Raw genomic sequence first — 72,089 nt, 5'->3', positions numbered from 1 at the left:
TCTTGTTTACAAGCCCTACTACATAGAGCCAAATTAATCCATGCCATGCACTGATGAGGATCAAACAATCCGAAACAGTCTGTATGCATGTTGGATTATTATGGCTCTGTACAATTTAACAAGCTGACACATCATTGCAATCCAGCGGTTCTGGAGGTGTGTTTAGCTTCTAAGGGCACAATGGTTAATTTGCATATATTCAGCAGTGGTGCTCTGGGAGACATCTCGAGCTCACTCCAACCTGAATTATCGCAAATTCTTTCTGTTTTAGGAAAGCAAATTTTTGTTTTTCTTAACATCTTAGTAAGGGGGCTTTTAGGACCATTGTAGTCCCTTACACACTCCAATGAGTTCTGGGTCACCATGAGCTTGCTGGTTAGTCTGTACCTCTCGGTTTACAAGCCCTACTCCATAGAGCCAAATTAATCCATGCCATGCACTGATGAGGATCAAAAAATCCGAAACAGTCTGTGGCTTCTAGGACTTTTGGCGAAGATCAGGTGGAGGATATTTACTTGGAACGAGGGGTATTCTAAGGGTCCTCCTTGTGGGGGCCCTGGATAAACGGGGAGAGGATGGCAGCTGCGTCGAGTGGAGGAGGTGGAGGAGGCATGCCAAAACTGCGGAACTCAATTCGCTTTGTCGTAAAGACAGATTGGAGGAGACATGGTCCGAAGGCGTTCATCGATAAGGTACTGGTGGAGGGGTTGAAGCTGAATAAGAGCAAGATGTTTGCAATACAAGATTTCCCAGGACAAGGGGCCTATGATATCACAATGCATAATGAGGAAGATGCGCTAAAAGTGCTGGCAGATTATAGAGAGAGCAGGGAAGATTATGTTAATTGGTTGGAGTCGGTCACGCCATTATTTAATGAAAAGGCGAGACAGATTTATGTGCATATGTACAATCCTTTCGTGGAGCCAGATGTGGTCAGGCTGTTCATGCTGCGATATTTTGAGGATGTGAGCTCTGCTGAAAAAATATACAATCACATAGGAGTATACAGAAGCAAAATGAAGTTTATTGTGAAGTTCAAGAGGCAGGAGGGGTGCTGGCATGATGTAGTTCACCCACCCCCTGTCTTCTCTATTGCCGGGGAGAGAGGTTATGTCACGTATCCTGGGCAGCCTCTCTACTGCCGGAGGTGCTATATGTTTGGGCATGGAACTGGAAGTTGTGTCTTGGAGGAGCGGTGCAGACATTGCAAGGAGCCAGTGCACCCTGGCTCCAGCTGCAAGAAGGTGAAAGTGTGTGACCTCTGTGGTGTGGGCGGCCACTTGGCCAAAGATTGTGAAAAGCGTGGTAAAACAAGGATTTACACGTATGCTGCTGCCGCTGGTTCTTATGGTAGGGGCAGGAGGTGGTCACTGGCTCCCCGTGTGGAGCCCCGGGACTCTGAGGCTGTTACTGAGACCCCACATACTGATGCAGCTGGAGAAGGCACCAGTCTAGTCCATATGGGCCCAACCGCTGCTGAGACCCCCCCTGGCCCCCCTGTGGATGAAGTAACTGATTCCCAGATGCTGCAGGCAGAGGAGTTGCCAAAGCTGCAGCGAGTGAAGAAAAGAAAACTGGGTGAGGATGTGGATGAAAATGATGATGCTGTAGGGAGTGGGGGTGAAGAGGACGCCGTGCCTCTGTCTGCAGAGTTTCCCTCTGATGTGCAGAAGGCTGCCGGTCCTGCCTGTAAGAAGGCTGCCGCTGCCAAGTCTGCAGCGAGCAGGACAGGAGAGGCCGATGTATGTGCTGTGACTGAGGTTGCCCCGAGTCCCCCCGCTGTGGAGAGTCAGGCTGGGGCTGTGCAGAGTGAGATTGTGGAGGAGACCCCCCCGGAGCAGCTCCCCGAAGATGTGCCCGGCTCTCCAGCAGAGCGGGATTCCCCTGGCGCAGGTGACGTCATCAGCTCAGTTTCTACTGAGCGGGACCCGCAGCGTGAGCCTGGAGAGTGTGCTGAGGCTTCACCGACCCCTGCCACCAGTACCGAAGCCTCCCCCGTGCTTCTCGTGAGCCAGGCAGAGGTTCCTGATGTCTGCACAGACCCCCAGCGGCCTGCCATGGACGCTAGTAGCCGCAGGTCTGCTGGGAGCAGTAGTGCCACAGTTCCTGGAGCCGGCTCAGCCGGCGAGAACAAGAAGAATGCAGGCGGGGAAACAGCTGTGCAGTCAGCTGATCCCCTGCACAATCCTAAGCCTGCCCCTTCTTCTGCTCTCTCGCAGAAGACTCTGCCAGCACATTCTAGCCCTGTGAAAAGCGCAGGGAAAAAGACAAAGACTGACACTGCTGTGGGGAGATCCCGGCAGGGGACTCCCTCACTTCCCTCCAAAAATAACAGCTCCCCAAATTCAAATAAAGGAGGGAAATCAGCCAGCATGATGTCAGAGGAGGTGGGGGGAGGTTATGCAAATGAGGAGGAGGAGTGAGATGGACATAACAGACCCTGGGAAGGTGGAAGGGGAGAAAGAGGTGGTGATAGAAGAGAGTGACAGTGATTATCCACTACCTTATCAAGAAAGAAAAGAGGCTGTGACAGAATCAGAGAGTGATGACACCCATGTGGCAAAAATGCGTATTGTCAGTGACATTTCTGAGGGAGAGTTAAAAGTTGACATGACGCAGTCTCCTGTACCCACTAGCTGGAAAAACACCAAACCAGCTAGGAGGATTAACCCAGAGGTGCCTGGGCCGAGTACTGCTGGAGATTCTGGTCCAGAGGACTAGAATATGGCGGAGTCAAAGAAACAAAAAAGAAAGAAAAACAGAAAAGGAAAGCAGGAGCCCGCTACAGTGGGCTTAAGGAAGAGTCCCAGGGCATCCAAGAAGTGATGATGGCTGAGTGTAGGGTGCATAACACGTGGTGTCTTTTGGTGATGGTGCTGTCCCTGCTGTCTGTAAATGTGAGGGGGATCGGCTCCTCATACCGCCGGGCTGCAGTCCTGCAGGACCTTGCAAATTTTAGGGCGGATATTTTTTGTCTGCAGGAGTGTATATTGAAGACGGTACCAGGCTCTGGGGAATGGGCAGGGGGCAATGCCATCTGGTCCCCTGCCTGCCAGAGTAGGAATGAGGGCATTGGCGTGCTGTTTAATAACCCAGGCATAAAGGTTTTGTCACATGCTGTCATCATTCCGGGAAGGATGATGGTTGTGAATTTTGATTTTTTTGGTTCCCAGTACCGTCTTTTTAACTGTTACGCTCCTGCAGACAAAAATGAGAGGGCGGAGTTTTTGGAGGTGCTCAAGTTCAATCTGCCAGGCCGCATTAAGACCATTGTGGCCGGCGATCTGAACTGTATAAGATCGGTTGGGGATCGAGTGGGGTCAGGAGAGACCAAGCTGGACTCCACCAGTAGGATCCTCAACCAGATTGTGACAGATTTTGCAGGATGCAGCTTTGGCGGCAGGCAGTAGGGACAGGGAATATACTTACTTTTCGGATGCGGGCACGGTTAAGTCACGCATAGATTACTTTTTACTTTCTAGGTATGTGTTGGTTTCTGCTGTCTCTTATCACCAGGTCACTTTTTCTGATCACAGAGCCATTCTTTGTTCCCTGGAAACGTCGGAGAGAGTGGTGTTTGGGAAGGGAGTCTGGAAGTTGAATGTGGAGTTGTTGGAGGATGTGGACGTACTTGAAAGATTTAGGGTGGAGTATGCAGGATGGGTGTGTAGGAAGAGAGGTTTTGTGGATTTGTTAGAATGGTGGGATTGGGCAAAGAGGAGGATTTCTGGCTTTTTCAGGAATCTGGCGTATGAGAAGAGGTGTTTGCAGATAGAGGAGGAAGAGAAGTGGAAAGTGAGATTGCAGTATTTGGTGAAGATGAAGGAATGGGGGTATGAGGTGGAGGAAGAGTTGGAGGAGGCAAGACAGCGAATGAAGGGGATGTTGATGGAGCGTGGGAAGAGGATTGTGTATCAGTCGAAAGTGAGAGATTTGGAAGAGGGGGAGTCTTGCTCCCGGTTCTTCTTTAAGAAGGTGGTGTCCAGTAGGGATGTGTTAGAGTCAGTGGTGGTGGATGAGAAGGAAGTAGTTGGTTCTGAAGTGGTGGAAGAGGTGCAGAAGTTTTATGTGGATTTGTATGGAGGAGGGAATGTTGTGTCAGATGTGGAGATGGAAGAGTATTGTGATGAGGTGTTGGAGGAGTGTTTGGATCCATTGGAGGTACAGCAGCTGAAAGAGTCGGTGGCCACGGAGGAGGTATGGGCGGCAGTGGGTGCCATGCAAACAGGCAAGACTCCAGGGAAGGACGGGCTCCCAGTGGAGTTTTTTAGGTGGGCCTGGCCTATCATTGGTGGGGAAGTGGTGGAGGTGGTCCAGGAGGTTTTTTCTTCTGGACGGTTGTCCCCATCAATGCGGGAGGGAGTCATCACCCTGATTTATAAGAAATGAGACAAAAAATTGATAAAAATTGGAGGCCGATTTCGCTGTTGAATGTGGACTACAAGATAGTGGCGAAATTGGTCGCAAACAGGTTAAGGAGTGTGATAGCATCTATGATTGGAGAGGGGCAGACCTGTGCGGTCCCCGGTCGAAGAAGCGCCGATAACCTGGTTTTGTTAAGGGACATGATAAGTTTTTCACAGGAAAATAAAGTGCCGATGGTCATTGAGGGTATCGATTTGGAAAAGGCATTTGATAGAGTATCACACTCCTTCCTGTTCGGGGTGATGGCAAAATTAGGGGTCCCTGATTGTCTCCTAAAAGTTATTAGAAGTTTTTACACTGGAATTTCGAGCCAAGTCTTGGTAAATGGGGTTTTGTCCAGGTCATTCCCCGTTTTGTCCGGAGTCAGGCAGGGGTGTCCACTGTCGCCTATGGCTTTTATTTGTGTGGTGGAGCCTTTGCTGAGGTATGTCCAACGGGACAAGGTGGTGAAAGGATTTGTTGTGCCAGGTGGTGGTGGAGAGCAGGTGAAGTATTTGGCTTATATGGATGATGTGGCGTTTGTGGGTGGGTCGCAGGCTGATATTGATAGGATGAATTTGCATGTGAAGGTGTTTTGTGGAATGTCTGGAATGGCTGTGAATTGGGAGAAGTCCCAGCTGGTTTCCTTTGGGAGGCCTGTACCTTTGAATGTGGAGAAAGTGCCGGTGAGTCAGGAGATCAAGGTGTTGGGTGTGGTGTTTGATGCAGAGATGAAAGGTAGAAAGACTTTGGATGAGGTGAAAGGGAAAGTGGTAAGAAAGTTGAATTTTTGGAGGTTGCGGAAGTTGTCTTTTTCAGGGAAAGTGTTGGTGGTGAAAGCTGTGATATTGCCGTTGTTGTTGTACTTCTGTTTGGTCTTGCCTCCTGGCAAAAGATGGATGCAAGAGGTGCAGAGAATGTTGTTTGTCTTCTTCTGGGGTTCAAAGATGGAGAGGGTGGCACGGGTGACGGTTCACAAGGGTGTGTCTCTGGGTGGTTGGGATTTCCCTGATGTTGCTTCCTTTTTGTCTCTGCACTATCTGGTGTCTGTCCGTAGAGTATTGGAGTCAGAGGGGAGGGTGAAGGATTTTGTAAGATACTTGGGAGGATGGTTGTGGAACAAGTTGGGATGGGTTGCTAAGGACCTGAGCAAGCCTGTTGCATTCACAACCACGCTATGCTATCAAAAGGTCAAAGAAATTCTGTACAATTTCAATATGACAGGAGCAGCCTTGGCGGATATAAATAAACAGAACATAAAAAAATGGATCACAAGAAATGATATAATATGTTATATAAAAGGAATGACAAGTGCACAAGCAGAGACAATATGGAAAAGAATGAACATTAAAGGAACAACAAACAGACAAAAAGATGTGGTGTGGATGTCCCTGGTATCAGCACTCCCTACTAGGGTTTTTTGCAAAAGGAGGGGTATGACTCCCTCAGGAAGGTGCCCAAGAGAAGGGTGCGGAGGGGAAGAAGATGTGGATCACGTTTTTTGGGAGTGTGATTTTGCAAGGGATTTTCGGAGGAAGTTGGGTTTTTTTTTAGAGGTGGTGGTGGAGGTTAGGGGCACATCTCTTTTAATGGTGATGGGTGGAGTGTCACTGGGTGCAAAGGAAAAGGATAGAAAGGGGTGGATCGTGTTTTCTGTATTCAAGGAAGTTCTGTGGGATGCAAGGAATCTAATTGTATTCAAGAAGGAGCAGTTGTCATTGGAAGCAGTATGCAATTTTTTCTTGGCGAGATTGTATGTGGTGTATTTGGCAGATAAAAAAAGTGTTGGAGAGGAGAAGGCTCAGGAATGTTGGAAACAAAAAGAATGGAGCTCATTGATATAAAAAGTGAACAGATTTAATAAAGGCCGGTATGATGATTTAATTATGAAGGATGGGCAATATCGCTGCCAACCTGATGGAGAGATCCGCGTGATGGCTGGTTTTTAAGTGATTTTAATCTGAAAGGCCAAAAAAAAAAAAAAAAAAAAAAAAAAAAAAGAAACAGTCTGTATGCATGTTGGATTATTATGGCTCTGTACAATTTAACAAGCTGACACATCATTCCAATCCAGCGGTTCTGGAGGTGTGTTTAGCTTCTAAGGGCACAATGGTTAATTTGCATATATTCAGCAGTGGTGCTCTGGGAGACATCTCGAGCTCACTCCAACCTGAATTATCGCAAATTCTTTCTGTTTTAGGAAAGCAAATTTTTGTTTTTCTTAACATCTTAGTAAGGGGGCTTTTAGGACCATTGTAGTCCCTTACACACTCCAATGAGTTCTGGGTCACCATGAGCTTGCTGGTTAGTCTGTACCTCTCGGTTTACAAGCCCTACTCCATAGAGCCAAATTAATCCATGCCATGCACTGATGAGGATCAAACAATCCGAAACAGTCTGTATGCATGTTGGATTATTATGGCTCTGTACGATTTAACAAGCTGACACATCATTGCAATCCAGCGGTTCTGGAGGTGTGTTTAGCTTCTAAGGGCACAATGGTTAATTTGCATATATTCAGCAGTGGTGCTCTGGGAGACATCTCGAGCTCACTCCAACCTGAATTATCGCAAATTCTTTCTGTTTTAGGAAAGCAAATTTTTGTTTTTCTTAACATCTTAGTAAGGGGGCTTTTAGGACCATTGTAGTCCCTTACACACTCCAATGAGTTCTGGGTCACCATGAGCTTGCTGGTTAGTCTGTACCTCTCGGTTTACAAGCCCTACTCCATAGAGCCAAATTAATCCATGCCATGCACTGATGAGGATCAAACAATCCGAAACAGTCTGTATGCATGTTGGATTATTATGGCTCTGTACAATTTAACAAGCTGACACATCATTGCAATCCAGCGGTTCTGGAGGTGTGTTTAGCTTCTAAGGGCACAATGGTTAATTTGCATATATTCAGCAGTGGTGCTCTGGGAGACATCTCGAGCTCACTCCAACCTGAATTATCGCAAATTCTTTCTGTTTTAGGAAAGCAAATTTTTGTTTTTCTTAACATCTTAGTAAGGGGGCTTTTAGGACCATTGTAGTCCCTTACACACTCCAATGAGTTCTGGGTCACCATGAGCTTGCTGGTTAGTCTGTACCTCTCGGTTTACAAGCCCGACTCCATAGCAGTGGTGCTCAGCAGAGAGTAGCTCGAATATTCGAGCTCCTCGGCCTTTTGGCTAAGATCAAGTGTAGTATCTGTTCTTGAAATTTTTGGGGGGACCTGGAAGGTAGAGATGGGAAGTTCGGATCTTTTCAATGATCCGGATGATTCGAATCGGATCATTGAAAAGATCCGGATCTTTGATCCGAATCTCGGATCATTTTACTACCGAAGCATTCGGGGTGAGATGACTAGCAGGACAGGTCTTTCCCTGCTGTGGACAGGAGAAGGGGAGGGGGTGGACACACAGAGAGAAGGGGAGAAGATGGACAGAGGGCAGGGAGTGGACAGAGAAGGGAGGAGGGACGAGCAGAGAGCAGAAATGTTTGTGCACACAATACCCACATGCTGCAATCATATGCTTTACATGTATTTATTTCACCTATATGCTCATCTGTGTACTTTCCATGCAAACGTCACACAGTGAAGGAAAGCATTCCCAGAAGATAAGTGCAGCTGTTTAGTGCCGAGTCAGTTAGGAGGATCATTTTGCCCTGCAATCACAGTGCCTGCAAAGTTACTGAGCTGTGCTGAGCCAAAAGCTTCAAATGTGTTCACTGTGCACAACTACGGAACAGCCAGCCTATAATGAGAAGCACGTTTCAGCCAGTATGTGTGCTCTACACATATCTGGCAGTGGCACCCATGTCCCCTCTCTCTTATCTACCTGCTGTCCCTGCAAGGCTGGCTCCCATCCAACAGAGCGATCCATCTCAGCTCTGCTTCCAGGACCCCGCTGCCCGCTGAGAGGGGGCGTGTCGCTCCTGGCCCCGCCCCTTTTGCGATCCGAATCGTTCATTTTGATGATTCGGATGATCGACTCATTAAATAGATTCGGATCAAAGATCCGAATCGTTCATGATCCGGACAACACTACTGGAAGGATGGCACTGTGGCAGGGTGTCCTTCCTGGTCGTAATTCCCAGGAGTTGATTGAATGGATCTATACCATGGTCGAGGCTGAATGGCTGAGGGCTTTGCTTAGGCGTACTGCCCCTGGAAGTGGCGCTCCAGGTGCACCTGAAAAAACCTGAGATGTGGCAGATCTCAGGCGGAAGTAGGGTGCTTTGGTCTGTACTGCCCATATGCATCGCCAACTAACGCAGCTCCCCGGCCTTTTGGCTAGGGAGAGTGCGGAATTTTTATCACTCCGGCCGCAAGGTCGGGGCCAGCTTGCTGGCACAGGGACTTCGGTTCCCAGGGGACTTCGGTTCCCACCCGGCTCCCCCTCGGGGGAGCCACCCGGACCATGTGGGATGCTACATGGCCAGGCCCTTTGGGTAACCACTGGGCACAGTAGGGGTCCTCCTCGGAGGACTCCAGGATCCTTCAACCCCTCGGGTGTTGGAGGATGCCACCCCCTGAGCCGATGGCAAAGGGGGAAGGTTCCCTTCGGGGAACAACCGGAAGGGCCCTGCTGTATTGTGGGGCCCGTGGCTACTCGTGCACGTTTTGTGGGGGTGCTTTAGGGCACTCACGCTTTTTCCGTGCACGGGGCTAATAGCCTTGCTGACCGGGACTCCTGTTGCATGCAACAGGAGCCAAGACAAGCTAAAAAAAAAAAAAAAAAAAATTCGAGCTCTTTTCCAGCTATTCGAGCTCGGTATTCGAGCTCCGAATAGCTGTAGCTATTCGAATGGGCTATTCGAGTACACTCGAATAGCCCATTCACTATTCGAGCTATTCAAGCAAACGGCGCTATTCGAGCTCGGTACCGAGCTCGAATAGCGTCATAGCCCAGATTGATGTCCTTAGAGCCAATCAGAGGGCTCCCAGGCCCTCTGACGGCAGCCAATCACAGAGGGGGACCCTGGCCAGCCCCTACCCTATAAATAGCGGCCGCCATGTTCCGTTTCTCCGTGCTTGCCTGAGACTTGTACAGAGAGAGAGTTGCTCCTTTGTGCTTTGGCTTAGCAAGAGCTCTATTGTGGTCATTTACCTAGCGTTTTTGCTCACATACACCTCCTATACACACCTATATTGTTGTTAGTTAGTTAGACATTGTATTTTAGTTAGTAGCTTTTGTGTTACATAGAGACAGGCCAGCTGCTGCAGGCTTACAGCTTTAGGCCTCAGGGCCTTGCCTGTGTGGGCAGCTGTCCTCCTGTCCTCTGTTTATTTCTCTCTATTCTATACCAGTATTTCTGCTGTCCTTTACTACTGATTGTATTAGTATTGTAGTTATATACTGTAACTGTACTAGGACACTCACTGTCACTGTTCATAGGCTACTAGCTGCTCCTGCGTGTGTGCACTCACTTTCTGTGTACACACTACACACACTCTATTTCCTTCTGATAACTGATTGATTATTGTAATTGATTATTGTAATTAGTTAGTTGTACTTACTGTTACTACTTACTGTACTAGGAGTCTAGGACACTCAGTCACTGTTCATAGGCTACTAGCTCCTGCGTGTGTGCACTCACTGTCTGTGTACACACTACACACACTCTATTTCCTTCTGATAACTGATTGATTATTGTAATTAGTTAGTTGTACTTACTGTTACTACTTACTGTACTAGGAGTCTAGGACACTCAGTCACTGTTCATAGGCTACTAGCTCCTGCGTGTGTGCACTCACTGTCTGTGTACACACTACACACACTCTATTTCCTTCTGATAACTGATTGATTATTGTAATTAGTTAGTTGTTTGTACTTACTGTTACTACTTACTCTTACTGTACTAGGAGTCTAGGACACTCAGTCACTGTTCATAGGCTACTAGCTCCTGCGTGTGTGCACTCACTGTCTGTGTACACACTACACACACTCTATTTCCTTCTGATAACTGATTGATTATTGTAATTAGTTAGTTGTACTTACTGTTACTACTTACTCTTACTGTACTAGGAGTCTAGGACACTCAGTCACTGTTCATAGTCTACTAGCTCCTGCGTGTGTGCACTCACTGTCTGTGTACACACTACACACACTCTATTTCCTTCTGATAACTGATTGATTATTGTAATTAGTTAGTTGTTTGTACTTACTGTTACTACTTACTCTTACTGTACTAGGAGTCTAGGACACTCAGTCACTGTTCATAGGCTACTAGCTCCTGCGTGTGTGCACTCACTGTCTGTGTACACACACTACACACACTCTATTTCCTTCTGATAACTGATTGCTTATTGTAATTAGTTAGTTGTACTTACTGTTAATACTTACTCTTACTGTACTAGGAGTCTAGGACACTCAGTCACTGTTCATAGTCTACTAGCTCCTGCGTGTGTGCACTCACTGTCTGTGTACACACACTACACACACTCTATTTCCTTCTGATAACTGATTCATTATTGTAATTAGTTAGTTGTTTGTACTTACTGTTACTACTTACTCTTACTGTACTAGGAGTCTAGGACACTCAGTCACTGTTCATAGGCTACTAGCTCCTGCGTGTGTGCACTCACTGTCTGTGTACACACTACACACACTCTATTTCCTTCTGATAACTGATTGATTATTGTAATTAGTTAGTTGTACTTACTGTTACTACTTACTGTACTAGGAGTCTAGGACACTCAGTCACTGTTCATAGGCTACTAGCTCCTGCGTGTGTGCACTCACTGTCTGTGTACACACTACACACACTCTATTTCCTTCTGATAACTGATTGATTATTGTAATTAGTTAGTTGTTTGTACTTACTGTTACTACTTACTCTTACTGTACTAGGAGTCTAGGACACTCAGTCACTGTTCATAGGCTACTAGCTCCTGTGTGTGTGCACTCACTGTCTGTGTACACACACTACACACACTCTATTTCCTTCTGATAACTGATTGCTTATTGTAATTAGTTAGTTGTACTTACTGTTACTACTTACTCTTACTGTACTAGGAGTCTAGGACACTCAGTCACTGTTCATAGTCTACTAGCTCCTGCGTGTGTGCACTCACTGTCTGTGTACACACACTACACACACTCTATTTCCTTCTGATAACTGATTCATTATTGTAATTAGTTAGTTGTTTGTACTTACTGTTACTACTTACTCTTACTGTACTAGGAGTCTAGGACACTCAGTCACTGTTCATAGGCTACTAGCTCCTGCGTGTGTGCACTCACTTTCTGTGTACACACTACACACACTCTATTTCCTTCTGATAACTGATTGATTATTGTAATTGATTATTGTAATTAGTTAGTTGTACTTACTGTTACTACTTACTGTACTAGGAGTCTAGGACACTCAGTCACTGTTCATAGGCTACTAGCTCCTGCGTGTGTGCACTCACTGTCTGTGTACACACTACACACACTCTATTTCCTTCTGATAACTGATTGATTATTGTAATTAGTTAGTTGTACTTACTGTTACTACTTACTCTTACTGTACTAGGAGTCTAGGACACTCAGTCACTGTTCATAGGCTACTAGCTCCTGCGTGTGTGCACTCACTGTCTGTGTACACACACTACACACACTCTATTTCCTTCTGATAACTGATTGATTATTGTAATTAGTTAGTTGTACTTACTGACTGTTACTACTTACTTACTTACTGTACTAGGGACACTCACTCAGTCACTGTTCATAGGCTAGCTCCTGCGCGTGTTTGCGCGTGCGTGCACTCACTGTCTGTAGTGTACACACACTAAATTTACTTGTGATTACTACTGATTATTGTAACTGCTAGTTGTACTTCCTGACTGTTACTACTTACTTACTGTACTAGGGACACTCACTCAGTCACCTCACCCACCAACCCACTCCATTAAAGTACCCCACTTTTCACCCGCCCTTTTAAAAAACTTTTGTCTATACGCCCAAAACATCGAAGATGTCTGGAAGTGGCAGCCAGTGCGGTTTGGGCAAGGGGAAGGGCAGCAAGGGAATCAGGAGGAGAGGGAGCAGCATTGTGGCAGGCCGCGGCCGCGCCACCATGCACAGTTCCGCAGCAGCAGCGTCAGTGGCTAACATTCCTCCCATAGCCACTGGCCGTGGACGCCTTGGGCGCCGCCCAGCAGGAGCATCTGCAACTCACGCTGCAGAGACACAGCAGCAGCAGCGTGTAGCACCTGCTCCGATTTTCCTCCAGCCGGGTCGGAAACGTCCCATTGAGGAAAAGCATGCAGACACTGTGGTGCAACTCATGACGGAGGATGAGCAGCCCGCCATCAGCTCTGCATCCGAGGCCTCCACCCTCACCACCACCACCACCACCACCACCCCTGTTCGCAGCAGCCGCCCAGCAGGGTCTGGGGAGGAGGCCAGTTCACCGTCACAAGTTGGCGACCTGTCACTCAGCAGTATTTTTACCCCAGGCACCATCAGGGTATTGTCTGCTGTTGTTGGCGATTTTGAGGAGGAGATGCTGATGGGCACTTTGGGGGATGAGGGATTGGACAGCAAGACTGTGGCGACAGTCAAGCAGCCCATCCATGCATCAGGAGAGGAGTTTGGGGGGTCATCATCCCAGCAGGACATGTTTCAGGAGGGGGAGGATGATGATGACCCGGTGACAGACAGAGACTGGGTGCCACCACCTCCAGGGGATGTCGTCCTCAGCAGCTCTGAGGAGGAGGAGGAGGATGCTCTTGTGGGCCTTGCAAGGAGGCGCATCATTGCAAGCATTGGCAGCAGTAGGCAGGTCCCACAGCCTGCTGGTGTCTCAGGCTCAGCAGCAGCAGCAGCAGCATCTGCCAGTACCACCACCAGCCGCACCCAAGCCCCCCAAGCCCCCCCCCCAACCACCACAGGGAGACAGGCAGCAGCGCTTCCATGCCGTAGGGGGATGTTTCTGTCACCAATCTGGCGATATTTCACCATGCCCACTGTGTACAGCAAGTACGCCACTTGCAACCACTGTCAGCGGAAGTTGAGCAGAGGTGCAGACCCCTTAAAATTCAGCACCAGCTCGCTCATCAACCACCTTGCTGCGAAACATTTCCACCAGCATGAGGAGTTCCAGAGGCTGAAGGCATCTGGTGCTGGCAGTGGCACCACACCCATCACTGCACAGCCTTCAGCAGCAGCAGCAACAGCAGCCACCCGCCCTCCTGCTCCTCCAGCAGCACCAGCAGGAGTGCGGAAACGCACTGCTCCTCCCCCCTCTGCAACTCCTGCCGCCGACACTGAGGCCTGTTCTGGCAGCCAGTCCTCAATGGCCTCCTCCGCTGTGTCTGCTGATTCCCGTGCCAGCAAAAGGCCACGCCAGAGCCTTTTGAGCGAGTCCTTCCAGGGGGTGGTTAGGGCTCTGCCTCCCAGCAGCCGTCGCGTGCGGCAGCTGAACGGCTTGCTGGCACGGGCCATGTGCTCCCAACTCCTGCCGTACACGCTCGTGCAGGAGGGGAGCGACATTCGTGCGCTGCTTGCTTGCGCAGCCCCAGACTGGCAGCTCCCCAGCAGACACTTTTTCTCCCGCAAGGCCATTCCTGCACTGCACCGCTTTGTGATGGCCAATGTGGAGCGAGGGCTGGAGCACGCGGTTGGTGAAAGGGTCCACGTCACCATGGACTCCTGGAGCAGCCGCTTCGGGACAGGCCGCTACCTGTCCTTCACTGTCCACTGGGTCAGCTTGGTGGAAGGGGGTGAGGATGGGAGAGCAGCAGCGGGCACAGCAGCAGCAGCAACACAGTGGGTGGTGCCACCCCGCAGGGTCAGGGGAACTGCAGCAGGTTCCTCCGATCCTCTGCCATCCTCCGGCACACCTGGCCAAACCCCCCGCCTCAGCAGCAGCGTGAAGGCCCGCCACTGCCAAGCGCTGCTGCACTTGGTCAGCCTTGGGAAGACCAAGCTGACGGCAACCCATGTGTTGGCCAAACTCCAGGAGCAGGAGAGGATTTGGCTGACCCCCAGAGGCCTCAGAGTCGGAGAGGTGGTGGCCGACAATGGGGCCAATCTGGTTGCCGCAATAGACAGGGGAAACCTGACCCACATCCCCTGTCTTGCCCACGTGCTGAACCTGGTGGTGCAGAAGTTCTTGCGCACCTACCAGGGGATGGGCGAACTGCTGGAAACGGCAAGGAACGTTGTGCGTCACTTCCGGCGCTCGGCTGCAGCCTGTGCGAGCCTGGAAGACGTGCAAAAGGAGCTGGATCTGCCACGCCATCGGCTGATCCTTGACGTTCCGACTCGCTGGAACTCCACCCTGGCGATGTTGGAGCGTCTGGTTGAACAGAAGCACGCTGTCAACCAGTACCTTGCCCTGGCCACTGTTTCCGCCGCTCAGAGAAGGGACAAGACCAGCAACATCCCGTCCATCGTCCCCGATGATGACTGGAGGCACATGCAGCAGGTGTGCTTAGTGCTGGCTCCCTTTCTGCAGGCCACTAACATGGTGAGCAGGGACCATGCTATGGTCTGCGAGTGGGTGCCCCTGGTTTGTCTGCTGAACAGGGCCCTCGATGCTTTGCTGGAACAGGGAGCGGCAGCCTTGGACCAGCAGGAGCGGCAAGCAGCTGCACAGTCCACCTCTGAGGGGGAGGAGGAGGAGGACTTGGTGGAGGTCCCTGACCTTGCTGGTGATGAGGGGGAGCAGCATAGTGCAGCTGAGTTGGTGCGGGGGTGGAGAGAGGATGAGGCTGACGAGGCAGAGGAGGAGGATGAGGACAGCAGCACTGCCGTCGATGTGCCAGCAGACGTGGCCCGCCTCTTCCCAATGGCAGCGCACATGCTGACGTGCCTGCGCAGAGACCCCAGGGTGATCCAGATGAAGCAGAGGGAGGACATCTGGATCAGCATGATGTTGGACCCACGCCTCAAGGGGAAGTTGAGCCAGTTCCTGCCGCCTGCAGGAGGAGACCCAGCGCAACAAATAAGGAGCTTGCAGCAGGCCCTTGTTGAGCGCTTGGAGGAAGCCTTCCCCCAGCCTTCCACCCCCACTGTCCAGCAGCCAGCACAGAGGCAGCAGCAGGTGCCTGCATCCAGCAGCAAGCGCCCCACAGACCTGCTGTCTCTCAGCCATGAGCTCTACAGGACTGTAGAGGCTCCGGCAGCAGTGACTAGAGAGGAGGTGCATGCAGCAGCATCCTCCACCGGTCACAGCCAGCGCCTGACCCGCATGGTGGCTGACTACATGGGGTCCTACAGCGGGCTTGACAGTGATGCCCCTGTTGATCCCATGGAGTATTGGGTCAAGCGCCTGGAGATCTGGAGCGAGCTGGCGCAGTACGCCCTGGAAGTGCTGTCCTGCCCCCCTTCCAGCGTGCTGTCCGAGCGCTGCTTCAGTGCAGCTGGTGGTGTGGTCACCGAGAAACGCTCACGTCTGTCTCACAAGTCTGTGGACAGACTGACGTTTCTCAAGATGAACCAGGCGTGGGTGGAAGGCGAGTTCCTGGCCCCTGTTGTCGGCGAGAGGGGGACATGAACTGGCTAAGAACCATCGTTAATGTGCCTTACCACCCTTTACCACCTCCTGGCTCCTGCTCACTAAGCCAGCCTGGTTCACTTTGACTATTACGTCGCCTGCAGCCACACATTTTACACCTACAGTGGGCTGCTGTGTACTGCCCTTCTGCTGTCTGTCTGTGTTTCCCACTGCCAGGGTACACAGATTTACCTTCTGCTGCCACTCTGCCACCAGCTATTACGTCAAACAATAGCTATATATCTGTGTAATTTGTTTTACAAACAAAACCAAAAAACCATAAAAAAAAAAGGTTTAATTTTTCTGAGGTGCCCGGGTTGAAAACTGTGTTGTCCCAGTTGTGTATTGGACACAATGTGGGCTGCACGACCGCTGTCTGGGACCTCCTGCCTGCTGTGTTTATTTACAGCCCTGGTATCACCGCTAGGTACCAGTGCTATTATGTCACGCTGCCTGCCTCATTGACTGCCTGCTGCCACACACTCATCCTCCTCCTCCTGCTGCTGAATTTACCTCCTGCTGTCTGTGTGTTTCCACTGCCAGGGAGCACATACAATGGCGCTTCCAACATGCGTGCGCCACCAGCTATTTGTTACGCTCAAAAATAGCTGCATTTCTTTAAAAAAAAAAATTTGAAAAGAGAAATAAGTGAAGAAGAAGACGATATAGAAGAAGATGAAGAAGATGAAGAAGAAGAAGAAGAAGAAGAAGGAGAAGAAGATGAAGAAGAAGATGAAGAAGATGAAGAAGATGAAGAAGATGAAGAAGATGAAGATGAAGAAGATGAAGAAGAAGAAGATGAAGAAGAAGAAGATGAAGAAGATGAAGATGATGAAGAAGAAGAAGATGAAGAAGAAGAAGATGAAGAAGATGAAGAAGAAGAAGAAGAAGATGAAGAAGAAGAAGAAGAAGATGAAGATGAAGAAGAAGATGAAGAAGATGAAGAAGATGAAGAAGATGAAGAAGAAGATGAAGAAGATGAAGAAGATGAAGAAAAAGATGAAGAAGATGAAGAAGATGAAGAAGAAGAAGAAGATGAAGAAGATGAAGAAGATGAAGATGAAGAAGATGAAGAAGATGAAGAAGAAGAAGATGAAGAAGATGAAGAAGAAGATGAAGAAGATGAAGAAGAAGATGATGAAGAAGATGAAGAAGATGAAGAAAAAGAAGATGAAGAAGAAGAAGATGATGATGAAGAAGATGAAGAAGATGAAGAAGAAGAAGAAGACAATATAAAAGAAGAAGAAGATATAGAAGAAGATATAGAAGAAGAAGATATAGAAGAAGAAGATATAGAAGAAGAAGAAGAAGATATAGAAGATAAAGAAGAAGAAGAAGAAGTATATACAGTACTGAACAAATTTCTGGACACAACTTCTCTTTTCAACTTTTTTTTTTTAAAGGAACATCCCCACATAATCACTTGCTGTTGTTACTTGGAAAAAAAGAGGTTTCTTGCATCATTCACCCTCAAAACAAGTGTTGGAAGCTATTTAAGGCCATTTCGAATAGTCAGCTCGAATAATGAGCTCGAATACCGACTCGAATAGTGAGCTCGAATTCCGAGGTCGAATCGAATAGTAAAAATTATTCGACTCGAATATTCGACTGACCTCGAATAATTTACTATTCGAATTCGACCTAACTCGAATTTTGAAAAGGGGTATTTGAGCACCACTGCTCCATAGAGCCAAATTAATCCATGCCATGTACTGATGAGGATCAAACAATCCGAAACAGTCTGTATGCATGTTGGATTATTATGGCTCTGTACAATTTAACAAGCTGACACATCATTGCAATCCAGCGGTTCTGGAGGTGTGTTTAGCTTCTAAGGGCACAATGGTTAATTTGCATATATTCAGCAGTGGTGCTCTGGGAGACATCTCGAGCTCACTCCAACCTGAATTATCGCAAATTCTTTCTGTTTTAGGAAAGCAAATTTTTGTTTTTCTTAACATCTTAGTAAGGGGGCTTTTAGGACCATTGTAGTCCCTTACACACTCCAATGAGTTCTGGGTCACCATGAGCTTGCTGGTTAGTCTGTACCTCTCGGTTTACAAGCCCTACTCCATAGAGCCAAATTAATCCATGCCATGCACTGATGAGGATCAAACAATCCGAAACAGTCTGTATGCATGTTGGATTATTATGGCTCTGTACAATTTAACAAGCTGACACATCATTGCAATCCAGCGGTTCTGGAGGTGTGTTTAGCTTCTAAGGGCACAATGGTTAATTTGCATATATTCAGCAGTGGTGCTCTGGGAGACATCTCGAGCTCACTCCAACCTGAATTATCGCAAATTCTTTCTGTTTTAGGAAAGCAAATTTTTGTTTTTCTTAACATCTTAGTAAGGGGGCTTTTAGGACCATTGTAGTCCCTTACACACTCCAATGAGTTCTGGGTCACCATGAGCTTGCTGGTTAGTCTGTACCTCTCGGTTTACAAGCCCTACTCCATAGAGCCAAATTAATCCATGCCATGCACTGATGAGGATCAAACAATCCGAAACAGTCTGTATGCATGTTGGATTATTATGGCTCTGTACAATTTAACAAGCTGACACATCATTGCAATCCAGCGGTTCTGGAGGTGTGTTTAGCTTCTAAGGGCACAATGGTTAATTTGCATATATTCAGCAGTGGTGCTCTGGGAGACATCTCGAGCTCACTCCAACCTGAATTATCGCAAATTCTTTCTGTTTTAGGAAAGCAAATTTTTGTTTTTCTTAACATCTTAGTAAGGGGGCTTTTAGGACCATTGTAGTCCCTTACACACTCCAATGAGTTCTGGGTCACCATGAGCTTGCTGGTTAGTCTGTACCTCTCGGTTTACAAGCCCTACTCCATAGAGCCAAATTAATCCATGCCATGCACTGATGAGGATCAAACAATCCGAAACAGTCTGTATGCATGTTGGATTATTATGGCTCTGTACAATTTAACAAGCTGACACATCATTGCAATCCAGCGGTTCTGGAGGTGTGTTTAGCTTCTAAGGGCACAATGGTTAATTTGCATATATTCAGCAGTGGTGCTCTGGGAGACATCGCGAGCTCACTCCAACCTGAATTATCGCAAATTCTTTCTGTTTTAGGAAAGCAAATTTTTGTTTTTCTTAACATCTTAGTAAGGGGGCTTTTAGGACCATTGTAGTCCCTTACACACTCCAATGAGTTCTGGGTCACCATGAGCTTGCTGGTTAGTCTGTACCTCTTGTATGTGTGTAGCCCTTTCACTGCTGGTGCCCTGTTAGCCAATTTAGCTTGTTGCACCAATGGAAGTTTGTTTAAAAGTAAACTTGAAATAAGTAAAAAAAAAAAAAAAGTTTCACTCACCTGGGGCTTCTGCCAGCCCCCTGCAGCCAAGCTGAACGATCCTCCGGTCTAGCACCACAGCTCAGTTTCATAATCGCAACTCAACGGCCACTGCATCTGCGTGGCCCTGCCCGTACGTAACCTTGTTCACCTTCGCCAAACCGGGAGCATCCTGAATGAGAATGTGTGCGACCAGGGCTGCGCAGGTGCAGTGGCTATTGATTTGCAAGTCGGCGAGAAGGAAATGTAGCCACTGCAGGGGACTGGGGGATCGTTCCAGGACAGCGTGGGCACAGGGCGGCAGCAGGGGCCTGGAAGAAGCCCCAGGTAAGTGAAACTCTTGTTTTTTTGTTTTTGTTTTAAGTTATTTTAGTCTTCCTTAAAGTGTACCAGAGACATTTTTAAATAAAAGTTTTATACATACCTGGTGCTTCCTCCATCCTTCTGCAGCTCTGCTACCGTAACTTCCTCCAGTAGTGGCCAGTCTGCGCAAAAGAAGTGCGCCGTCTACGTCTCTCTCCGGCAGCCGCAGACTGGCTGCTACTAGAGGAAGTTACGGGACCTGGTGCCGGCGATAGAGAAGGCTGAGGACGGCGGTGTGGGAGCGATCCGAGCGGATGCGGCTGGAGGAAGCCCCATGTATGTATAAAACTTTAATTTTAAAACGTCTCTGGTTTCCTTTAAGTAAGCTTAACCTTCTACTAGCCCGCTGTAGTACTTCTGGTCCCTCTCTGAAATCCATTCAGCAACTGTTCCCTCCGAAAGCTGCATGTGCCTCCTCAATTGCGCTCCCAAAGCTGGGAGCATTCTGCATTTGCACAGTTTGTAAAAATTGCTACTGCGCATGTGCCAAATATTTCCAACTATGGGAGCGCGATCGGGGAGGCATGTGGCCACGCATGTGTAATAGCCAGTAGCTGACTTAGTCTGGCAGCTTTCAGAGAGGCACAACTGATGAATGGATCAAACTGGAAGCATACATTTGAAATCGGCACTGGTAGACTTGGGCGCAGGATACAGACGGTATATGGCTGATCCTGCTTCTACACAAGTCCCGGCCGCGTTAAAGGGAACCTAAACTGAGAAGGATATGGATTTTTCCTTTTAAAGTAATACCAGTTGCCTGACTCTCCTGCTGATCCTGTGTCTCTAATACTTTTAGCCACTGCCCCTCAACAAGCATGCAGATCAGGTACTCTGACTGAAGTCAGACTGGATTAGCTGCATGCTTGTTTCAGGTGTGTGATTCAGCCACAACGGTAGCCATAGAGATCATCAGGACTGCCGGGCAACTGGCATTGTTTAACAGGAAACATCCATATCCCTCTCAGTTTAGGTTCCCTTTAATTACTGTTCCCCCTCCAGGCCGCCATGGATGGTGGGGAATGATATAATTCGGCTGCCAGAGATTGCTGGAGGCTGAATTATTGTGTTTTAAAGCAACTTGGGCTCCGTCTTCTGACAGCGCCGACGTTACTCACTGAGCGCCACTATAGGACTGATTCCTATAATAGTCTATGGTGGCGCTGGCTGCTCCCAAATCTAGCAGCACTAAAAAAGCACTGCTCTGGACTGGAATGTCAGCAAGGGGCCTGAAGGACTGCAGGGGGCTAGAAGAAGCCCCAGGTAAGTTACACTGGGCACCTTAGATTCACTTACGGTATCCTTTAAAGGGAACCTTAACCGAAGAAAAAAAAAGAGTTTAACTTACCTGGGGCTTCTACCAGCCCCTTGCAGCCACCCTGTGCCTGCCCTGTCACTGAACGATCATCTGGTCCCTAGCAGTGCCCCTCTTCCGGCCACTGCACATGCGCAGCCCTGGCCGCGCTCCCTTCCTTGGAAGTGTTCTGTGGATACATGGTAGAGATAGTAGCTGGATAGTGTACTGGTTAAGGGTCCTGCCTTTGACATGGGAGACCAGGGTTTGAATCTTGGCTAGTAAGGAGTTGAAGGGAAGACTCCCTAACACTGCAGGGTGGCCTCCTAAGCGCGTCCCATTGGCTGCAGCTCTTGAGCACATTGAGTCCGACAGGAGAAAAGCGCTATACAAATGTTTCGATTACTATTATTATTATACATTTCCCATCCACGCACGATCAGGAGGTGCACGGACTGGGGCCGCACATCCAGAAGAAAAAGAAAACGCTGCGGGGGCCCGGAGGATCGGTATGTCCCGGTGCGGGGGCCCAGAGGATCGGTATGTCCCGGTGCGGGGGCCCAGAGGATCGGTATGTCCCGGTGCGGGGGCCCGGAGAATCGGTATGCCCCGGTGCCAGGGTCCGGAGGATCCGTATGTCCCAGTGCAGGGGCCCGGAGGATCGGTATGTCCCGGGGCGGGGGCCCGGAGGATCGGTATGTCCCAGTGTGGGCACAGGGTGGCTGCAGTGGGCTAGTAGAAGCACTAGATAAGTCAAACTTTTTTTTTTTTTGTCTAGGATTTAGATTTACTTTAAAATAAATCTAAAACCAATGCAACACAAGAATTGATACTTCCCTGTGGCTTCCTTTAGCCCCCTGTAGTCCATGGGCTCCTTCGATGTCTATAGTGGTGGGGGTGATGCAGCACCCTATAGGAAAAGACACAGGAGACAAAACGGGAGCCCAGTAGTGCAATATGTATGGTACCACAATGTGAAGAGAAGAGTAAAAAGGCACTACTCACAAAGGAGGGTTGCTGGGAGCAACCAACCACAGGAAGCAGGTGGAGACAATAAACCCGACTCCACTCGGGGTGGTCCTAGCCAGGACCGGACGGTAGGTCGCTCTCTTAGTGAAAAAAGGTTGAGACAACCACTGTGGGACCCCACTAGTGGTGTAACACCACCCCTCGAGCCCCTTTAAGAAGGGGACCCCAAGATGCCCACCCCCCTCCCAGGAGAAATGAGTATAGGGCTACTTTGTACCCCTTCCCCATTTCAACAAAGGGTTAAAAGAAATAAAAACACAACCACGAGAAAAGTATTTTAATAATCTTAATTAACCACAAATACTTACCTGTACCTTTAAAAAAATGTTCCCACGCCAATATATCCTCGGAAATGATCCAACGAATAACAATATCCTCTTATCTTGCGATCTTCAATTAACTTGATTGCAGATCTCCCACGCCAATTAAAATACTATACCTTACAATGCGTCCTGCGTAGGGACGCATAGCACGGCTCCCGCTGTCCTCCCCGCCTCCTCACCTGTCACCCTCACCTAGCCTGGCACCTGGTGCACCCATGGGTGCCACCCTAGGTGAGGGTGACAGGTGCAGGCAGACGGGGAGAGACAGCGGAGCTGGCAGCTATACGTCCGCACAGGACGCATCCTAAGGTATAGTAACCGGCTCATAAATGAGCCGGTTCTTTTTGTATTGAATCAAATGAATTGATTCATTTGATTCAATACAAAAAGAACCTGAAAATGAGCCGGTTCTTTTTGTATTGAATCAAATGAATCGATTCATTTGATTCAATACAAAAAGAACCGGCTCATTTATGAGCCGGTTACTATACCTTAGGATGCGTCCTGTGCGGACGTATAGCTGCCAGCTCCGCTGTCTCTCCCCGTCTGCCTGCACCTGTCACCCTCACCTAGGGTGGCACCCATGAGTGCACCAGGTGCCAGGCTAGGTGAGGGTGACAGGTGAGGAGGCGGGGAGGACAGCGGGAGCCGTGCTATGCGTCCCTACGCAGGACGCATTGTAAGGTATAGTATTTTAATTGGCGTGGGAGATCTGCAATCAAGCTATTTGAAGATCGCAAGATAAGAGGATACTGTTATTCGTTGGATCATTTCCGAGGATATATTGGCGTGGGAACATTTTTTTAAAGGTACAGGTAAGTATTTGTGGTTAATTAAGATTATTAAAATACTTTTCTCGTGGTTGTGTTTTTATTTCATTTAACCCTTTGTTGAAATGGGGAAGGGGTACAAAGTAGCCCTATACTCATTTCTCCTGGGAGGGGGGTGGGCATCTTGGGGTCCCCTTCTTAAAGGGGACTCCCAGATGCCACCATGAACCCCCCCCCCCCAGGGAGTCGTCGCCCCCACCTCCTCCTGGGGCACCGGAGGTGGGGAAGAGCCCCTTGTCCATGGATTGGACAAGGGCTCCGGGGGGAGGGGGAGGCTTGGCCGCCCCTCCCCCCCAGAGCCCCCCCATACCATGGACCATGCGGGCTGGTATAGCTCAGGGTGCGAAGCCCCAGTCGGCCGGGGCTCCGCATTCTGGCTATCCCAGCCTGCATGGGAGACAAGGGGTTACAGAGGCTCGGGAGGGGGGGACCCCACGTCGTTTTTTTTTTAAATTTATTTCCCACACTCAGAAGATTAAAAAAAAAATTTGATAGCAAATTTAAAAAAAAAAAAATGACGTGGGGTCCCCCCTCCCGAGCCTCTGTAACCCCTTGTCTCCCATGCAGGCTGGGATAGCCAGAATGCGGAGCCCCGGCCGACTGGGGCTTCGCACCCTGAGCTATACCAGCCCGCATGGTCCATGGTATGGGGGGGCTCCGGGGGGGAGGGGCGGCCAAGCCTCCCCCTACCCCCCGGAGCCCCTTGTCCAATCCATGGACAAGGGGCTCTTCCCCGCCTCCCTTGCCCCAGGTGGAGGCGGGGACGACGACTCCCTGGGGGGGGGGTTCATGGTGGCATCTGGGAGTCCCCTTTAAGAAGGGGACCCCCAGATGCCCACCCCCTCCCAGGAGAAATGAGTATAGGGGTGCAGGAGTACCCCTTACCCATTTCCACAAAGGGTTAAATGAAATAAAAACGCAACAACGAAAAAAGTCCTTTAATGTTCTAAATTAACCACAAATACTTACCTGTACCTTTAAGAAAAAATCCCACGCCAATCAGGTCCCACGACAGTATCCTCTATCTTGCGATCTTCTGATACATGTTGATTGAAGATCTCCGCCGCCCCGACGCCACACACGCCGCCTCCGCCGCACTGCTCTCAGCTATACTAAGTATAGCTGAGAGTTGCGTCTATGCGTCTATATAGACGCATTAGCGCTAGCTGCCGCTGCCCTCCCTGCCTCCCCCCACCTGTCACCCTCACCCATGCTGGCACCCAATGCACCCATGGGTGCCAGCATGGGTGAGGGTGACAGGTGGGGAGAGGCAGGGAGGGCAGCGGCAGCTAGCGCTAATGCGTCTGTATAGATGCATAGACGCAACTCTCAGCTATACTAAGTATAGCTGAGAACAAAAAGCATCTTTAAATTTTGGCTCCAAGGCTCCCCATTGGTTCCTTATCGACCAATGGGGATCCTCCTGATCCCCATTGGTCTGTTAAGGAACCAATGGGGACCATTGGAGCTAAAATTTAAAGATGCTTTTTGCTCTTAGCTATACTAAGTATAGCTAAGAGCAGTGAGTGCGGCGGGGGCGGCGTGTGTGGCGTCGGGGCGGCGGAGATCTTCAATCAACATGTAACTGAAGGTCGCAAGATAGAGGATACTGTCGTGGGACCTAATTGACGTGGGATTTTTTTCTTAAAGGTACAGGTAAGTATTTCTGGTTAATTTAGAACATTAAAGGACTTTTCTCGTTGTTGTGTTTTTATTTCATTTAACCCTTTATGGAAATGGGTAAGGGGTACTCCTGCACCCCTATACTCATTTCTCCTGGGAGGGGGGCAGGCATCTGGGTTCCCCTTCTTAAAGGGGACTCCCAGATGCCACCATGAACCCCCCCCCAGGGAGTCGTCGCCCCCACCTCCTCCTCGGGCACCGGAGGTGGGGAAGAGCCCCTTGTCCATGGATTGGACAAGGGCTCCGGGGGGGAGGGGAAGGCTTGGCCGCCCCTCCCCCCCGAAGCCCTCCCATACCATGGACCATGCGGGCTGGTGTAGCTCAGGGTGCGAAGCCCCAGTCGGCCGGGGCTCCGCATTCTGGCTATCCCAGCCTGCATGGGAGACAAGGGGTTACAGAGGCTCGGGAGGGGGGACCCCACGTCATTTTTTTCAAAACTTTTCCCACACTCTGAACATAACCCAAAAATTGTAATTTAAAAAAAAAAATAAATAAAATTTTTCAATTTTTTTTTTAAATATTGTTTCCCAGTATCTTTTTAACATATCCTGCAAATTTGGTGTTGCTAGGATTTAAGGGGACTTTGCTATTAACTGCTAAAGTCGGCGGAAAAAGTTTCCACGGGAATGTCAGTACGCGATTTAAATAGTTACATTTCCTTTGAAGATTTAAGATCGATTTTCTCAAAAACTATAAGGTCTTTTTGAACAATTTTTTTTTCTTCGTGTTCCCACTATTTTTCTTAACATTCCCTACACATTTGGTGTTTCTGGCATTTAAAGGGGCTTTGCTATTAACCGCTAAAGTCGGCGGGCGTTTAATTTTCCCACGGTCAGAAGAAGAATATTCAAAATCGATTTTCTCAAAAACTATAAGGTCTTTTTGAAAGATTTTTTTTCCTCTTGTTCACAATATTCTTCTTAACATTCCCTGCAAATTTGGTGTTTTTAGCTTTTAAGGGGGCTTTGCTATTAAACATTAAAGCCGGCGGGCAGATATTTTCCAAACGGCAGCAAAGCAGGGGTTAAAACGATAAATATCGTTTGGGAGCAATACAAATATAAATATAAACGATAAATATCGTTTTTAAAGCCGGCGCCATTTTTTAGCTGTCAAAAACGAAAAATAACTAGTGATAATGGTTCTCTATGGGGCGCCGTTTTTTAACTACGATAAATGGCGCCATTTTTAACGGACCCCGGTAGCTACAGGACTGCCTAACACTGATTGGTGTGAAGTCCTGTAGCTGCAGATTAGCAGGGATCGCGCGCGGATGCGCGTGCATCCCCTGCTTGAGTGACGGAGCTCCGCTCCGTAAACAACCTGCCAGCAGCGATCATTGCTAGCGCAGCGCTATACTGGAGGCAGCCCAGTACTTGGCTGTCCCCTGGAGCAGCTCACTACGCGATCCCCTCTCATAGGCTGATGCCTATGGGAGGTGATCGCCCTGATTGGACCTTGGGGGGAGGGAAAAATTAGAAAGAAATAGACATTTATTTAAAAAAAAGAAAGACAATTAAATTATTAATAATAATAATGAAAAAAAAAGCCTGCAGCTGCGATAAGATGCCACCAACAGAAAGTTCTGTTGGTGGGTAGAAAAGGAGAGAAGATTAATTTTTGTGCTAAGTTGTATGGCCGTGAAGCAAGCTGTTAAAGCTGCAGTGTGCTTAATTGTAAAAAATGGCCTGGTCAATAGGGGGGTGTAAGCCTGTGGTCCTTAAGTGGTTAAAGTATATGGCAGTGATCTCACTGTAGCAATCACCGGCGATTCTCTGTAAATGAAAACGCGGTGTATGCAGAGCTTTTTGGCAATTTTAAAGCGATAGCAATTAAAAACAAAACTGCAAATTGCGATCACAAAATTGTACAGTCAAAAAAACAAAAAATGAAAAAAAATCCCCAACACAAAATTCTAGCGATTTTGCTAGTGTTTTGCGATCCCCAGCATGACTGGCCCCTAAATCTAAGAAAACATTTGTGACTGGAGCCCGGGGCTTTTATTTCAAAAACAAAAACATGTATATCTTCTCCCCTCCTGCAAACAAGGACAGCTGCGCAGAAAAGAAGAAAACTAGAAAACACTTGAGTCAGATTTATGTATTTATTACATTTATTTCAAAGTATTTGAGAGAAAATGACTGTTGGATCAGTAATCCTTTCTCTGAAGACATATGGTTGTTTATGCTGCTTGAGCAAAACCCACTCTGTTGTTGCTCATGTCATAGACGGAATAGTACTGCCTCAGAAACACGTCTCCCAGAATCCACAGAGGCTGACCGTTCTGGGATGGAAGGTAGGTTTCCTCAACGCTGACCATGCAATAACCATTATTCTGAAAATGAAAGATAGAAATGATAAATATATAAAAGTGAAAAAAAGTATGAGGCTTGAGTACTTTTGAATGAGAGTGTTTAAAATCTTGTGAGAGTGTTTAAAATCTGGAACATCTTACCTCAGAAAGTAGTTATGGCAAACTTTATATCTGCATTTAAAGAGGGCTTGGATGCTTTCCTTGCATTGAGGGGCATCCACGGCTGTAATCTTTAGGTATTTCCAAGAAAAGTTGATCAAGGGATTTATCTGACTGCCATCTAGAGTCGGGAAGGAATTTTTTCCTTTGAGGCTGCTTTCACAGTGGGACGTTACAGGCGCACGTTAGAGCAGCCTGTAACGCACCCCAACGCACAGCAATGAAAAATCAATAGGCTGTTCACAGTGCCCACGTTGCGTTACATTGTAACGCAGCACGTCTACATAACGTACTGCATGCAGTACTTTACACGCGGCTAAGCGGCGTTAGACTGTTTGCACATGCTCAGTAGGGTTTTTTTTTTCATTTTATGGGCGGAGAGGAGGCGGGGAGAGGCCGCTACGTAGCCAGGCACATGGCTACTTATTATTCACTGCACTTGCAGTGTTTACATCCTGGAGCGGCCGCGGATTGGCTGGCGGGACCACGTGATGCGGAGAGCTCCGCTCACGTGGTCTCCGCAGTGCCTCTGACAGAGCAGGCGCACCAAGAGCTGCTTGTAACGCGGCTCTTGGTAGCGTCCTGCTCCAACACCACCAGGCGTTGCGTTAGGGGCACGTTATGTGCCCTATAACGTCCCCTAAACGCAACGTCCTGGTGTGTAAGTAGCCTTAAGGCTAATTGGCCCAGGCCTTGTAAGGTTTTTTGCCTTCCCCTGGATCAACTGGGATGTGTGCAGGTTTAGTATGGTGTTTTATTTTTTATTTATTTATTTATTTTTCTTTCTAACTAGGTAACTATGAATAGAAATATTTTAAAGCTTATGGCTTTTTTTGAATAAAATCTAAATAATATATAATGCTGCCTCAGTGCATATAATAAATAGCATAGCTGCTGATCTGCAAGCAGTGCTCTGGTTTTCGCGAATTATAACACGCAAGTGCAAATTATCGTGGATTTTTGCGCAAAACCGTGATTGCGCGCAATAATTCGCGATATCGCGTGCAAATGTGAAAATGCATGCGAAAACGGCCATGATATGAGATACCATGGTTTAGTGAATCAAGCTCATAGAATGAGTAAACATTAGCCTTCACTACTCCTTTATATGCACTGCTATGCCCTCTCCCTCTGATCAGTAACCAAAGTCTACAGACAGTGGCGTAGCTAAGTACCGTATATACTCGCATATAGGCCGAATTTTACAGCACAAAAAATGTCCTGAAAAGTCACCCCTTCGGCCTATATGTGAGTCACCTGCCTGTGTCGGTGGTGGGGGTGTGCGGACTGACCTTCTGCCAAGTGCAGAGGACCGGAGAATGCAGCGATTATGCAGTGCAGGCTTGGGGTGCCTGCAGCGACATGCTTCCCAGCTGATCGGGGCAGAGGGGAGCGCATAGAGAACAGCTGATGAGAAGGAGCGATTGCATGCCCAGCGGAGATCAGAGCAGCAGCCTCCGGATACCAGGGGAGATCAAAGCAACATCGGTCAAATGTCCGTGGGGAAAGCAGAGAAGGAGTGATTGATGTCCACTCTGATTCACAGCAGGAGCGCTCCTCTGCGTACATAATCTCGCGCTTCCTGCTGTCTCCGCATCATGTGAGCCTATTGGCTGGGTAAATAGCCTCAGGAGCTGCTGCATTTCCTACCCTCGGCTTATATGCGAGTCAAACATTTTCCTGGTTTCGGAGGTAAATGTTGGGGGGGTCGGCTTATATGCGAGTCGGCTTATATGTGAGTATATACGGTAGCTTTGGACTGCAGTGCAAGTTTTACATTGGGCCCCCAAGCATTCTATACATGACAATTCACATAGCCCAACAAAACCTGCCAATGACATCAATAGTATGAGTGGTGTAAGCAGAGGAGGGGAATAACTGGTTAATGATAAAAACTATTCACAGCATATATGGCAGTGATCATTACCAGCATAGCACCATTGAAGAGCTAATACTGTGGTTAAAGGAGGGCCCCTAGTGGGCCCCTCGGGTCCAAGGGCCCAAGTGCGGTTGCAACCTTTGCACCCTCTATTGTTATGCCACTGTCTAAAGGCAGTAACCTAGCTTAGGAGAACTAGACCCTGGTGCAAGTTTTATATTAGGCACCCTCAAGCACTTTATACATAATAATTCATATGGAGCACCAAAACCTGCCAAGGACAGCCCCAGTGTCAGAGAGGTGTAGGCTGGGGAGGAGAACAGTCTATTAATGGTTAAAACTAATTAAAGCACATATAGCAGTGATCCTTACCAGCTTAGAACCATTAAAGAGCTAATAAAGCAGTTGAAGGAAGGCCCCTACAGGGCCTCTCTGGTCCAAGGTCCCTGGTGCGATCGCTATCTCTGCATCCCCTATTTATACGCCACTGTCTAAAAGCGCCCATACACTTATCGATTTTTCCCAGCAGATTCAATTATCGTGATTGAGAACTGAGTTCATACATCGTTTTTTATAAACAGAGTTTAGTAAAATGTAGGGGTTTCAACATATGCTTGGTTAGCAAAGAAATTAAGAATGTGGGCTTTAAATTGGATTAATGCAGTATCTTCTCTAATAAATTGAACATTTCCCTGCCTAGGCTTACGCAGTAGTGTAACTACAATTCATAGGGCCCCTCAGCAAAACTTTAATGCCTTCCTTAACAGACTTCCTCTGTTAAGGTAAAAACACAATTTCCTAAGTGCATAAATATATGAATTTAATAAAAAGTAACACGCAATGGCAATGCACCTCTTTGTTTTCCAGTTTTTGTGAACCTTAGTAAATTCATATTTTTGCTAAATGTTAGTGTAAATATAGAAAATGACAATCACAAGGCTGGTGATCTCCAATTTAGTAATAATAAAAAAGACAAAAAAGCATTTTAACCTATTGTTGCCTGAAATACAAATGTTCCAACATAATCTACAAAGATGTACTTACGATCATATTAATGTGTAAAATAGACAGTTATTACCTGGATTATGTAACCAGAGGGTGGGATAGGGAACTGGACTCCATTTATGGTGAAACTGATGGTTGGCAAGTTTTGTAGGTTGTTACAGTTTACTAGGAACTAAAAAATAAAGAAAACATGGCATCACCATCTGATATTATTTTTGACCATTCAAATCCATAATCTGAATCTTACTTGTGATAAATGATGTACTGTTGATTCTTTGGACGGCTATGCTGTTAACAAGTCAACAAGTCTGCTGCAAACTTGGAAAGGGTAGGATGGATGATCCTAAATAGTCTACTTTGGAAAATGTAAATTACTGACCTTAAGGCAATATACTGTACAGTGTATATAATAAATACATAACTGGTAATGAATTACGTTCCCAGCATATTGTCCTTATGAACAGGGCAGACGGTGTTCCTATACTCAGCATTATATATGTAGTACAATATTCAGAACTAAGGGTAGCAGGTTAATGGGCCAAAAAAAGGTCAAACATTAAAAGGAAAAAAATAGAAAGTAGTAGACTTGCATCCTAACAAGAGCAAACCACAAGTAGGCCCATTAAAATATATTTACTCAGTGATAATACTTTTTTTTGGGGGGGGTTAGTTTCCCTAATTTAATATGATACAAAAGTTCCCTATTATAAGATTAGTGTAAGATAAAATCTTACCTGCCCATTCTGGCCTTGCTGGGCTCCCATGTATTGCAGGAGAGTGCCCATGTATTGTTGAGGGATAGTCAGAGGAGAGGTTCCAGTATCTACAATAGCTTGGCAACCTTGGCTGCACCATCCTGTAGCTTGTCCATTGACTGAGAACCTGTGTGGCACGTGACAGACATAAAATTATGGCTCAGAGCCGTAATAAAAAAACCTGAAGGAGGAGTAATATGGAATGTGCCATTGCTGACTTTCTACTATCGATCCTCTGTAATATTTTTTTTTAGTATTCAAAGGGGTTTTATTAACAAGTATAAAAGAGCAGTAACAAGTATACAAAAGTATAGTATACAAGTTGTTAACAACAGGGTTATTAACAAATATTATCAGTATAGAAAGCCTTAAGACAAGTGCCATATTAAATACAGTATAACAGTTGATCTCAGAGACCATCAAATCATTGTACATATAAAGCTATAACATATCTATAAAACCCCCAAACTGTTTCCAGGCCAACCCACCCATCCCCCAACCAACCCTTCCAAAATATAGTGCGTCATGGCCGACATGTTGAGACGACATGCTGGCTAAGAGGGCCTGTAGAAAGTAGTCTCCTACCGACTGTTGTGCCAGAGATTCTTGCTGTTTTTTCTTATCAGGCATGCACAACACCATCATCCCGGGGAGAGATTGATTTAGGGTTGATTCTTGAAGGTATGGCCCTGGAGGACACGGATTAGGCTCTCAGCTCTGACGGAGCTACAGAGAGACTCGACTCTCCTCTTCCGCGCCACGCATGCACCCCCTGTTATATTTTTTTTACTGACTTATCCAAAATAAGTATGCAGATTGCAGATACCAGTGTGTCTTAAGCCTCATACACACGCTCAACAAAAGACTTTTAAATGCACAACTATCAAACAACCTTTGTTGTTGAAACAAGTTGAAACAACCCAAAAAAGTTGTTTGCTATTGTTCAAACAACTGATAAGACACAGCTCAAGTCAATCCAACTGTTGGATTGACTTGAGCTGTGTCTTATCAGTTGTTTGAACAATAGCAAACAACTTTTTTTTGGGTTGTTTCAACAACAAAAGTTGTTTGATAATTGTGCATTTACTTTTGTTGAGTGTGGGTATGAGCCTTTACTCCACGCACTGCAAACTTATCACAGATGTGTGATATTAGAAATACCAACAAAATCAAAGATAGCGGTTTCTTTTTTTTTCTCAGTAAAGCCAATGTTCCATTTAAAGCCCTATTTCAGGCTCAGTTTTTACAATTTTTAAAGTTTGTTACTATTTAAAGCCAATGGGTACCAATTTAAAAATAAAAAAGTCAGATACTCACCTAAGGAGAGGGAAGGCTCGGTCCTAATGAGACTTCCCTCTCCTCTCCCGGTGCCCGGTCTCGCTCAGGATCCCCCGTAGCAGTATTCGACCAGTTTGGTCAAATACTGCTACTTCTGCTGCCGAAGGGAGGTTTCGGAAGTCTTCGGGAGCCCGAGTGCCATACTGCGCATGCGCGAGTGCCCTCTATGATGCACTGGCGCGGGTCTATGACGCACTCGCGCGTGCGCAGTATGGAGCGGCCCGTCTTTGGGAGCACGAGTGCTCCCGAAGACTTCCGAAGTCCCCCACGGCGGGGGATTTGAACGGAGGATCCTGAAGGCACCGGGAGAGGAGAGGGAAGGCTCATTAGGACCAAGCCTTCCCTCTCCTTAGGTGAGTATCTGACTTTTTTATTTTTAAATGCAAGTAATTTTTAAATTAAAAAATATTTCCCTTTTGCAATTTAAAGGTAAAAATTACCTCTTAAATTAAATCACAGAAGCCTATTTCCCCCTTCAAGCGTCATACTAAAGGCTGCTTACTCGCTCCCTCTTCCCAGTATTTGAAATGCTCACTTTACCATTATGAAGGTCACTGGAAAAAGAGGTAGGTGGCTGAGCTACTTACGCATCAATTCCAACCTGCCAGTAAACTTCTTGAGTGACTGGAGCCCACTGAATTTGTCCAGAGTATAAGCTGTTATCAACGCCACCAAAGATGACCTCTCCAGACTGACTAGAAAAGACAAATACACTCTCATTAATGTTCCAGAAGGGATAATAAGAAATAGGAGAGCATATATGTCGATAAACATCTCCAGCCACATGTCCATCGGCTACCTTCGTTTGTACGCGATACACAGCACCTCTTGGGGATCCTTGAGGGTGTACAATTGCCTATGAATACACTCCTGGTGACCCTGGATGTGGAGGCCCTGTACTCAAGCATCCCACAGAAACGGGGAGTTGAATCCGTGAGCCATTTTCTGTCAGAAATGGAGATTGATGAGACCCCACATAACCAATTCCTTTTAGATTTATTAATTTTCATTTTGCAAAATAATGTGTTTACATTTGATGGCGTGTACTACCTCCAGGTGCAGGGGGCGGCGATGGGGACCATGTGTGCCCCGTCGCTGGCCAACCTGTACCTGGGGGATTGGGAGCGGCATCTTTTCGGGGAGGACTCCCTGGTCGAGTACCTGTGCCACATTGTGTCGTGGCACAGGTACATTGACGACGTGGTCCTGTTTTGGACAGGGGGTAGATCCCTACTTGATGAATTCATGTTGATTCTCAATCAAAATGATTGGAACCTAAAGTTCACCATGGACTGCGACTGGCAGTCTATTTCTTTTTTGGATGTAAGAATTGATGCCAGTGTCGATGGATATGTGTCCACTCGATTATTTCGGAAACCCACAGCATCTAATGCATATTTACATGCAGATAGTGCTCATCCAGAACACACAATACGCAGGGCCGGATTTGTACTTTCCAGCGCCCTAGGCCAGCTGTCACCAACCGCTCCCCCCCCCCCCCCATTCTGTCCAACTCTGACTAGTGATCACTGGTTTACATGGGCTCCTGTCTGTTTGTTTTGCTGCTTTGCCCCCCCCCCCCCCCACCCGTTCAAAGAAGCAGTGCATGCTCTGTCCACTCCATGTAATTTTGCACTCCAGCCTGGATGCACAGCAGCCGATAGTGTTCTGGGCTTGCATACTTCAGAAATGATGCTCATATATGAGCAGCACTTGTCAAGTACACATACCCATAACACCCCCAGCCTCGGCTGCTGTGCACATCAGTACAGGAGTGCGTAATAACAAGAAGCCCGAGAGGACAGAGCATGCACTGCTTCTTTGTCCTTTGTGCGACTTGCTTCAGTCAGAGTCACAAACAGGTGATGGTGCAGCGCAAAGGAGAGAAACCCATCCAAAGCAGAACAGGTAAGTAGAACGATCCAACACTACACACGCTGGCATAGATGTCGTGTAATGCTAGGTACACATGACGCAATTCTGAGATTTACTGTCACATCGATTGTTTACAATGTCTGATCTGATTTCCGATCAATTTTTCAATCGATTTTCCGTTCATTTCTATGAAAAAAATCATTCAGAAAATCTATCGGATAGCAGATGGGACATGTTGGAAATAGTCGATCTGACAGTGAATCTGTCAGAAAATTGCATCATGTGTATCTAGCATAAGCTCAGGTGTACTTTACACAGTGACAATTTAGCACTTGGGGCAAGTTAAGACAGATCTTAATCAGTCAGCAGGAAGTTTTTACGTTTTGTAATAGAATGATAATATTTATTGGCTAACTAAAAGAAAATAGTGAGCCTTTGGCTAATGAGTCATCTTCAGACTTTGTTCCTGTATACAAGATGTAAGATGTTGGGGAACCCAGATATGCGTACGTACGAAAAGGGCGTCGGGAAAAAAGGGCGCGTGGTATAAACGATAAATGGAAATATCGTTTATAGAAATTATTGTGTAGAATTTCGTTTATAAATAGTGATTTAAAAATGTATAAATCACTAAATAATGTGTATGAGATCGGCAATTCTTAAAACGTTAATCTTCCCTGTTTGTAAAGTGAAACTTATATTTTCGTTTATTAAAAACCCTCCCTGTACCTATCCCTAACCCCTAGACCCCCTGTTGGTGCCTAAACCTAAGACCCCCCTGTTGGTGCCTAACCCTAAGACCCCCCTGTTGGTGCCTAACCCTAAGACCCCCCTGTTGGTGCCTAACCCTAAGACCCCCCTGTTAGTGCCTAAACCTAAGACCCCCCTGTTAGTGCCTAAACCTAAGACCCCCCTGTAGGTGCCTAACCCTAAGACCCCCCTGTTGGTGCCTAAACCTAAGACCCCCCTGTTAGTGCCTAAACCTAAGACCCCCCTGTAGGTGCCTAAACCTAAGACCCCCCTGTTGGTGCCTAAACCTAAAACCCCCTATGGATAATAATGTTTTACAGACATGAATAAATAAAGAATGTAAAGAAAAAAAATGTAAATTATTTTTTTGGGTGGATAATAATGTGTTAGAAATGTTTTAGAAATAGTGATTTATTATCTTCATAAACGTTATTCGTCACGGGCTCATTTTGTAAACTTAAATCATCACAAACATAGTTATAAATCCTTAAAAATCTCCGGGCGCCGTTATAAATCCTTAAAAATCTCCGGCGCCTTATTTTCCCCGTTCAGCGCCCATTAAACGATATTTATAATGAAAGTGAATGGGGCGCCCTTTTTGTCCACTTGTCTCATGCGCCCAAATCTACTGCTTCCCCCAGATATATATAAAGTCAGCAGGAGATGCATACATTGTTTTGTAAATATAAATAAATGTAATACAGTTGTCATTCTGTTTCAAAACATCCTGCTTTCACTGATGGCTAAAACAGAACAATGCTTTGCTGCTTCTAAAACATGTCAGGAAAGAGATAAACTGTAGCAGAGAGAATGTTGTTGTCAGGAAAGAAAACAAACCATAAATCTTACAGGTCTCAGGTCTTTAACAGCTCTGACCAAGTAATAAAACATCAGTCTGGGGGAGAAGAGAGCTGATAATTCCTGTCCTTGAATGCGTGCTGCATAAAGAAACTAATCTGAACTCAAAAGTTCTACTACTTGAGCCCATATATTTTTCTTCTCACAGCAGCTTGTATGTCCCCACTCATTATACTAAGGACAAGATCCTCAGATGACAACACATGCTGACTGTCATCACACACACTCTGCAGTGAGAGAGATGCAGGGATCTCTGGAATTCAGGCAGAATAGAGCAAAGCAGAAGTGATTTACTTTGACATGTGACCTCTTATCTCTCCAAGTCCAGCGCCCTGCTGAATTTTGTTGCCCTAGGCCTTGACCTTTGTGGCCTTTCCAGAAATCCGGCCCTGACAATACGAGGAATACCGACTGGTCAATATCTTAGAGTACGACGGAATTGCACAGAAGATCCCGTCTTTGAAAGGGAGGCGAAATTGCTTCGTTCCCATTTCAGAGAAAGGGGATACAAAGATCGATGGCTTAAGAAAGCGTATAAACGCGCTAAAGCGACGAATCGCACGGAACTGCTCACGAAAAAGAACAGGGAAGTCGGAATTCGTAATACAACACGTCTTATTACTCGTTTCAATAATCAGAGGGACGAAGTGGAACGCATACTCCATCGACACTGGCACATTCTGTCTAACGATAGGACTTTAAAAGACTTTGTAACCTCCACCCCGCAGGTAACCTACAGACGTAGTCAAACCCTGAGAGACATGCTCACCTCCAGCCATTTTTGGGGCAAAACGGGACCTCGTAAACATTGCACTGTCACCGGGACATATACATGTGGGGGATGTGTATACTGCCGTTATCTAGAGGTAGGCAGATCAGTGATGTTGCCGAATGGTCGTAGATGGTGGTTGCGACATTTTGTCAACTGCAACACGATAGGAGTCATCTATTTCTTATACTGCAGATGTGGATGTTTTTACATTGGTAAAATGGCACGTGCATTTAAAGAGAGGATTAAGGACCATATCGGCGACATCACTAACTGCAACTTCAAATCCCCAATAGCTAGACATATACATCTTGAACATAGAGGAAATTCCAGTTTTGTGAAATTTATCGGCCTAGATCGGGTACATTTACACCCCAGGGGTGGTGACATTGATAGAAAACTGCTCCAATTGGAGTCTAAATGGATTTTTGAACTAAAAGCAACAGAATCCAGAGGTCTGAACGATAGTATCAACTATCGAGTCTTTCTGCCTGGCTAGCCTTGGGGTTGCTCGGCTGCTCAGCATTCCTTATTCCATCCCTGTCTCCCTTGTGTATGGGTCCGATGGTCTGCCTCACCTTTTGTTTGATGTTTTTTCACTAGATGTGGTATTTAATATTTTTTGGCCTAGTTATAACTCGGTGTTTTGGTGCATATGTGTATGCACATATATACTTGTGTATGCCTTTTGCGCAATTTGCAACACCGAGCTTCATTATTTATTAATTATTTATTTGAGATGTGTCTCTCCCCTTTATTTTGAATTTAATTCAACTTAATTCAATTTTGGGTTTCTTGCCTGATAGGCTTCACGGGAGCCACTTTGGGTGGAACATGGTTTTATTTTTCCATCCTATGCGTCTTACCGAAAAGTAGGCGCTGCCATGCCTCCCTGCAGTGTCTCCCGTGACTGTTACCCATTCTTGTATAACAATGCTTATATGTACTTTTCTTTTTGGGCCACACCACTTTGGATTCATTCCCATTGCATCCGAATGGGTGTGTTCTTTCTATTTTCAGCATTATTTCTAGCAACATTAGTGTACTGGTTTTGTTTTTGTTCTTTGGTATTGTGTGTGTTTTTTTGGTAATTAAAAGTTCCAAATTTCCCCTGACCACCGCTACGGGCTCGTGCCCGCCCCTCCCCTTGCCTCCGCCTGTCTCTGGGCCGTGTCCGGCGTCCCGCTGTTCGGCCTTACAGTGATGCGATGACTCACTTCCTGTCTTGGCACGAAGGAGCGCATTTGCGCTCCAGCGGGTCGCCGCCCACGCGTCTTTCCGGACGTGAGGTCCGATATGGGCGGAGGTGGACGGGGCGTGCGCGGCCACGGCGGCCTTCAAAAACGCCATGATGGCGTCCAGAGGTGATATCTTCATTTGCTGCCTGCCTTTGAAAAGGCCGCTAGTGCGGCGAAACATGTCAGGCGTTCTGGCAGCTACAGTCTCCTGGGCATAACAAGCGAGCCACCCCTTATCCACGCTCCAGTATCTGGGCCCACTTCATATACAACAGGATGGTAATTATGAAGCTTTGTGCGGCCTGTCTGCTATCTGCTGCTTGCTGAAATCTTGCTTATGGCATGAACTGTATCTAGTTTTGGGTTGCTTTACTGCGTTCCTTTCAAATCCATGCAAAAGGTTCTTTATCCCTGCGATTGGGGGACTGTGAGAGCATCACTTGTGTCAACATACACAGATGTATTGTGGCTTTCCAAATTCTCCTTTGCCATTACACTTTGTTTCCATGCATATGGACCTGCATGTTTATGCGGAAATGCTTCATGTTCGCTTTTGCCTGAATGCTACATGTCATGGCATATAAACTACAACACACCCCTTTATGATGTGGGTGTTTGACATGCATCCAGCAACCAGCTTCATTACTATGTGACTGGATCTATTGAGGTCTAGCTTCCATCCTATAAGTGGACTTATACCAGCTATTTACGGTCCGGACAGAAAGTGTCAAATCCTTTCTACACATCATCATTTGTGGATCCAATCTTTGGAGTGGAACTCTTTATCTTGTTAGGTATTGTGAGGACTGCAGCCTCACTATCCTTAATATTTTGCCTGGTGGGACCACTCACTGTTTTTAAGGGGACTCTAGTTAGTATATATTTATATATTTATTTCTGTATCTATATATGTATAAAAATAATAAAGATTGTTTTGTAGTTTCTTATGCACCCAAGAGCCAATTCTCTTTTCTTCTATAGTCTTAGATAATAAGAAATAGGTACACAGCTTGTACATTCAGTTACCTGCTCATATAGACGCTGAAGATGGGATAGTTGAGAAGATTCTGTTGCAACATTCCTTGCATTGCAGTGGTGGCGCCCCCTGCAGACATGGCAGGGTATGCCATTCCAAATATACCATCAAACTTTGAATAGTAAAAACTACTTCCACTCTCTGAGTAAGTCAGTCCAAACTCTTGGTTTGTGAGAGTGAGACTTTGAACCTGTGTGAATAATTTGTAAAAAGCAAAATGTAGAATTATTATCACTATTAGTGAGAACAGAAACGCCCACATAATCTACTTTTTTTTATAAGCAAATGAATCTACTGACATGACCTACTTCCATGTGTACAAATGAAGCTAAGTACACACTTTAGGTTTTCCTCAGCCAGAACAATCACACTTGATGTTCCCCTGACATTGTTGCCCTCCTTTTTTGCAATATGATAGGACAGATGACCTTACATTATGTAATTTTTTCCGTATGGGAACTTCAAAGGAAGTTCCTGCTGCATGGTGCAATTTGCTCTTGCTCCTTAGCATAGAGCAGCATATGGAGACATTATTATCTAATTACTAGCTGACAGCTTTTTTTGTGTGCACCCTTTTTTCTGCCCTGGCATCCTTATTTAATAACAGTGGGTGAGAAGCCTCATTCAGGTGCTTCTACAGATTGCTTTGTGTGACAACCTGAGGAGTGTCCCCACTCCCCACTTTTTGTTGCTGGGTCACAAACTCCCTGGGCAAAAATGTTGTCTTAAAACATTGATTTATTTGACCCTACTAACGTATCCCAGTACTTAAAAACTCTTGGTTTCTTAGTCTAAGAAACTTGAAAAATGTTAGGTCCAGTTCACACTGGCACGGATGGGAAACTGACCTTGTAAAAACTGATCCGTGGAACAGATCAGTTATAAAGGCATCGGTTTTCAATCCGTGACCTTTCATTTGATCAGCACTCGGGCAATGCTACGCATACGTCGAGCCGGAAAAATAGCTGCAGACCCAAACTTGCGGGTTCAGTGGGACAGTACAAACAAATCCGTTCAAACGGAGCAATATGAACGAATCATATTGATTAACAAATTATCCGATCACCTCCGTCAGGGTCCGTTCTGGTATGGTAAAATAATTGGACCTTTTTTGTCCAATGTGAAGGGGGTGCTTAAACTGAACCTGAGAAAACAGATTTTTCTTCCAAATGCTGCCTTACAGCTCAGTCCCTAGAATGTCACATTCTGACCTTGATCAACCTATGTAAGTGGATCATTCACAGCTTTGCTCTGCTGCACAGAACAAGGACCATTATAGGAATATTTGTCTCCAAAGACTTGTAAACTTTAGTACCTACAAAAGTGAACAACTTTGTTCATACTCCTTTCACAGAAAACAACTACCTAGTTGTCTCGAAGATAACGTGAAACTACTAAGTAATTGCCACTCAGCATTGTTTTCTCCATATTTAACAAAGCTAAGACTTTGGTTGTAAATAATAACACAAACATAAATAACATGGGCAAAAATTATGAGACCTTAAACTTATTATTTTGTGGAACAACTAACAATCAGGGCAAACAAGTGATTCCTGTAGCAGTCAGTGAGACTTCTGCAGCGATCAGCAGGTAATAAGGCCCACTTTTCATAAAGAAACTGCCCAAGCTGTGTCAGATTTGAAGGGTGGCTTCTCCAAACTGCATGTTTTATTTCATAGATGTTTTATAGGATTCAAATCCGGACTCATGATGAAAGGTTGCCTCAGAATAGCCCACCGTTTTTCTGTTAGCAATTCTTGGATGCTGTTAGTTTTGTATTTTTAATCATTATCCTGTTGGAGGCTCAAGGACTAATAAGAGACAGAACTTTCTAATAATGAACTGTACATCTTGCCTTACAATGACAGTCATCAGATTTCATTGCTCCCTTCACAGATTAAAGGCACTCCTTACCAAAGGCAACAAAGAAGCCTCATTTCAAAACATAACCAGCTTCATTCAGTTTTCATAGTAGACAATGTTATTTTCTAATTGTTTCATTTATTTATTTTTTGTGGGCAAAGAGGTGATGTGACTTGCTAAAGAAATGTAATCTTGTCTTATCTGGCCAGGGAAAATTGTCTCAGAAATGCTTTGCCAATTCCTCAAAATATACAAATGCTTTAGTAGGCCTCCAAACCCCCTGGAATATACACCTTTCAGGGTTTTCAACTTCAGTTCATGTGACTGTACCATCCAGCTGTAGAGTCAAAGTACCTCCAAGCTGCATCTTTTGTTCCTTAGTGCTGTTTAAACTCCTGCCCTTCCCCAGAATTCCCCACAATGCATCCCAAGAACCTCCACATTGTTGTGCAAAATCACAACATCTGCACCTCTCACCCTTTCCATGTAGCCAGGCGTTAAAGTCACTTTAGTGTGTAAGTATGAAATCGTCGCCCAGTCATTTGTGCGCAGGGTGAGTGGAATGACTACCACTACTATCACTAAAATCCAGGCAGTGTTAAAGAGAATCTGTATTGTTAAAATCGCACAAAAGTAAACATACCAGTGCGTTAGGGGACATCTCCTATTACCCTCTGTCACAATTTCGCCGCACCTCGCCGCATTAAAAGTGGTTAAAAACAGTTTTAAAAAGTTTGTTTATAAACAAACAAAATGGCCACCAAAACAGGAAGTAGGTTGATGTACAGTATGTCCACACATAGAAAATACAACCATACACAAGCAGGCTGTATACAGCCTTCCTTTTGAATCTCAAGAGATCATTTGTGTGTTTCTTTCTCCCTGCAGTTCTCATGCACTGAAGTTTCAGGCTGCTCTTTTTTCTCCTGCAAACAGCTTTGCCGTTGTCTGTAATTCTTCAGTATGTGAAAGCCCAGCCAGCTCAGAGGACGATTTATCCAGCTTGTAAAAGATAAGAGAGAAGAGAGAAGCTGCTCTAATCTAAATAATACACAGGCAGTGTGCATAGAGGGGCCTGGAAGGGGGAATTCATAGCAGAACCACAGCACTGAAGAACTTGGCAGCCTTCCAGACACAGGCTGACAAGTCTGACAAGGGAAAGATACATTGATTTATTACAGAGACTGTGATAGCAGAAAGTGCTGCAGTAAGCCAGAACACATTAGAATAGCTTTTGGAACTTGTAGGATAATAAAAAACAGGATGCAATTTTTGTTACGGAGTCTCTTTAAATAAAATTTCCCCTTCAAGTCATATCACTGGCTCCCAAATTACATTTCAAATATCATACATAAAGTATAATAATATTAAATCTATGGCGGCACCCAGGTCAGGCACTATGTGGCTCTAAGCGTGCAATGAATAGACCTGTCTTGACTTTAGTTCCTGTCCCTGGGATCTCTATGGAGCTGTGTAGCTTTAGTATGAAATCAGTGGCTAGGCAGAGAGAAAATGGGTGCTGCAGTAAAAACAAGCCAGGGAATCTAACTCTACTTTGCAGAAAATGTAATATGCAAATCATCCTTTGTTGTCCCTGTAAGCTAAACACACCTCCAATGATGTGTCATCTTGTTAATTCTACAGAGCCACAATAATCCAACATGCATACAGATTCAGATTGGTTGATCTTCATCAGTGCATGGATGGATTACTGTGGCTTTATGGGGTAGGGCTTTTGTCTGGGCAGAAAGTGATGGGAATTTCAGAGATGGGCACATATAGGACTGCAATGAAAATGTTGTAGACATTCTTAGCCCTTACCACTACCCAAAACTAAACTTTTTTCCACTGGAATTGGGTTTTAATGAAGAGTCGTAGAAAGCTAAGGAACAGAGAATGTTGCATCTGCTTGGGGTGATTTATGCGGGAGGGTCTAAGAGAACAACATTACAAATATACAATTATTTGTTTAAATAAAGCTCACACTGGGTCGCGCTATTCATTCAGTGAATACTTACGGTCACAGTGTCATAACCAAAGACACCACTGACGCTGCCACTTCCATAGGACATAGTGAATTGCTGGTTATTAGAAGTGTAGGTGGAGGACTGGCTTGGATTAAACATATTATGATTGCCTGCAAATAGATAATTAAATACATGTTATTTTCAGGTGCCTTCACTAAGGCCAATTGTTTTATTACAGTTGCTTTGTTAAGTAAACTGCAAGCTTCCGGAGATCTACTAAAATAGCGATGGTTTCAAGTAAACCTGAGGTTACAAAAAATGTTAAACACTATACTGTACGTACCAGCATAATCTGCAAGATCTCCACACACAGTGCGGACCTTACTGTGCTTGGCCTGCCCTCCATGCTGTCACTATAGCCGCCATTGAGCTCAAGGGCACATGCTCTGTTCATCTGCGCCCACTGTTAGTGCACACTCCCACAGAGCTGGGTGTAGCAGCCAATGTCTTGGGCATGTGTGGTTCTGAATGGTTCCGATATCTGCATGTCTAGGACTCCCCTGACTGATGCTGCTCTGCACAGCTCCTCAAGAGCAGGATTCAAGAGAGCATGCAGAGTGGACAATGCATGAGATCTACTGTATGCTGTGAATGGGGCCTACTACACATGGCTAAGAAGCTGTGGGCCCCAGTGCAAGCTTTGAATTAGACCTCCCCAAGCATGCTATTTTATAACAAATGATACGGCGCACCAAAACCAATCAAGGACAACTACAGTGTAAGAGGTGCAAGAAGGGGATGGGAAACTGTGTGCTAATGATCACTACTATTCCAATCAACTATAGAAGTAAATATTATAAGCACAGGACCAAAAAAGAGCTAATTCTGTGGTGAGAGAGTGGGGCCCGTGATGCCCCTCTAGCCCAAGGGCCCCGATGCGGTCGCTATCTCTGCACCCCCTATTGCTATGCCACTGCTACTACATCCGCAGAATAGACATGGAGGTCAGGCACGATAAGGGGCCCCACAATGTCTGGGGATCTTATAGAGTGCACTGGTGTGTATCATTTTTAATATATATTTTTTTTAATCTTAGGTATACTTTAGTGCACAAACTTATCTATATTACTTTAACCACTTTAACCCTCAGTCGTGTTTCACTTTATATCTAAGGAATTTTTACCTCCCATTCATTCGCTTATAACTTTATCACTACTTATCACAATGAACTGATCTACAGTATATCTTGTTTTTTCCACAATCAATTAGGCTTTATTTGGGTGGTACATTTTGCTAAGAGCTACTTTACTGTAAATGCATTTTAACAGAGAGAATAAGAAAAAGACAGAAAAAAATCATTATTCCTCAGTTTTTTCGGCCATTATTTAGTTTTAAAATAATACATGCCTCCATAATTAAAACCCACGTATTGTTTTTGCCTAATACTCCCAGGTATTACACCATTTAAATTATGTCCCTATCACAAATGTATGGCGACAATATTTTATTAGGAAATAAAAGTGCATTTTTTCCGTTTTGCATCCATCACTATTTACAAGCTTATAGTAAAAAATAATAATATAGAAATATTTCATCTTTACATGGATATTTAAAAATTTTAGACCTTAGGTAAATATTTAAGTTTTTTATTGTAATGTTTTTTGTTTTGTTTTTTTTGTTTTGTTTTTATAAAACATTTTATTTGGGTATTTTTGGGAGGGTGGGATGTAAATAGTAATTTTTTTATGTAATTATGTGTTGTTGTTTTTTTTTCATGTAGATGAAGATTTACTATTTGGCTACAAGATGGCAGCCATGAGTTTGTTTACATTACGTCACTTTAAGCGTAACATGTATGCTTAGAGGGACGTAGGAGGGACGTAAGAGGCACAAAGAGCGAGGCTTCCGAGAGAAGCCGTCGCTTTATCTGCCGGGGAAAGGGATCAATGATTGGGCACCATGTCCCGATTCATTCATCATGATTCCCTGGCTAACAAACCGCGGCTCGGGAGCACGCGTGCAGGCGCGCGATCGGCCACGGGAGCTCACATGCGGCCTTTTGGACGTATATTATTATAAGTAGTTAAACCAGAGCTTTTCAAACCTCAAACCAAGATCTACAGCTTCACATGAATTGTTTAATGCTAGCTACACACCATACAATTTTCTGTTAGATTTTCTGTAATGCTGGGAATACACGTTACGTTTTTGGCGTTTGATTCTCCGCGCGATCTATAAATTCCGACATGTCCGATTCTCCGCTCGATTCTGTTCCGCTCGATTTCTCATATAAGTGAATGGAAAGAGATAAGAAAAATGAGCAGAAGATAAGAGAATCGAGCAGGGAATCGAATGGCTAACAGATCCCGCAGAGAATCAAACGCGGAAAACGTAACGTGTATTCCCAGCATTAGATTTACCTGTCAGATAGATAGTTTCCAACATGTTGGAAATTACCTATCTAACCATCTATCTGCCTAGAAATTAAGCATTGTTCTACTCAGCAGGAGATAGCCAGAAGACAATGCACCAGAGATAATGACCAGTCTCTACAGAAAATAATCTAACAGAAAAATCTAACAGAAAATTGTATGGTGAAATCTTACAGAAAATTGTATGATGTGTACTAGGCATAGGCAATCTAATAACCTTGACAAGATATAATTGAAATCCATAAATAAACATAGACATTTAAAGAGCACTAAGCCTAACGCTAGGTACCGTACACACTATGAGATTTTCTGGCAGATAAAAGCTGGCCATACACTAGGCCGATTCCCTGCCGATCGACAGCAGATTCGATCACTGGGATCGAATCTGCTGTCACATCGTTCATGCTACACGCTAAATTTCGATCTATTTCATCCCGAAATAGATTGATCCCGTCGATCGCTCTGTGCGGGAAATTACCGTCGATCGCCTGAGGGTAACGTGTATTCCCAGCGGCGTTCGAGTGCCCGACGACCGACGCTATAGAGTGGCAATACATTACCTGCTCCGCCGGCGCAACTCCCCCCGGTCAGCGCTGCTCTGTCTCCGCTCTGGTCTGGTCTCCGGCATGCTTCACTTCTTCCTGCCCGTCAGGAAGTTTAAACAGTAGAGGGCGCTCTACTGTTTAAACTTCCTGCCGGGCAGGAAGAAGTGAAGCATGCCGGACCCGGAGACCAGACCAGAGCGGAGAAGAAGCCGCAGAGACAGAGAGGGACTCGCGCCGGCCGGAGCAGGTAATGTATGCAGGGGCCCAGGGGAAGGCGGCAGCGGCAGCACCACCACAGATTGTGAAAGGTTTCAGGCTGAAATCGGTAGTAAGGCAATACGATCCCTCTCTGATCAGATTCGATCAGAGAGGGATCTATCTGTTGGTCGAATCTGATGGCAAATCGACCAGTGTATGGCTACCTTTACTGTCGGATCGATTATTTCCAACATGTTTGATCTGATTTCCGAGCATTTTCTGATCGATTTCTGACTGTTTTCCGTTCACGTCAATAGGAAATCAATCGGAAAATGCTCAGTAATAGATCGGAAATCAAATCGGACATGTTGGAATTAATCAATCTAACAGTAAATCTGCCAGAAAATCTCATAGTGTGTACCTAGCACACGATGGGAGATTCTAGGTACAAAAATGATGAAATGTATATTTAAATATATATGAGAAAGTATCTATGTTAGCTGAGGAGACAGTTGTAGTTGAGCTGCTGCCAGCTCAGTTCAAGCTTACCACTAGGCCTGATCATGCTTTTGATCAATAAACGATAAAACTTTTTTGATCAATACATTTTTAAAACTGATATAAAGTGTATTGATCGGGCTTGTGGACAGGCACGTGCAGAGGGGGGTGCTCTGGGTGCCCAGACACCCCCCCTTTTAAAATCATCAAAAAAGGCCCCTCTGGTCGTGTAAAATAAGCTCCGCCTCTGTCTTGAATAAGCCCCGCCCACCAATGTGAAGCTCCACCCCACAAAACACTTTCAAGTGAAGAGGCCTGGACAGGAATGCTAGTGTGGCATACTGACCTCTCCCTCCACCTAGGACCCATACTGACCTCTACCTCACCCCAGCACCCACAGTGACTTCTCCCTCCACCTAGCACCCACAGTGACCTCTCCATCCACCTAGCATCTACAGTGTCCTCTCCCTCCACCTAACAACCACAGTGACCTCTCCCTCCACCTACGACCCACAGTGACCTCTCCCTCCACCTACGACCCCCAGTGACCTCTCCCTCCACTGCTCTAGCAGTGATCCTACCTACCCCAGCATCCACACTGACCTATCACTCCCCCAGCACCCACAGTGATCTTTCCCTCCCCCAGAGGCTACACTCCTGTCCCCTGTAGCATCCACAGGGACCTCCCATCCCAAAAGCAGCACCTACAGTGACCTCTCCCATCGCCAGTGCCCACAGTGACCCCTCCCAACACACAGCATCCACAACTACTCCCTCCTCCAGTAACCACATTGACCTCTACCTCCTCCAGCAACTACACTGACCTCTACCTCCAGTAGCAGTACCCATGCCATTAATAGCAGTACCCACAGTGACCTCCCACTCCTTACACCCACTGCAATCCCACCAATATTCAGCACCCACATTACACTCAACCAGTAACCCCGACTATAGCAAGCACCCAGTACTTGCACCAAGCACCCCTGCACCAAATACTCACATCCAGCCTCCATATGGCACTTAGTACTTGCATCAAACAGCCACATGACGCCTAATACCTGCACCCCTTCACCCTATAGCTGGCACCCAGTACTCACACCCACATCGCACAGTACTTGCACCTAGCCTGCACATGGCACCCACTATCTGCACTCACATAACCAGTACTAGCACCCATAGTACCTGCACTAAGAATCCACATTACACAATGCCCACCAATAGCTAGCACCGAGTGCAGGCATGGCACCAAGTATTCGCACCTATGTGATACCCAGTACCTGCACCCAACACCCACATGTTTCATCTGCAGTAGTTCCTGTTGCACTAAGCCTCCACTTGGTGCCCAGCACAAACACCAAGCACTCACATGACATCAAGTGCATGCACCCAGAACTCACAAGGGACTGAGTACCTGCAATCAACACCTACATGATGCTTGATACCCACCCATACAGCCAGAATCCACATGACACCCTGTGCCAGCACCCAGAACCCACATGGCACCCATCATCTGCATTTAGCACCCACATGACAACAAATACCCACTAGCCAGCACCTATCACCCATATGTCAACATGTACTTACTCACAGTACCAACTTGGCACTCAGTATTTGCACTTAAGACCCACATGGCACCCTATAACCCCCATAATCAACACCCACATGGCACAATACTCACACGGCACCAAGTTCAAAAGCCATTATATGCACCTAGTACCTGTCCATGGCCAGCACCCAAATAGCACCCAGTATCCACCCTTGGTCCAAACCCATATGAGACTCAGTACTCTCCCATGGCACACATCTAGACCACACATGGCACTTCCTACTCGCTCATGTTCAACACTCACATGGCTCCCTGTACCAATTACCCACTATTGTTTATCACCATATGCTACTCATTAAGCACTCAATACAGCATAGCACCCACTGCAAATAAACACCCAGTACAAACTAGACCTTGGTACCCACAGCAGCTTGACACAGACTGTACTTTGGCATCTTGGCGCTCACTGCAACTTAGCACAAAGTGGACCTTTGCATCTTACCACCCACTGCATCTGGGCACCCACTGCACCTTGGCACTTACTGCAGTTTTGCATCTACTAATGCTACATACACAATTTAGCACGATTGATCGATTAGGGCCCCTTTTTCAAATTTGAGCACCACCCCCTTGAGAATCCTCTGCACAGCCCTGCTTGAGGAGGTCAGTAGCTCATGCACAGTGAGTGAGTAAATGTGTGGCCATACATAGATCACCTTGAAACACTGCCTACAAATCAACAACTGGTTCCTCTATTATGAGTGCTAGGTTTATAGACATACAATAGGAAGTAATCCAAAAAAAGAAACTGTCAGGGCTATATTACTGGTATCATAGAAGAATGGTTAGTCACTGGGTGTCAGTACTGGTTCAAATGAAGGTGGATGTGCCTGGCCATATTTCCTCAGGTAGGTACATGGAGGGTTGTGCACAAGGGCGTAGCAATAGCCATAGCAGCCATAGCATCTGCTATGGGGCCCTGGAGCAGAGGGGGCCTAGATGGTACTTAATGTATGCACCATTAACTTTCTTGTGTTCCTCCACCCTCTGCCTTTGTCTCAGTGCCCAGGAACTATGTACAGTGTTGATTGAATGAGAATGTAAATTGCCCAGTTATCTCATATCCATATGGTAGGGGCAGGTGGTATTGCTTATGAGTGCCGCATGAAAGTTTTGCTATGGGGCCCCATAATCTCTAGCTACGCCACTGGTTGTGCATCTGCAAGCGTATGAGACTCTCCATGTGTAAGCATGTTCATTGTTCAGCTGTGCATCATTCTTATGGTGTACATCAGTGTGTGAAAATATATTGCAGCTATAAGGGCTAGTTCACACTATAGGCTTTATTCACTAAACCATGATAACTGCTATCACGGTCACGCTAGCGTTTTGCGACGTTATAACGTGCGTAATGGTTTGCGTGCGGTAATGTGAATGTTTGCCCGCACAACGCTAATGTTCGCGTGAAAACGGCAGCGGATGTGCGCGCAAAATTCGCAATAGCACGTGAAAAAGTTACGTGCGTTATAATGCGCGCAAAACGCTAGCGCGACTGTGATAGCAATTATCACGTTTTAGTGAATCAAATCGCCGTACTCGTAACGCCGTACTCGCAATAAAAGTTAACACACAAGCGCTAAAACTTTGCACGTGCAACACTGCACGCAAAATGGCTTGCAAGCACATTTGCACATGCAAAGCTTTTAGGCGTGATAACTCAGTAATCACTGTTTTGTGAAGCAAGCCCATTGTATTTATTCATTTTCGGGTACAAGAGTTCACTTCCTGACTGGCGTCAAGAAGTGTCAAAATGAATCGCTCAGCAAAAGCGCTTAGAAAAGCAAAGTGTAGGGAAAAGCTCTTTAAAAAATGCTCAATAAATCGCTCAGCGCTTTGCGATAGCGCTGGCATTTTATAATGTGAACAAGGCCTAAGACCATGCTCCTATAAATACATTGCCAAGCAGCACAGGTGGAGAACTAGAGTCTTGAATTATTTACAGTATTTGTGACATTTCCTGCTTTTGAATAAAACTATTTTAGTGCTAAACACAATAAATAAATAGAAAACAAATGTTAGAAAAACAAACAAACTATGCATTCAGTTTAAAGGGGTTCTGTAGGGGCTTCCTGAGGATAAAAACAGCCACTTACCTGGGGCTTCTATCAGCCCTCTGTAGCAGTAATGTCCCACGCCGTCCTCCTCCGATCACCCGTTACCCGCCGCCAGCACCGGGCATTATTCGTCTGTCATAGCCAAATAATGCACGCTGCCGTTCGCGCCATCGGAAGCTTACTGCGCAGGCGCAGTATGAAGGTTTCTTGTACTGCGCCTGCGCAGCAAGCCTCTGATGATGCAGGCGTGAGCGAGCCAGCCACGGGCTGCGCAGCCGCAGTTGGACGGCGTGCCGTGCTAGACCGGGGCCGGCGGCGGGGAACGGCGGATCGGAGGAGGACGGTGTGGGAAATTACTGCTACAGAGGGCTGATAGAAGCCTCAGGTAAGTGGCGGTTTTTATCCTCAGGAAGCCCCTACAGAATCCCTTTAAGAACAAAGATAGGTATTCTTGGAGGATACGCTGTATATGTTTGTACTGGCACTTTTTGCACTAGCACTGTTAATGGTATGCTTCACTCTGAATACTTTTTCACTTTTTTGGTATTTTTCTATGGTGTTACCTCCCTTCCACCAATATTATGTGATATTTACGAATAATAATAATATTGCACAGATCTATGTTCATTTTTTCTGCATTTTTAATGTATGCTTCACTGTAATATTTTTATATTTTTTGCCTTTTTTTGCATTTTTTCTTGAGCGATTGCACATTTTTATACATACTGTTTATGCCATTGATATCCCTAGACTATTGGTACATCTCCTCATTATTATGTTGCATATTAGTCTTCATAATAGGGATTATAGCGCCTTGCCTATTTATTATTAGTCTGCATATAGACTCATGGATGTCATGCAACCATGCCTTGTTTTTAACATTGTTTTCAATCATGCAATTTGATAAAATAAAGATTTTCTGAATGGTGAAGCAGTGATTAATTTTGATTGGTCCTCTATGACCTCAGAGTGGGAATTCTGATTCTTTAGTTGTTTATACATGAATTATTTATTTGTGACATTTCATGCTTCTGATTAAAACTATTTTAGTGCTAAGCACAACAAATAAATAGAAAAAAAAATGTTAGAAAAACAAACAAAATATGCATTCCGTTTAAGAACAAAGGTAAAGTACACTGGTATTTGGTCTTCTTTATGGAGGTGAAACTCAAAAATAAATTTTTTGTAACGATCGGTGTCAACACGCAGAGAGAATCTGATTATTGGTGATCTGCAGATTCACCAGTAATGCAGATATACACCAGATTATGAATGATCTGCAGAATCACTAATAATCCAGGTATGTCTAACCTCTGGACACCTGAGATGTGAGTGTACAGTGTAACAGTAGCACTTTGAGAGAGAACCGCCAGAGGAACTGGAGGTAAGAAGAAGAAGGGATTTCACCTCAGACTGTGGGTGAATCCCTATGCCAAAGGCTCCCTAGAAGAGGGGCCTAGGCTAGGTTGCAGGAAGCCCTGCTGCTAATATTAACAGGCTTGCCCTAACTAGGTGTGAGGGCCTATTCTCTATGCCCTGGACCCGGGCTAAGATATAACACAGAAATGACACAGTATCCTAGTCTTGGGTGTGAGGTCCGTAGTCACAACACCCTGGAACTGGTCTAAAGCATAACATAGAACTAACACAGTATCCTAGTCTTGGGTGTGAGGTCCGTAGTCACAACACCCTGGAACTGGTCTAAAGCATAACATAGAACTGACACAGTATCCTAGTCTTGGGTGTGAGGTCCGTAGTCACAACACCCTGAAACTGGTCTAAAGCATAGCATGAGAAAGTATTCTAGCTCAGTGTGGATTCCCAGGTCCTTCCTGGTTCAACCACACCGTTGGATCTGACTGAAGTCTGTGTGCTAACACGTAAGCATTTGCAACGGCAGACGATGTGAGACTGAGGGACGAGTGGTTATATAGTGCAGCGCTGCTCAGCGCCGCCCAGTCCCTTCCAGCCAATCCACATACAAACTTGGATCAGCTGACCAAGGGAGTCAGCTGATCCCTCTCTGCTTCCCATAAAGCTTCTGTCTTGCCGTGTATTCCTCAGCCTATGTGCACAGGAAGGCTGCACCAGGTCAGACACATGTCGCCGCGCGTAAACCGCCGGACTGGACGCGGAAACGGCCGCCACGCCGTCAGAGCATGCGGCGGCCATTCCGCAATCCTTTACATTTTTGTTCTAAAACATTACTCGAAAAAATATGAACACAAAGAAAAAACTGAAAACACTAAAGATTGATATTATGTCCCTGAATGGCATGTTTAAACTTCACTAAGGGCCCGTTTCCACTATCTCCGAAATGGCAGGTTTTTCGGAGAGTTTCCCGGCAGGCGCATCACGCGGGGAAACTCTCCCATAGGGGAACATTGCGCCGCGGCCGAATCGCTTACATGAGTGATTCGGCCGGTACTGCCGGCAGAATTGGCTGCGGCGGCTGTGAATCCCATAGCCGTGCATGGCATGGCTGATGGGATTTGCCTGCGATCCCGCCCACCCGCTCAGTGGAAACGAGCCCTAAAGCTAACTGATAACATTCCCATATGCAGGACAAAATGTCTGATTGACTTGTAATTAAGTAATTGTTGTGCAAATGAAGTAGAGAAAGTTGTCTGCTTCCTTCCTGGATGCAGCAGATTTTCTGCATTGTGTATGCAGTTTAGTATAACTGAAGACAATCTGAATTTTATACTGGGCATACACGGCTCGATTTTGCAGCTCGATTCTGCACCCGATCATTTTGCTTGCTCGATTCTGCAGGCGATTCTCTTATCTTCCGCTCATTTTTCTTATCTTTTCCCATTGTCCTCCATGCAGAATTGAGTGGCGAATCGATCGGGCCGGAGATCGGACATGTCGGAAATTATCTATCCAGCCATCTAAATGGCTCAGAATCGAGCCGTGTATTCCCAGCATTAGAATGGCAACATAATCTTATCAATTAGCTTATAAGTGAAGTAGAGGTTGAGTATTAACCCTTCCAAATGCTTAAAAAAATGCTTAAAGACCACATATGAAAATTTAACTTCATCCCATTATAATACTTTCATGCTAGATTTCGTTACCATTTTACTTTATCCTCATACTCACTGCAAGCAGCACTTTGGCAGGATGTGGATGGAACCCAGAGGTTAGAGGAGCCTGTGTCAAACAGTACCAGGAAGTTTTGGGGTGGTGTTCCTATGCTGATCTGTCCATAGTAATAGGTCTAGATAAGAATAAGAATAGACTATATTTTTAGTCATGCACATAGTTATATGCACGTATATTAAAGTTAATTTGCTTAATATCCAAGTATATCGAATGAACTTACATCCATGTACATTGGCTCATAAGCTATAGCAAAATCATTTTTCTGATTGAAGTTGTACTTAAGTGCAGGGTCTCTCTTGTGTGTCTTCATATATTCATTCAGGATTCCTTTCTCCCTCATAACATCCCGAGCAGACTGGTATCTTTTCAGAGGGACCCTGAAATAAATGGGTAAAAGACAGGCTATTTATATTTTTGTTCATTTCTCTGTTTCTCAAGATATTGTTGAATTATATCAGTTTACGGTTATATGAAGATACAAGGCTGTAATAAGAGGGTTAATGAACTAAAATCGGAGAACAGTGGGATATTCTGGAGAACCTAATTTGCCCAGTAGAGTATTGTACTGTGTAAGGCCTCCTGCACACTGCAAATTTGATTTGCTATTCTGATTTGCAATTCCGATTTCCCTAGATGCTCGCAAATCGGAATCGCATGTAATGTCCTAGAGTTCTTAGCCATAATTAAAAGCAAATAGTTTTGAATAAGGATGATACCATTTATTAGCTATAAATGGTATCATCCTGATTCAAAACTTCTTGCTTTTACTTGTGGCTAACACAGTACAATACTGCTACTACTATGCTTGAAGATACCACACTGCACTTTCCTGCAACTGAATAGCCAATAAATGGTATCATCCTGATTCAAAACTTCTTAATTTGCCCAGCAAACCTGAACTGTATTTATTTAAAGAAAAAACTATCTAGTAGATATTAATCATTTTCAACCAGTACCTGAGTGATATTAGATCACCGTGGAGCTGCTGAAATAGCTGAGCTAATGTGTGGGTTACAGGTAGTGGGCAACAAGTGGCCTACAAATGCAGTTGAAGTCAGCAATTTATATATCTACTTTGCTCTTGGCGAAAATACTGTGAAGATGCTCTTGCATTACTTCATTTTTTTCAATGAAAGCTTAAGCAATCAACTTTAAAGGACAATCAAAAACAGTGTGGTTGATCAAAAGTAAATCGTGGTCAGTGGCCAAAACACTGCTAGCAAGATCCTGATGATTCTCCTTCACTAATCAATCGGAACAATGTTGTGTCTCCATCAGGGTCAGGCCGAGGCAGAAGCGAGAGAGGCTCCACCCTCAGGGCGCAGTGTAGGAGGGGGCGCACAACTCACTCAGCTATCATTCCCCTACTGTATTTGAAGCAGAGAGAAATAAGAAAAGGGGTACATGGCAGTGACTGCAAGCCAGATAACTAGAGATAACTAGAGATTAAGGTGTTGGGGGCTTTGGGGCACCTTTTAGCTTAATAGCCATCAGTGTGTGACGGCTGGGGTGGGAGGGATGGGGGTGTGCACTTTGGTGTCTTAGCCTTGGGTGCTGGAGGACCTTGTCCTGGCTCTGGTCTCCATGCTCTGAAACTAAAAATCACTTCTGTGTTGATCAAAATCATGTGCTTATTAGCCAATTCTTTTACGATCGACTGACATTTTCCATCATGCTTGATAGATAAGGGAGAGGGGTGCCTAATACTGGGGGTTCATTTGGCTACCTATACTGGGAGGAGCCTGCGTAATATTAGGGTGCACATTTGACTACCTATACTGGGAGGTGTGTACGTAATACTGGGGCACACCTGGCTACCTATACTGAAGGGGGGGAACTACTTAATACTGGGGCCAAATCTACTATCTACACTGTTGCGGGCACAACTTGTACAGGGGAAGGGGCACACTTCGGAATCTCCACTCTGCTGACAGATACCCAAGGTGACTCTTAGCCACGTATAATGTACTTTACATGACAATTCTTTCTGGGTAAGAGTTCACAAGTTGTATCAAATCAGAATAATTCTGCTTGTGTGAAGGAGTTTTGTGAAATATGGAGTAACAATACTAGCTACCAATGGTAAAGCTACCGATAAAAAGTGTGCAACCTTTAAAAGACACCTGAACAAAGAGGGATATGGAGGCTGCCATATTTATTTCCTTTTAAACAATACCATTTGTCTGGCATACTGCTGATGTCTTTAGCTACAATAGCATCTGGATCCCACACCTGTAACAAGCTTATGGCTAATTCAGTCAGACTTCAGTCAGAAACTCCTGATCTGCAGACTTGTTCACGGTCTATGGCTAAAGAGTATTAGAGGATAAGCAGGAAACCAGGCAACTAGTATTGTTTAAAAGGAAATAAATATGGCAGCCTCCATATCACTCTTAGTTCAGGTGTGCTTTAACGAGCCTGTACATTGTAAACTAAACATTCAACACTGATTGAGGACTGGAGGGAAAAAAACACAGGGACAACAGAAGCCCAATCTGGTGAAGAAGATTGTGTCAATTTATACTACAGACAATTACACAGTAATTTAATACCCACAAAGGTGGGTTGCCAAGTAGGCATCGACGGCAAGGAAGTACCGTCCCCACTCGGCCTTTGGGTGTCGGGTCTGGTCATAGCTCTCCAAAAATTGAATTTTAATTCTTGAAAAGTTAAAATTATAACCCGATGGGGTAATGACAAGTAAAAGGAAAACTTTGGTTTAGACAATCAAAGTTTTGTTGCTACTACAGTTTCTGCATGGGTTACTGACCCGATGAAGTGGCTGTTGGCCGTGAAACACGTTGTCAATTTTTGCGCTGAATAAAAGTCTAATTCTTGTGATCAATGAATTTTTCAAGGTAAGCTAAGACTTACTTATTTTATTATTATATTTTTATTGGATTCCATCCTGCGATCTAGACCTCTTTATTTCTGGTCTCTCTCGGCTTTTCCTTTCTAAGCATTCAATGGATAGTCTACTCATATAAAGTTATAATTACCTGCCGGGTCTTTTTCTTCTGAATCACTCCCGGAGCTCCATGTCCACCGACTTCAAGAGCATATCGCAGCCCCCTTACTGCAAAACACCATGATGTTCTCGCTACTCAAGATAGAAAAAGAGCTGAGGCACTTTGCTACAAGGGGGCGGGGCTATGCACCAGAAGCTGGTGGACCTGGGGCTTGGGGAGAGATATCTGAAGTAAAAGACCCTGCAAGTAACAATAACTATGAGAAGACCATCCATTGAATATTTCGTTTAGACTGAGTAGACTCTTTAAATATTACTCAATTTGTCTACAATTTTGCATATATACATATATATATATATATATATATATATATATATTAGGGAATTTTAATTTTTCATATATTGAGTGGTCACAATTAGGGAAAATACATTAAGATACATCAGAATGGCTTTTCTTTAAATCACTGGTGAAGAATAGAGCTCCAGTATTAAGAGCAAAAAAATACAGTATTGGCAGATGTATTCTCTCAGTGTCAATCATTGGCATCTCCACATCCAGTTCAGTGAAATCAGTGCACAGCAGGTGGACAGTGCAAAGACTGTTCACTGCTTTAATAATTGAAACCAATGACAAAAATCAGTGAAGAAGCAAATCTAGTATAGAGGTATTATCATGTGTCTTGTCCTGATTATCACCTTTTTAAATTAGTAACAGAAAAATAGCAATAAAATGATGAAAAATTATTTATTTATTTTTTGCTTTTTATTCTATCGCTAGTTTATGTCTGTCACAAAATTCACAGACTATTCTTGCGAGGAAAACAAAGGTTTCCTGCAGGTGCTGCGGCTTTCTCCCACAACTCAAAGACCCAAAGACTAGCAAGCTACATGCCCCCACAAAGAGTGCAGTATAGAAAATAGATGGTGAGTCCCTTTGAGGGATAGTGAGCGATCTTAATTGTTGATTGTAGTGTGTAGAACACTACAGACAGTTTGTCAGAGCCAAAGAGACGTATGACATGCAAGCACTAAAACATGGAAGGGACTCACCTTACCAGGCCCTCTGCCAGCTGCAGGCTTATAAATATGAACACCACCCACTTCATGATTTTCCTCCTCTTCACTTTTGGGAAGATGTGGCTCAAACCATCAAAAATATTTCTTTTTATATAGTACGACTGTCATCCATTCTCTTTGCTTCCTTACTCTGACCAATCAAAATCTTTATTTGAAAATGAAATGTTTCCATATTAATTCACATGTGATAAGAGAGTTTAACTTGGTAGGGATGGCAGAACAATATTTGGATGCCATTCACTAGCTGCCTTTCACCTTGAAGTGTTTTCGGTACAATTTCTTTCCTTAGAGGGTTGAAACATCCTAAAGCAGACTAGGGAATAGATCTGTGTAATGTAATATGACATTTGTTCTTGATTCCTTAATACTGTAGTGTTGTTTTAGGGCCCTTTTACACTTAATGCGTTGGTATGCGTTAGTACATTTTCATATGCGTTTTTTCCATAGCAGTGCATTGTTAAGTTAAAACACATATAGTGGGAACTGTGCCATAGGGAAACATGGGCCTTACTCTGAAAATCCGTTTACAAAAGTAAGGCAACCGATTAAAGGGCCCTTAAAGGGGCACTATGGTGAAAAATGTAAAATATGTGCAAACAAAGACAAATAAAAAGCAAGAAGTTTTAAATCAGGATGATTCCATTTATTGGCTAACTAAAAAGAATAAGAATAAGTAAGCTTTCAGCCTTGCAGCCTTCCTCGGGCTAACATCCTGTTTGTTTGCAGGCTGATGGTACAGACAGCTAAATACATGCAACATCAAAAGGGAAAAACAGATTTTTTTCAAGCATAAATACATGTCATTAAGATGCCTTAAGTGAAACAGAACATCTACATGGGGTGAGAGGTTGTTAGCTGAGATAAGGATCCATGTTTACACCATGCTTCCAGACCTGGGAGTTGGACTGACACAGAGGTATCGTAAATTCTGAGTTCACAAGTTTAGCTATACAGGCTGAGAAAGAGTTTAAATATCATCAGCCTCATACCAATATAAAAAGTTTTTGTCTTTATTCAAGCCCTTGTCCACTGCTTTGAACCAATTTATAAATTTTGTTTCTGCTATTAATCGATCATTTGTCGTTTTGAAGCCACCCTTCATAGACAAATAAGAAGTACATGTTTTTCCAGAGTAAAATGAGCCAAAAATTACTTTTCTCCTATGTTGCTGTCACTTACAGTAGGTAGTAGAATCTGACAGAAGCAACAGGTTTTGGACTAGTCCATTTCTTCATAGGGGATTCTCAGAAAGGCGTTTATTCTTTATAAAGATATTCCCTAAAAAGGATGTAAACAATGATGCTGGCCAGCTTCTCTGCTCGCTACACAGTTAGACAGAGCAACTGCCATTCACTAAGTGCTTTTGAAAATAAATAAATCCTTAAGAATCCCCCATGAAGAGATGGACTAGTCCAAAACCTGTCGCTTCTGTCAGATTTCTACTACTATATTTCTTTCTATTTCTGTTAGATTTCTACTAAAAGTAATTTATGGCTCATCATTTTACTCTGGAAAATATGTACTACTTATTTGTATTTTTTGCACATATTTGAAATTTTACATTTTTTCGCCATAGTGGGCCATTTATCTTCATTTATCAGCACAACTGCATGAAGCTAGATACTGTTTAATAAATAAATGGTGCAGCAGTGCCTTTTCAAATCAGAAATTATTTATAGGTCTGACTTCCATGAGAAATCTGAAAAAAGGATTTAACCATGTCCTTGTAAAGTATAGCGGAGATGCCGCCGCAACAGGGTGCGGCATGGCGGCTGTCTCCGCGTCTCAGCCGGCGGTTTCAGCCGCGCTATTACATGATGGAGTTTTGCCTGGGACTATAGTGAATACTGGAGAGGCCGCCACAGTAGTGAGCGGCATGGCGGCTGTCTCCGCGTCTCAGCTGGCGGCCTTCGCCGCATTGTTACATGATGGAGTTTTGCCTGGTCCTTCAGTCGCACATAGACTGAGAACTACGCGCGCGCACAGACAGGACCGTTATGCAAGTAGAAGGGGAGTCAGCTGATCGGCCGGTCAGCTGACTCCAACACTGTTCCTGATTGGCTGAGTGACTGGGGAGGCACTATGGAGCGCTCCCAGTATATATAGGACATGCCTGTCAGTAGTTCCTCCTCTGCTGTTGCATATGTTACATGTTAGCACTCAGACCTTAGTTCAGATCCCAAAGTGTGCCTAGAACCAGCAGGAGCTGGGGATCCACACTTAGTCAGTTTCTGTTGATAGCTAAAGTACTAATTGAATTGTATTATTTGTTATGACCTTCTGCTAGCCTTGACTACTCTTCTGCTTACTGATTCTGTGCTTCTGCCTATCTGATCCTGTTGCCGACTTAGCCTGAATACCACTCTGATTTAGCCTTCTGTCTTTGTACCTTATCTGTCCGTGGTTTGCCGAAACTGCCTGTCTGACTCTTCTACCCTCACTAGAGTGCCTAGTCTCTGGTGAGGGATTTCCTGTACAGATAGTCACCTGCTCCTCAGGTGACTAATAGCTGCAGTACAGTCTGAATCACCTGCTCCTCAGGTGACCAGTAGTTGCAGTACAGTCTGAATCACCTGCTCCTCAGGTGATCAGTAGCTACACTACACCTTTTGTCACCTGCTCCTCAGGTGACCAGTAGCTGCAGTACTGTCTGAATCAGTTGCTACAGTACACTCTGCTCCACTCATATTAGGAGCTACAGTATAGTGTTAATCACCTGCTCCTCAGGTGATCATTGGCTGCAGTGCAGTCTGAATCACCCGCTCCTCGGGTGATCAGTATTCCTTGTATTACAGTTGCACTAAAAAAACACATATCCTTACATCTTGTTATCCTGTGTCTCGCTATACTTGCATTATTGGTGATTCTGCAGATCACTACATAATCAGGTATAACATCTGTATTATTGGTGATACTGCAGATCACCAATAATCAGAAAATCTGTTCTTGCTGACACCGATCGTTACAGTCCTGCATTGCTTCTCACTCCCCCCACTAGTATTTTCCATAGGTACTGGGCTGTGTGACCTCCTCCCTCTGTCACCAGCCATCACTGTCTTCAGGCTGGCACTACATCATGACTACCTAGCTTCAACATCCTGGCTCACATAAAATAATGGTTGATGGAGCTCATGCACATGCATATATACTGTAGAAGCTTAAACCAGGACTGCTGGAACTACATAGCAATGATCAATACCTGCCCCGAAGTCAGTGTTGGATGCCTGGCAGGAGTAGGAAGCCGCACACCCCAGTAACCAAAGAAAGTAGTAGTGAAGTATGGTAATAAAGCAGGGTGGTGGTGAACTAGTCAACATAAGCATTGTTGTGTGTTATTTAACCTTTCGGGACCGGACAACTGTGGCCATTTAAGGACCACAGGTGTCCTTTCCCTATTGCACTCTGTGATTACTGTAATTGGTTCATAGTAATCACAGGCACAGAAGCCAATGAAATTGGCTCCTGACCGAGATGCGGAAGCTCTGCTGTCGCTGAGACAGCAGAGTGAGCGGGCGCAGCGATGGAACAGCAGCGCAAACAGCGAGGACGGCATGGGTGCGCGGCAGTGTTTAGTTGGACTCTATGTTCTTTTAGAGCTACACAGCCACCTGCAGGACGTAGATTCCAACCACTTTAGTCCGGAAGTACACCTGAAGTCTTGAATTGTAAAAAAAAAAAAATTAAAGTACACCTGTAGTGTGCCAAGAACTTAGGGGTGCAAGGGTACTTACTGTTGAATCTTTTCCACTTTTTCGTTGTCCTTAGAGTCCCCACCAGAAGTTGAACTAGCAATTCTTATCTTGGCAACTACAAGTTCTTAACCATGCACAAGCGCTTTCCTTTACTGGGCATGCACAATTCAGAACTCGGCATGCCCAGTTTAAAATGCCCAGTTCAAAATGAGCTCATCCACAGCCACAGTCGCTTCCTGAAGCATATTCGACTGACTGGCCAGTTGGTTATTAAAAAGATTGGCAATGGTAGGGACCCTGACTACAATGAGCATCAAGAACAGTTAAAACAAAAAATAGGTATTTAACCATCATCTGGTGAATTCTAATTTTATATTTTGCTTCAGGTGTACTTTAAATGTAGATAAAGATGGGCTTTAAGCATACAAAGACATGGTATCCAACTTGCATTATGCTGTTTAGGGTTGCTTGACTCTAATCAGTACAAGGTATGAACATTCATAAATTTATTGTTGTATGGCAGCTGTGCTGGTCTATGTGGCTGCAGTAGTGTCTGAATCACACCAGAAACAAGCATGCAGTTAATCTTGTTAGATTTGACAATAATTTTAGAAACCCCTGATACGCTGCATGCTTTATCAGTGTCTCTAGCTGGTATTGTTTAAAAGGAAATAAATATGGCAGCCTCCATATCCCTCTCGTTACAGTTGTCCTTTAAAACCAGATCCCTTGGTGCGGGGGAGGGGGGGGGGGGGTGCAGTAAGTAAGGAAAGCTCCTCCTAGCAGAGATCCACACAATAGAAACAGCCTAGCAGAAGTTCCAAGTCCTTACACCTGTGTGTAAAATAACACAAATATTTGGCTAGAATTTGATTACAAAATAAATAGGAAGGTTTAATCATTAGTGTGGTCTTTTTTTTCCACAAGATGTAAATATTACAGCTGAACTTTGAAGTGAGGTGGGGCAGAGGCTATTGATACTTCAATTAAAACATGGCGTAATTCCATTTTATCACTGACCAAACAATTACAGCAGGTCACCTTTGGCTAAACAAATGGATACAACAAAACTTGTCAAGTTTTGCATTCGGGGAAATCGACGAACAATTTTTAGCATGTTTCATTTCATGTCTATAAACAGGTATACTTCATAGTTTTTTTCCCCCTAAAATTCTAACAAGCATTTTGCCTGAAGCTTCTTTGTTCTATATAACATCAACTTAATTGTTATATATAACATAAAATTCACTTCCAATGTTAAATATAACAGGGTAGAAATAGCAGAGCAGACAAGTGACTGGAGTACAGAAACAAAGATTCTGTGCAGTCCATTGGATATAAACAATAGAAAGTACTGCATTGCCCTAGCCAGTTTTAAAGCTCTGTACATGCTTGACTGCCGCTGCCCAAAGAATTATAAACAGCAGAGAATCACTTAACTATAGAATCTCATATAACATACTCCACTTATGTGGGCAAAGCAAGTTAACCTTGCAGAGATTTGAAAACTGTCCCCTGCCACTGCCCACTCCTTAACCATTTAGAAGGCTTTCAGATTTCAACATAAAATGCAGTCAGCCTTCAGTCTTATGTCGGTGCTCTTTGGTAGCCCAGACTTCCCTTCTGGCCACAGCAAAGCCTCCTTCTCTTGGTGTCTAATCATGGACTCACTACTGTAGGACACTTTCTGAGGGCTTTCAGAATCGTTCATTGAGATCGTCATGGCAAAGGAGATCAACTTGCCTTTTGTAGAACTCTTTCATGCTCACCAAATGTTTCACTACCTATACACTACAGTTGACACCAAATGTACATCTGAGCTATCTATCCTTTGAGATATAATGCAAATATTATGCTTTACATAAAGGCCTAGTATCTTACATCTTTGCTATACTGACAGACCCTAGCTCTGGTTGTAAATTGAGTTTTCAGATAAAATGGGAATCGGATACTGGATCTACTATCACTACTGAGAGAGATGGGCACATTGCTGGAAAATGCTCAACAAAAATAGCATACAATACTCTACTATTGAGACTTCTTTGAAGTTGTTGCATAGATGCTACTATACTCCTGTGCAGATGCATCAATCACTTTCTAATTTTTCTTTTCATGGATGCTATATGGTGGGCACTTTGTGGCATGTTTGGTGGGAATGCCCTAGAGTTAAGACCTTCTGGAATGCAATTTGGCACGCAATATGTATGGTTACATACCTTAAGATTCCAGTTGACCCTTCTGTGATGCTACTAGGGAGTAAGCCCTCTGGGTCTACTTACCCACCCCACCGATTTGTTCAGCATGTGGCAATGTCTTCACTAACTTAAATAAGGTTATACGTTATGACCACATTTTGGCAAAAATTAAGAACACCTTGGCCAGCTTTTATAAAACATAGACCGCTTGGATAGATTGGCAGGATAATGAAGGTCTATCATATGTCCTGCACTTTTTAACATAATCCCCTAGTTGTTGTACTTTTTTTTAGAATTTTTATGACTTTCATGAGCTGCCTTTGGAGAGTCAGACGTGTGTACCTAATGTCCTACTGAAGCAAGTAGACTACTTTCCCTGCTTTCCTTTGATATCCCAGTGTATTACACAATTGAGCCTAATCTACATACCATTACCCCTGTTGCAAATATTATGTTTTCTTTACAGTGTTGTCTTTTGCATTTTCTTATTAATATATTTTGTAAGAATGCAATAGTATATTGGGTAATGTTGACATTGTAAGTAGAATATATTTAAAGGTATGAGTTTAAGCCCCAGAATCAAAGTCAAGGCCAATTTTATTATGAAGTCCTTACACTACTGTGTGTGAATGTGTGTGATAGTGTGCTTTTACTGTATGTGTATGGTTTTTAAAGCTTGATTGTATTATTTATTGAAATGAAAGAATCTCTTTAGAAATATTTTTAGTTCTGCATTTTCTGTTAATACTGAAATGAATATTATTAGGGTGCCCTACTCACAATACAGCTACATAAAGTTTAGACACGTGTTGTGCTTACATCTGTTGAACTAAAGAGGATAGGATTAGCGTGGCACTTCTCCTCTCTAATGGGGGATTTGTTGACTCCGGCCTCTCAGGCGGGCTTTATGTGGACAGGTGGTCAATAATATACTGACAGTCTTGTTAGTATTCAAACACTGTATGCAGGACGTGTGCTCCGCTGTTGTAATATGAAGGAAGAGATTTGAACAATATAAAATGAAGAGCAGAGAGCGTGCATCATCCATCCAGACTTGTGCATTTATTGCAGATAGGCAAAAACCAGTGCAGATACAATACGGTGCATAACATGATTCATCTGTGTTACATGTTTGATGTAAACATGTAACACAGATGAATCATGTTATGCACCGTATTGTATCTGCACTGGTTTTTGCCTATCTGCAATAAATGCACAAGTCTGGACGGATGATGCACGCTCTCTGCTCTTCATTTTATAGTGCTTACATCTGTGCCAACTGTCTTCAGAGTTTGTCCTTGAGCTTTGTTTATGTTGCTGTTCATGTTTTGAAGCCTGTTCCTCTGCAGCTCTCTGCATCTGTTCTGCTGTGGGGTTGAATGGTCAGCATGGTGGTTACTTCAGAAACCCCCTCGAGAGCAGGTGGAGCTGGGCGACAAAGGGGGCATGACCTGGTTGGGGGCTGGTGACCTCACTGCTGGACAGGATAGGGCAGGGGGGTCAAGGTGACAAATTAGGGAGGGCAGGGGAACAACAAAAGAAGAGGAGAGGAAGCTGTACTTCCTCTTGTGATCCAGCAACAGAAGAACAACACATCGCCCAGGGAGCTGCTCACCTTCAGGCCAAATAGTCAGGCTGACTGCACGCACGCACGCATCTTTACGGTAGGCACACAGGGGTTTTTTAATATAGGCATCAGCTATGCTCCAGGAGGCACTGCGTGCACTCATGGAGAAGGTCAGGGTGGGGGCAGAATCAGGGGGCTTAGAGTGGGTACAGGCTCAAATGGCTCACCTGGGCAGTAGTCCTATCGGGGCGCAGCCACAGACCAGCCACCACCAGCACAAAGCTCCCGCAAGGTTCTCTCCTGAGGATCCTGGGACCCTGGCAGCCACGTGGTCCCGGCCAGCCTCCCGGCCTAAGAAGCCGCGCGCGGTCCCACAGAGCGGGGCCTCTCCTTCCCCATCAGCCGGCCCACCTCGCGGCGAGGCGCACAGTAATTGCCCGCCCTCTACAACAAAGACTCTGGCCGCCGGGAAACCCAGGGGCCGGAGCGGCAAGGCCAAGTCTGCGCATAAGCGCAGAGGTCGCAAGCTCTGCCCACCGCACGGCGCTCACGTTTCTCCTGGGCTCCAGCAAGATGGCGGCGACCCGGAAGCGGAAGTGATAGCACTACCCCCGGGTGCTGGCCACTGGGAAGATGGCGGCCGCCAGGATGAGGGAGAGAGCTGGGCCGCACAAGCCACTCCGGCAGCGGCAGAGTCTGAACGGAGGGCTGGGGGACACTTCGCGGGGGGGGATGGTGCGGGAGCCCCTACCTCGGAGACAGCACGGCGCGACGGCACGGCCTTAAGGGGAGACGGCTAGATACCACCAGGCACCGCCGCGCAGGAGGCAGGGCCGGCGCACAGCCCCAGGGACAGTAACCTCAGGTACTGGGGGACACCCGTGGGCAGGTGGCACACAGGGGGGGGCCAGGACGCGGGCAGCTGGGGAGGGAGACCAGGTAGTAGCAGGGGCAGGCAGGAACCGGGGTGGGAATGGGGGGAGGGGGCAGGACCACAAGGTGCCCCCAGGGCCAGTCAGGAACCGGGATGGGAATGGGGTGAGGGGTCAGGACCACAAGGTGCCCCCGCGGCCTGGAGGCCGCCGCAACAATACGGGCCAGGCACCTGGGGAACAAGGGATGAGGATCAGCTGCAGAGAGGTGTGGGGCCACAGGGTGCCTGGGCCCAGGACGGACAGCAGGGGAGGGCAGGGCAAATCGAAGCTCGTGCTACCTGGGTCCCCAATCGAGGTCAATCGGCAGGGCACGGGTCCCGTGCACCATGCCCGGGGACCCAGCAACAATCACCCCCTCTAACAGTGGCTGCTCACACTTCAGGGCGAGCTGAGGGGGTGGCATCGTTACTTCTACCCCCTGCATCAACGGACAGCAGCAATCCGGACAGTTCACCAGGGACGGCAGATTCGGGACAAGTGGCGCCTTTGGCGGCAGAATCAGGTGAGACCTCAGGAACTCTGAGTGGCGCAGGCGCAGCACCAGCGCGAACACATACAACCAATACAGAGCAGGGTGAGTTGATGGGAGCGTTGAGGGATATGCTGAACTTAATGCAGAGCAAGGCGCAGGAGCTTAGTGGGCCAGCACAGCTGCAGGCATGGCTGAGTACACAGGACACGCCCCAGGCAGAGCGCCAAGCTAGATCGCGCAGCACATCAATATCCAGCAGCGCAAGCACAACAGATAGCAACTCATCGGTGGAATCTAAAGGTTCCAAGCGAAAAACGCCCATAGCACACTCAGCAAAAGGCAATGCCTATTTGACTTACGAGGGCCCCTTGGGAACCCACTTAAAACTGGAGTTAAAAGAGAGGGTATGGAATAAAGAGTATATCGACATCTTTACCCTCTTACCGCTAGACCGCTTTAACTTAGAGAAATGGGAAAAAGGAAAGGAGCATCGCAAGGAGGAGGTAAGTGAGAGGAGGTTGTACAGACTTATCCCTCGGTCATTCCATAATTGGTTGCAGGCATTCACCATACTAGGGAGCATAATAGGAGAGAAATCGCCTGAATTATGCACCCCCCTGTTTTGTTACCAGGAAACAATTTTTGAGGCTTATTGCACTTATGGAGAGACGGCCTGGCTGCGCTACGATGAAGAATATCAGCAGCGCATGGCAGCAAGACCTGAAATAGGTTGGGACCATAAGGACCTTACCTTATGGATGCGGCTCATGACCGCCCCAAAATCCGGGGGGGGGGGGCGCCTCGGCGGCGGTAACCGCCTCGGTCCATAACCATAATTCTTTTCAGCAGCTGGCCAGCTGGACATCCGATGGACCGCTGGCCCTGCATAAGAAAGGAGTGTGTTGGACATTTAGCAATGGGGCCTGCAAGTGGGGAGCCAGCTGCAGATTCAAACACGAATGTGCAGCCTGTGGCGGAACTAACCACTCTTAGGCAAAATGCTATAAGCGAGGAAGGATGGCGGGCAACCGAGCCCGGTACAAAAGGGGGAAACGCCGGTGAGCATCGACAAGATGCTACCCTGGCTAGATAAGTGCCCAAACAGGGAACACGCGGATTTACTGAGGCACGGGTTTGCGGAAGGCTTTCGCATACCTTCAAAATCCAGCGTGATACACAATCAGTGCCGGAATTTCAAAACTGCAATCGAATTTTCTCACATAGTCAGCAAAAAACTGGACGACGAGGTAAGGCTAGGCAGGATGGCGGGTCCCTTCAGAACACCGCCTCTCCCCTTCCTTTCGGTTTCACCATTGGGCGTGGTCCCCAAAAAGGAGCCTGGTAAGTATCGGATGATACATTATCTATCCCACCCCAAAGGGACTTCAGTGAACGACGGTATCAACCCTGATCTCACGTCAGTGGCATACACGTCATTCGACGAAGCGGCCAAAATGGTGAGAAGAATGGGCAAGGGAGAACTCCTGGGAAAGGTGGACATAGAGTCAGCCTTTAGACTCCTCCCGGTACACCAGGATAGCTTGCACTTACTGGGCTGCAAGTGGGAGGGCAACTATTATGTAGATCGTTGCCTCCCGATGGGTTGCGCAATATCCTGCGCTTACTTTGAAACGTTCAGTACGTTCCTGGAATGGGTGGTCAAAAAGGAAGCCAGGCAGCAAGGGGTGGTCCACTATTTGGACGACTTCCTGTGCGCAGGGCCAGCAGGGACGGATGTGTGCCACACAGTCATGGACACGCTGATCAGTGTCTTCAGGCACTTCGGAGTACCATTAGCCATGGAAAAAACCGAGGGACCACAGGAAATAATTCGATTTCTGGGGATCGAGATTGACACAACAAAAATGGAATTTCGACTACCGCGGGACAAACTGGACGGCCTGGAACATGAGTTAACGGCGGCATTAGGGACAAGCAAATTGACGTTGAGGGGGACCCAATCACTGTTAGGTAAGTTGAACTTTGCATGTAGGGTGATGCCCATGGGCAGGATCTTTTGCCGCAGACTTGCGTTCCTGACGGCAGGGGTTGCACGGCCACACCACTTCATACGTATAACCGCCGAGACAAGAGCGGATATACGGATGTGGTTATCCTTCCTTGAAGAGTACAATGGGAGGACACTGTGGTTAGAGGAGCCACAGACCAGCGATGAACTGCAGCTGTTTACGGATGCAGCTGGCAGTGCAGGTTTTGGAGCCTTTTTCCAGGGCCAGTGGTGTCACCACACCTGGCCGGAATCTTGGTCGGCTCTGCCGCTCATCAGGAACCTGGCGCTACTGGAATTCTTCCCGCTGGTAGTGGCAGCCGAATTGTGGGGGAGCGAATTGGCCAACAGATCTGTAGTGTTCAACTCGGATAACATGGCTGTCGTCAATATTGTCAACAGCCTGACCACCAGCTCGCCCCCAATAGTCAATCTGGTCAGGTATTTCGTCTTACAATGCTTGCGCCACAAAATTAAGTTTAGAGCATGCCACATACCAGGAACAGCTAATGGTATAGCGGATGCTTTGTCTCGTTTCCAGCTGGAACGTTTCCGGGAGCTGGCGCCACGTGCGAACACGGAGCCAATGCAGATACCGCCGCACGTATGGACTCTAGTGTTACCGTGATGGCAGACTGGATTGAGCATTCGCTGGCGAGAGGCACTTGGAATGCGTACAAGGCAGAGTGGGCCAGATGGTCGGCCTTTGAAGGTAGGGAACGGACACTCAGGCCCAGGCAGTCAAACCAGGACGTCTTCCTGGCATTTTTGGGAAAAATGCTCAGTGAGGGACACTCACCTGGAAAGGTCAACAAGGCTATCTCGGCCCTGGCCTTTCTATTCAAGCTAAAGGGTTGGCCCGACTTCACGAAGGGATTTATAGTTCGTCAAGCATTAAAAGGGTTCCGGAGGAGACCCAAACGGCCAGACCCGAGAAGCCCCATAACCATCCCCCTCCTGTTGAGGTTAATGCACAGCACCAGTGAGATTTGCAGAAGCAACCATGAAACACTCCTGTTCAAACTGGCTTTCTCGCTGGCATTCTACGGGGCTTTGCGGATAGGGGAATTGGTCAGTGATCGAACGAGCACGCCAGGGGGCATACAGGCCTCCGACGTGTATCTCGTGAGGAATGTGTTACATATAATCATACCGAAGTCAAAAACCGACCAATTAGGGAAGGGAGCTCTAATACAGCTCCAGGAGATACCGGGTTGCCCTTCATGTTCGATAGGGTGCTATACGAGATTCAGGCAAACAAAGGCGAGCAAATCAAGGGGATTGTTGGTGCATGAGAATGGATCAGCGCTGTCACGGTTCCAGTTCGTGGCGGTGCTGAAACAGTGCTTAACGAGGATAGGCTGCAAAGCCAGTGAGCATGGATCGCATTCCTTTCGCATAGGGGCAGCAACGGAAGCGGATAAAGGGGGCCTCAGTAAGGAAACAATTATGAGGATAGGGAGATGGAAGTCGAGGAGGTTCAAAACTTATATCCGCCCACACCTCACGGAATACTAAAACATGAATGGGGGGGGGGGGGGGAGGGGAGGGAAACACAAAAAGCGCGTAGATAGCAACCAAAGAACATGTATCTTCCCAGAATTATAATGCTTTATTCTCTATCCCGCAGGAGAGATCGGGAGAAGGCTGGAAGTATGGGTTATGGGTCATTCCTATGTGGTATGGGCCGAGAGGAGAGCAACCGAGAGCCACAGGGGGAGGAACCTGGGCCAGAGCAGCGATAGAGTGGAGACACACTGGTATGGGGCCCCGGGTCTCACCTTAGACAGATGCATCAAAAAATTTTACAGACTCGCCCGTTTATGGGGCCCCCCAGACATACTGATCCTGCACATAGGGGGAAACGACCTGGGCTGGGAACCTATGGATTTACTGATCATTGATATAAAAGCCTTTATATTAAGAGCGGGCAGTTTGTTCCCAGGCCTAGTGGTCATTTGGTCTGAGATAATCCCGAGGCTGCGCTGGCCCAATCCCTTACACAAAAATCAACAGGGCAAGATGGAAGGTGAATAAAGCGGTTGCAAAAGTGGTATGCGGAGGAGGCGGTATTTCCGTCCGGCATAAACTGCTAGAGAAGGACGCATCCTTTTTCCGGGAAGACGGAGTGCACCTCAATGAGGTGGGCAATAACGTCTTCCTGTTTGGCCTAAGGGAAGCCCTGGAGGCGGCTTTGGCCAGGTGGCGGGGCATTCGGGGTTGAGGCAACCCCCGAAGTGCTGTGGCGGGGCCCCTGACAAGGCCCATGTGGATGTTTTTAAGTTGAGCCGGCGGTAGTGTGTACCCATCGAGCTCTTATAACTGTGGCTGGTGGCTGGTATGGGTGCGCTGCGGCTCGTTTTATTGGCCGGCCTTTTGTCAGGGGACTCCGATGTTTTCCTTATTAATGTGTGTGAAATTATTATGTAGAAGAAATAGAAGTTTGATTTATATTGCAAATTAAAAAACTTGTTGCCTCAGATGATATATGTGAGGGTAATAAAAGCTGTGGCCAATTTTAAAATCCAAAGGGTTGTCGCAGTCTTTTATTTACCGAAGCAAGGGGAGGTCACAGATTGCCCCCCTATCCAGGTCAAGAAACCCCCTCGAGAGCAGGCGGAGCTGGGCGACAAAGGGGGCATGACCTGGTTGGGGGCTGGTGACCTCACTGCTGGACAGGATAGGGCAGGGGGTCAAGGTGACAAATTAGGGAGGGCAAGGGAACAACAAAAGAAGAGGAGAGGAAGCTGTACTTCCTTTTGTGATCCAGCAACAGAAGAACAACCCTCCCCCCCCCCCTGAAGTGGACATCATCAGTAGGAATCACCGCATATGTCGATTGTCACAGCATAACGGCGGGGCCCCTGACAAGGCCCATGTGGATGTCTTTAAGTTGAGCCGGCGGTAGTGTGTACCCATCGAGCTCTTATAACTGTGGCTGGTGGCTGGTACGTGTGCGCTGCGGCTCGTTTTATTGGGCGGCCTTTTGTCAGGGGACTCCGATGTTTTCCTTATTAATGTGTGTGAAATTATTATGTAGAAGAAATAGAAGTTTGATTTATATTGCAAATTAAAAAACTTGTTGCCTCAGATGATATATGTGAGGGTAATAAAAGCTGTGGCCAATTTTAAAATCCAAAGGGTTGTCGCAGTCTTTTATTTACCGAAGCAAGGGGAGGTCACAGATTGCCCCCCTATCCAGGTCATGCAATGGTCAAGAGACAGTGATCTACTACTTCCCTTCGATGCCTCTCAGGTCTTGGGAAACAACGCTGTTTGCTTCTGCAACTGACATGTTGAAAAGCTTATGACGCTTTTAGCTCTCTCATAGCACCTACAAGTTATGTGGACAGCACTGTGCTGTTTGTAGAATTAACTTTGCGGTGTTCAGTTGTGTGTGGTTCAACCATCAGTGTCTTTTATTTTAGTAAGGTGTATATACAACTGTCACTCGTAATCATAACAATTGTGCATCCTTTTTTAGAGCAATTTCAGAGCATGAGCACACACACAAACTACGTGGCTATACAGTTCAGTTCAGTTCAGTGGAGGATGTGCAGTGCACCAGTGGGTGGCTTCCAGCAAACAGCTTAAAGGAAACCAGAGATGAATATAAAAAAAAACATTCATACATACCTGGGGCTTCCTCCAGCCCCATCCGGTCTGTTTGCTACCTCGGTGCCGCCCTCCGCTTCCTCCATCTTCCGCAAGGGGTCCCGGTATCTTGGGCCAGTCAGCACATGCATAATGCGGCTGCACGTGCTCCTCTGCCTCGCTCCCATGGCCTGGAGAGTTCTGCGACTGCACAGAGCTTGGTGGAGCAGTGTTATAATACCTGTCCGCCGCGCTCAGCGTCCCGGCCAGAGTCTTCTCGCGCGCGCGAGCACTCTCCCGGCAATATACAGGAAGTAGCCCGGGGGTGCGCACGCTAACGGTCACAGCGCGGGTACGTGTGCAAGTACGCGATTACGCATGCGCAAGGGCCGTCATGCGGCTGCGCGTACGCGTGCACACGCGAAAATTAGCCGCTTAGTTTGTATTTTGTATTTAAACAAGCTGCTTGCTGGTGACCAGTGCTGTCACTTCTATACAGCTTGGTACTAGTTCACTAGAGCCTTACTATTCGATACTCAGATTACCCGTTGCCGACCTTGCTTGCTACTGACCTCCGTTTTTGCCTGCCACCTGTCCTGACCCTTGGCTTG

The 72,089-nt window shown here is 46.0% G+C and overlaps 1 protein-coding gene and 1 pseudogene across 2 annotated transcripts; one reads left to right on the top strand and one right to left on the bottom strand.

The window, feature by feature from the left end:
* Positions 1-7,559: 7,559 nt before the first annotated feature.
* Positions 7,560-7,729, top strand: LOC137543742 (U2 spliceosomal RNA; annotated as a pseudogene).
* A 19,084-nt stretch (positions 7,730-26,813) lies between these two features.
* LOC137543740 (gastricsin-like) lies at positions 26,814-60,780 on the bottom strand. 2 transcript variants are annotated; one of them, XM_068264873.1, is made up of 9 exons: positions 60,747-60,780; positions 53,191-53,347; positions 52,968-53,085; positions 42,581-42,699; positions 38,690-38,889; positions 32,761-32,868; positions 30,815-30,962; positions 30,154-30,252; positions 26,814-27,058 (listed from the first exon to the last, which is right to left on the bottom strand). In XM_068264873.1, exons 2-9 carry the CDS (start codon positions 53,308-53,310, stop codon positions 26,906-26,908), a joined length of 1,065 nt encoding a protein of 354 aa, XP_068120974.1. In that variant the 5' UTR covers positions 53,311-53,347; positions 60,747-60,780; the 3' UTR covers positions 26,814-26,905. The 2 variants fall into 2 exon arrangements, with proteins under 2 accessions (XP_068120974.1, XP_068120973.1); XM_068264872.1 differs by lacking the exon at positions 60,747-60,780 and adding an exon at positions 56,989-57,056.
* Between the last annotated feature and the right edge of the window lie 11,309 nt (positions 60,781-72,089).

This window comes from Hyperolius riggenbachi, unplaced genomic scaffold, assembly GCF_040937935.1.
Source record: "Hyperolius riggenbachi isolate aHypRig1 unplaced genomic scaffold, aHypRig1.pri scaffold_195, whole genome shotgun sequence".
NCBI lineage: Eukaryota > Metazoa > Chordata > Amphibia > Anura > Hyperoliidae > Hyperolius > Hyperolius riggenbachi.
The sequence above is the reverse complement of the archived record's forward strand: the minus strand, read 5'-3'. Positions and strand labels throughout refer to the sequence as shown.

Bases quoted from the DNA above. Each gene is read 5' to 3' on its own strand.
- LOC137543740 (XM_068264872.1), bottom strand. From the start codon at position 57,044: ATGAAGTGGGTGGTGTTCATATTTATAAGCCTGCAGCTGGCAGAGGGC. The intron at 42,700-52,967 runs GTGAGTATGAGG...ATCTATTTGCAG, and splicing joins CTGCCAAAGTGCTGCTTGCA to GCAATCATAATATGTTTAAT. The intron at 30,963-32,760 runs GTAAGTAGCTCA...CGTGCCACACAG, and splicing joins TGGCAGGTTGGAATTGATGC to GTTCTCAGTCAATGGACAAG.